The sequence below is a fragment of the Rhinolophus sinicus genome, chromosome 6 (assembly GCF_057876585.1).
Source record: "Rhinolophus sinicus isolate RSI-liver-muscle chromosome 6, RSI-T2T, whole genome shotgun sequence".
Classification (NCBI taxonomy): domain Eukaryota; kingdom Metazoa; phylum Chordata; class Mammalia; order Chiroptera; family Rhinolophidae; genus Rhinolophus; species Rhinolophus sinicus.
The window spans coordinates 60,302,094-60,374,182 of record NC_142506.1 but is presented as its reverse complement, the minus strand read 5'-3'; positions in this window follow the sequence as shown (position 1 = coordinate 60,374,182).

The window sequence follows — 72,089 nt, the reverse complement described above, 5'->3', positions numbered from 1 at the left end:
ACGAGGAAATTATCACAGATTAGAGGAAACAAAGGAGACATGACAAATTAATGCAGTGTGGTGTCCTGAATTAAATACTGGGATAGAAAAAGGACATTAGTGAAAAAACTGGTGACAGCCAAATAGTCTGCAGCTTAGTTAATGGTATTATACCAGTGTTAATTCCTTAGTTTTGACAATACAGCAGTTAACAGTAAAAAACGCTGGGTGGAATGGGAACTGTCTGTTCTATCTTGGCAACTTTTCTGTAAATCTAAAACTTGTTCCAAAGTAAAGAGTTAAAACAAATGAATGCATACACACATATGTGCATAAATAAACAAATAAATTATGTAAGATGTCATTACAAATAATTCATTTTTCAAACACAGCAGAGAAACAGCGTTGTCTTTCCATGGGGGATCAGAGAAGGTAGAAAAAAGAATCAGTATTTTCCTCCCCTAATCTACAAACTCTATGCAAATTCCCTTCACTTAGTCTCCACTTTAGGTTTTATAGAGGAAGGAGAGTAGCACATATAAAGGATCACGAGGAATGGAGGAGAAAGAGAAGAAATGACAAGTGAGAATGTACAAGCCATTGGTAATTCTTCCTAACAGCTTGTGTGTCAATGTGGTTCAGAAAAACAAACATAATGAAGGTCAGCAAAACCATGAGTGGTTCAGAAGCTGTCCGCAAACTCTAGCTCCTGCTGTAGGTATCTTGACCTGCCTCCCAATTTCTGTTTATTACAGAGGCTGCGCTTATCTCACAGAGAAGCAGATAGGCTTGTTTTGTTTTGCTTTGTTACAATTTAATAATAAACAGTAATGTTGAGATCTTTTCAGGGCAGAACAAGTCACTGGAAGAAATAGCAAACAATACTTATTGACCTGAGTCTGTCTGGGGTTAAAGTGTGGCTTTGATGCAGTTGACACAGGTACCAATGACAACATGGCCACCTAGTCCTTTTCAAGGCATAAGAACACTGAAAGGCCTGTTGGGAAACCTGTTCACTGGAGTCCAGCACACTGTTCACTTGAGAGGAAACTCAAATTCTCTTTCAGTCCTAAAGCTGCGAAAAGGTGGCATATTAGCCCTCTGCATTCTTTCAATAATGAGGAAAGTAAATGTAAGTAACACCTCACAATGAGTGGGGGGCAACGTCGTCAAAAATACGCAGGTCGACATTTTTCCCCAGTGCTTTTTCACAGTCATTTTTTTCTCTGTGCAAGTTTATGATGATAATGGTTATTAAAAGGTCTCACGCACTATGTGGAAAGTGTGAAAAATAGCAGCTGAACATTGAATATATGTATATTTTTAACATAAATAAAGGTGTGTTATAGTTTTAAGTTTATCATTAAATCCATTTATTATTACAATAAACACAGGAAGGAACTTTTATACCAGCAGGATGTATCTCTGGCCATTTCCTCCCATTTATCCTTAGAGAGATTTTTCTCCTTCAGGGACTGTATGAGGAAGTTTTGTGACTTTGGGGAAAGAATGTATAGATGGTGTGATGTAGCCTTAAGCGTCGTCCGCTTGCCACTCTGTGTGAATTGATTTGGATTATGTCATTTCCTCTGATGCCTGTAATGCAGCTTTAAGAATGATGACCCTGCAATGTGCCTATGCTGAAAATAGCTTTCTCAGTGCCAGAAAAAGATGATTCATACTTGGCATAGGTGCCTTTTCTGGAAACTGCCAGAACAAAAGGACAGAGGTAATTCACTAAGGGGTTCCGTCATCACCCACCTCGATTTGGAAACGATGGTACATCACGAAATACATTCCATTGATATAGTTACCTGTGTGTGTATGTCATGGGCCTGCTTTGTATGTATTTATACTACAGATGTGTTTATACATACACACGTAGTACATATGTATTAGTTTTAAGGGCAGAGATATACCAAATTGTAGATTAGTTATGCCTCGTTCCTTAACTTTAGTTATGAGGTCTGAGGTAGTTTGAACGACACCAACCTGCAAATAGGAGCTTGGTTGGAATTGTAACTCTGTCACCATATGTACTCTTGTTTCCAGAAATTAGTAAAATCACACTGGAAAGACACACACACACACACACACACACACACACACACACACACGGTCATCTCATCCACTTCTACCTGCCACCAAATCCTGCACCACGAAGCTTCTGGCCACTTGAGTCAGTACTTCCAGGGGCAGGGCTTCCCACCACTTCTGGGCGAGAACTCTCCTCAGAGACCCCAGGGAATGTCTCCACATTCCTGGAGAATGAATACCTTCCCGCTGCGTCTCACGCGCCTCATTTGCCCACCCAGTTATCATATTCCTCCTTGGCTAAGTGTCATGGTGCACATTTATTTATCTTAATCTTTTCTCAAAAATCAATTCTCTGAGTCCCTTAATCATTTTTATTGATCTCTGTTGAATTTTCTCTCATATGATGGCCCCCAGTGTCTGCTGCTGCACTTCTGTACTCGTCCCTACCATTCAGCGTTCAGCTTCAGCTGGGTGCCGCATAGTACACCGTGCAGCCTGTGCCAGCCGACTTTTGTCTCACACAACATCCACTTCCCACCATTGTGTGTGTGAGACGCAAAAACACATGATAATTAAACCTACCAACTTGTTGCTTGCCCAGGAATAGTGTCTCCTGTGATTGCTTCCAAATCAGATTTTGCTATGACCATGGCTCACCATTCTAAGTGTTTAGTACATTTTCCAGGTCATGGCTCTCAGAATGTCTACGCCACATGTCGAACTTTCCATCCATACGTCTACTTCCCATCTCTTTACTAAAATGCACTACATGTCAGCTGAAATTTTAAAAACTGCTTTAGAAGGGATGTAAAATACAGATTTTTTTTTCCAATTAAAAAAAAAAATCTCCTCTTTTGCAAAGATGGTGAGCTAGTGGTATGTGCAAAGACGTTATCTGATAAGTAGCCACGAATACCTGGGAAGTTATACAAGAATCCCACCCGTCATTGTTAGGTCACTGGGTTCCAGGATCTGGGGAATGGGCATCTTTAAAATGTGAGCCCCACCAGGGGGTGTGGGATTGGTGAGAGGCTATACGTGGGGATAACTGCTTCCATTTTGTAGGTGCTTATAACGTGTCAGCCACTATTCTAAGGTTTTTTTCACATCTCATTTACACTTCAAGCACATGCTTGTGAGAGACACAATTAGTACGGCTATTTTTCATAGATGTAGAAACTAAGGCACAGAAACACTAAAAACGTGCTCCAAATCAGTCTAGTTACTTACTAAGTTGTCAGTGAAGGATGCTACAGGACTTGCATATCTACTCATTTTATTTAGTGTTACAAGCACACAGTTGTAAAGTGGAAGTAAGTAGACCCAGGTAGAGGATATCTGAGGTATCTTTCCTAGCCTTGGTTAGCAAAATATATATGTAAAACTTTCTTTGAATCAAGTTGCCAATGGTGTTTTGTCAAGTAAGGATTGTTTAAGAAAGCGGGCAATTCTGGCTGGGGAGAAAAGGGGCTAATTATATGTGATGTTTAAAAAGAAAAAACTTAAAAAAAAGTGGTACTTTATTGAGGCCTTTTTTCAAAACTGTTTGCATGAAGATGGGCAAATTGACTCTTATCCGAAAGACTATTCTTAAAACTATCCTAAATTCTTCCTTGGTAACTTTGCTTCAGATACGTGCCTCAAGTTTCTCGACCACTTGTGTGTGCAAATCAACCCTGGCAGAAGGACAGAAATGTAGCTGGAAGGGCCTCATTCCAGAGGAAAGGCCGTGGATCATTAGGTTCTCAACCCACAGGATTCCTTTGATCTTCACTAGAAAAGCAAGAGCGAGACTCCACCCCTGACTGTGAGGGAAGCACCCGCAGCTACGCTAAAATCAAATTCATATTTATCACATCTCCTTGTTTGGATCACTTATTACGTTAAAATGAAAAGTAGTATTTCACGGAGATTCAATTTATGTTCCAAGGGACATAAGAACCGTTCTTAAAATATGAACTGTTCTTGCAATGAATTATTAGTGGCAACCTCTGGTCGGGTCTCCTGGAACCGTTCCAGGGAACTAAAGATGAATTTCCCATTTCTCATTCCCTGAGTTTAGAGGCCTACAAGAATGAGGTCTTTTTGTTGTTGTTGTTGTTGTTTTTAAATCTCTAACTTACTTCCTGTTACTAAGTGACTCTGGCTGTGTCGATAAATTTGTTCACAGCTCTAATTGTGTTAATGAATGGAACATAATTAAACTTACAACATGCCATGAGTTTCTTCTGGCAGAACTCAGTAGATTTTTCAAAAAAGACCTCGGTGGGAAAGCAAATAAATGTACTGCATGACTTCTGCCGTCACCATATTGTGTCCATGGAGAAATGACCGAACTCAGGGATTCTGAAATTGTCTTTTTGAAGAATGTTCCTCTCTGAATGAAGTTTTATGCAATTTGAAGTGACTGTGATCTATCCTTTGATTAAATTCACTAGGTTGCAAGTTCCTTTAGGGCAAAAGTATATATTATTTTATCTTTATCCCCAATACTTAGTAGAGGGCCTATTAACATAAAATTGTAAGGTGGGGGGGCGTGACCATGTAGACAAAGTCACCCCGAATTGTTCCACCGAGGGGCTCCCTGAGAGAAGATCACCTATCTTTTTTCTTTTTTTTTTTTTGGTTGTCTCCTATGTGTTCGTCACTAGTCTTGGAGTTCTCACCTGCAAAATTGTGTCTAATTCTCACAAAACCTCCTGAAGGAGACACAGCGATCCCCATGTGGTATGTGAGGACGCTAAAGCTCAAAGAGGTTGAGTAACTAATCTGAGCTCACACTTAAGGAAGGAAGAGACCCGTCCTTAGGCATCCAGTGCGGGGTAGGTGTGCTTTCCAGGCGGCCGAATGACAAAAATGCACAATGGAGCGTGATCAAGGATTCTCTAGGCACCAAAAACTTTGCTTAAATAATTTGCCTTTGCCTAAATCATTTTTCAAAAATTCAATTAGTTGACAATTCAGAAGTGTTGTCAACTCTTCTCAAAGTATTTTCTTGACGTGTTGACGTGAGTGAAGGGTCGTGATTTAACATTTCTATCTGCTGCAGTACAAGTCACGGGTCTCACTCACTGTGAGCGTTTTAATAAGTGCTTACTGCTGACACACGTTTCATCTGAATTGTTTTATGAGATGCTGCTGCTAAAAGAGCACTGCTTTTAACTCGCAAGACCTAAGAGCTTGTTTGACAAATAAGGAAAAAGAAGTCAAGACCTAGACCATATTCATTACTTATGGGCACGAGCGGGGGGTGGGGAGGGGGGAGGACAACAACCTCTGGTTTAGTCAGAAGGGTTATATTTACTTCAATTTTGCTATAACCAGTCACCAAACAAAAAAAATGTCCTGGGTTTATTAGCTAGTTTTCTAAGGGTGAAAGCCTCCAAGACAGGGAAAAAAAGAAGCAAAGGGTCCAGATGAGTTTAATAATCTTGTGATTCCACTTACAATTTGTAAGTACCTCTAACATGCTCTATCTTACTCCAGACTGATATAATAAGAGCTGCCCTTGGAGAGGGAGACAGTTCCCAGTCTTCCCATTTCATAGATGCAGAAATAGAACAATTTCCCATTATACTTAAAAAGCCCAACCCAAGACAGGCCGGGTGTACTGACCTAGCTCATCTCCCTCTTGAGATGAGTTCAGCATGGCAGTTGCTACGAAAGTACTGAGTCCCAAGCACTCTAGGATCACACAGCATGAAGGCAGGAGGCACACAGTGGGTCCACACTCCCCAGCAGACCCATCCTGAGAAAGCTAGGGCAGGCTGGAATGAGCTTAGCTACCTCCGTGCATTGGGAGAAACTACAGGATAAGAACATAAAATGCATAATTGAGGGCAGATCAGATGGCAAAACAGCTCAATTTGTCTCAGGAGCTGAGAGAAATGATACAAATTAAACAAGTAATCAATACTCAGCTATCCAAGTGAATATTGCTGAATCCAAATCTCCAGCATTTTTAATTCTATGTCGGAAAAAGTTCCCTTTTGTGTAAACACAAATGATGCCTTTTTTTTAACCAGTGTTTCAAAAAATAGCAAGGTGTTCGTTTGGAGGCCCTGTAATAACATTGCCTCTTAACTGATTTTTCAAGCATACCTTTTTATGTAAATTAGTCAGTTCACATCCGCGGATTCTGTATTTGTGGATGCACCTACTCACTAAAATGTATTTGTAACCAACCCCTCAAAGCAGGTCCCGTGGTGTTTTGTGTTCATTTGAGGGTGTGTGCAAAGTGCTGAGAAATGAGTCACTTGAGGTTGAACAAAGCGACGTTTTACCTGCTTGTTTCAGTTCTCGTGTGCTATAAGTAAGTGTTCTTTTCATGGTCTATTTAGTGCTACCTTTTTCATATTTTTTGTGCTTTTTGTTGGTGGTTTTGCTGTTTGAAATGGATCCCCGGTGTAGTGCTAAAGTGCTAAAGTCTGGTGTTTCCAAGTGCAAGGGGGCCGTGTGTACCTTGTGGAGGAAATGAGTGTGTGAGGTAAGCTTTGTTCAGGCGTGAGTTACAGGGCCGTTGGCTGTGAGTTCAGTGTTAACGAATCAACAATATTAAATAAGGTGTGTTTAAACAGGACACAGCTAAAACGAGCTTGTGTGTTGATCAGTTGATGAAAATGTTGTGACCAGAGGCTCGCAGCAACCTGACCCTGCTTTTGCCCCAAGAAGCAAAGTTTCCGTATCTGCTGATTTGGTGTATCCAGTGACTATAGGACAGAACTGCTGCAAATACCAAGAATCAACCGTTTTAAGGGTTAGTCCAAGGAAGGTGTAGCTGGTGACTGTTGTCTGTGCGACATGTTATGTGCACGGCACATAATATACACTCAGTAAGTGTTTTAGTGAATGAATAAACGAAGTCAGAAGTTTGCACTGTGTGGCATGTTGGGAATACTAGCCGGAGCCTACGCTGTCTGATTACTTATACAAACTACCTGTAGAAAATGGAGAGACTGGGGCAGGATAGCAAGAAATGGTTTGAAGCGGATTCCCAGAGAAAGAGGTTGCAGGAGAAGTACCCATTTGGTACTACTTGAGCAGTGTCAGAGAGATGGAGGGCCAGAGACTGGAGGATTAAACACACACACACACACACACACACACACACACACACTCACACTCACACTCACACACACATGTGACCGGCGACTCCCAGGGTGGGGAACTAGCAAAGCAGCTCTTACTTTGACCTGCCCATGGGAGAGGAGGTGTGAGAAGAGCCATGAATGAGCGAGAAACCAGCAGTGGCTCCTCAAAGCGTAGAAGTGGTCCCAGCCCTGACACCGGGGCAGACAGGCACAGCGGGCTTAAAGGAGGAGAGGGGGGATCTGGTCCCCTAATCACTGTGGCAGGCAGAACAGCTCTATTATACCGCAAAGTACACTGGGAAATAACGATTAATAAAATGTGCATCTTCTACTTGTGTGGAATCCGTGGGTGGCCTTGGACCTATGAGTGAGTGGCAATTTGTGTGCTTAAGTGTGATAGACAGCTCAGATGCTACAGGCCCGTGCTGAGCAGTGGAAGTGAGGATTCAGTTGGCTTGTCTGATGCCCAAACCTCGGCAGTGATGGCAGTTGCCGCGTCCTCGGTGAGATGACTGATGACTAACTTCTTTCCTAACTTCCTTCTCATCACATGTGAAGACAGTGGGCTCCTAGGGTCAGAGGACGTGCCTCTGAGACTTCTCTGCCACCTCCTTCCTCTGCAGTCACATAGGTACTTGATAAATGTTCTCTGATTGTAGTTAGCATAAGGAAGACAAAAAATGGTTTCTACTTGGAAGCCACATCCAGCAAATTGCTGGAGGCCCTTTGGTGAGTTCGGTCTTCAAAACCTCCATCCACCTACACGCGCCCAAACGTCACATTTTTATGTAACACTAGAGTAGATTTTAAGCGTCTTCTATTTTGTAAAGGGGATGGGATTGTGGGGCATCTTTGACAGTTGGTTTTCCAAGCACAGTTGGGGATGCAAAGAAGTTCCCAGCAGAGGCAGAGAAAGGGGAGCGCGGGGACTATTTGGGGACTAACAAATGTCTTCAGTGAGTGACATCTGTCCTATTCAAAAGGAACAGCAGTTTTCAGTGTAACATTTTGTGATGACGTTCGACCCAGTCTCTGTGACTTAAACTCAAGAAGCCCGAGTGAAGCCAGGAAGACAGGAGTTTGAGCTCTGGCTCCACTCTTGACTAATTGTACCTGTACCTGTGGGCGCCGTGAAGATTTGGGGAGAGAACTGTGTGAACGTGTTTGTGAGGTGCGTTGTAGTCGTGCTCGGTGCTTGTGTCTCCCCATCGTATCATTCCTCCTCTGGTGTCTTTGAGAGCCCTGGGGGACAACTGGCATGGCTGTCCTGCCATGGCAAATAGTGCGGGTGTTTTTCCTCCTTGGGGGAGGGAGGGCAGCAGGGAAAAGTCTGCCAAGTGGCCAGTAGCCTGAAAATGTGCGCAATTTGTGGACATTATTTCACTTGTATCTTCTCCTCTACAAACGAGAGCCAGTCTGTCACCTTCGCTCAGGCATCCTGAGTTCCCCATCATGTCCGTCACGCATATGGTGCCTGGCAGGGGGCCCCTCCACTCCACGGCCCTTTCTGGAGAGCATCTGCTAACCCTGCCAGCCTGATGCCTTCCAACCTCAGCATCACCTCGCCCAGGTTTCTTGCTGAATCAACCAATTAGCTCGAATCGTCTCTGACTGCTCTGAACTGTGTCTTGTTAAAACATGGGTGAATGGGGACCTGGTGAAGAAGTCCAAAAGTCACTCCAAGAGAACCGAGCCTCCTGATACAGCCCTGATGCCAACATTTCTCTCCCACTTAATGCAGTTAGAGGTTTTAGTGCTCAAGGTTGTCCCTTTGACTTCTGGAAGCAACTCGGTAGAGATTCTGAGCAATGCCTTCACTGAAGCATTTCTCACGACATTTCCTCCAAGATCTTTCCACAACCAAAAAACTACATGGCACGATTTATTTTTAAAAAGAAAAATTAATAACTGACTCTGAGCTCGGGCGATCAATGCTGCATTACAGCTTATCGTCAACAGCTGCAGCTGAGCTCCCGCTGTTCCTGTGACAGTCCCAGTACCCATGTCCCAGAGTCAAATAGTCACTAAAGTGTCCCTAGTTCTGTGTCTGCCTGTGAAGAGGACTGAACTCTCTCTGAGACAATAGGGTTCCTTGCACTTTCCTAAGGAAGCTGCCATCGGGGTACCCTGCACATGTGAAGCAGGGGCGTCTGGGCAATCTTGGGAAATCTGTCCAGGGACACAGCATGGTGCCTTTTTTTGAATTGTTGTCTTGCCTTGATTCTAAATACTTGTTTTAGTTCCTAAGATTCTATTGAGGAACATACAAAATCTAAATAGGAGGTTAACACTAAGGAAAGCCAATAAAAGCACGCTTTGTAGAATACATAAAAGACTTTCATAAGTTCCAAAATGGCCCTTTGGAGGTTATTGATTCTTTATAATGAAATATTCCCATTAATAGATTACCCTTCTCTCCCACTGATGTTTATTATCCCACTTGAGAGCTATCCTGGTCTGTTACACTTAGAGTGTGTACGTAGGATGTGTACATAGGTTGTTCCCAGCAAATCTTTCAGTCATTTCCTCACACCGACTCTGATTCAGACTTCTACCAGTGAAAACTTCTGCCAACACAACACAAACAAAACCTACCTTTTAAAGATGATCTCTGCCTTAATTATTTACAAATTGCTTTGATATCACTGTTGAGATCGTGAAGGGGATCAAGCAAAAACCCACACAAACTGAGACTTTTCTCTCTATTCAAACTATTTCCTCTGACCAAATGAATTATTTTAGGTTTGCATCATCAGTGTAATTAGTGCATATGGTCCAGCTGTGAAGAAATAGCTGAGGACTCCTAACTTATTATTAATTAGGCTCATTAAAATGCAAGTAAGAGAACGTTGCCTAGGTAAACAATACCTTATGTCAAAAAGTCATTACTTGACAAGAGCTAGTCTTCCTAACCAAAGTCATTACTGATATTTTGTGTTTTGTGGAGGGATTTTTTTTTTTTTTTTTTTTTTTTTTCATGGCGCCATGGGTGCCAGTTAACTACTTTTGACTGACATCAAGGACAGGCGTGCAGAGCTGGAAGGAGCCAGTGGTACAGCACAGCAATTCTTTTCACATCATTTCAAAATACGTCTGGGGGAGGTTAAAGGTTGACAGCCCAATGACAGGCCTTCTTCAACTGCCGTGGTGTCACAGCAGGAGCGTGTCAGGAAAATTTCCTTAGCCCCTCTGAATTTCTTACATGTTCACATTTCTTTTCCTGTCTCACAAGGAGGGAGGGATTGGCAGTTTGGTGACAAACACCTGGGAAAGAGAAATGTGCATTATCCCTGTTAGGAAGGGCGGGGGTGGTGAGGGGAGAAGACTCTTCAGTTCAACTGGGAAGTGTCTCCCGGTGTCTTGCCAATTTGGAGGGGACAGCAGGCTAGAGGGACATTGTCCCCTGGCCCTGTGCTCTCTATTTTGGGGCACTTCTCCCAAGGAGTATATAGAGGAGTTGTGGCCTCTGCCCCCTGGAAATGCGGCTCCACAGCCTGGTGACTCAGGAGTTAGCTCAGCTGACTTGGTGGGGACCTTCCCCGTCCAAAGAGTGCTGAGACCACAGGCTTCATAAGATACGGCGAATGAACGCCGGGCTTCCCTACTCAGGCCCGGGAGAGTGCCCAGCTTCGGGGTCCAACGCATAGTCAGTGTCTTTGAAGGTCTTAGGTATTATTATTCCCTGGGTACCATCTTCTCTCTAGAGTGCTTTGTTTGAAAGCAACAGAAACAGCAGTGCACACACCAGCTGATTTCCAGAGCTCTAGAAATGCTCCCCTGTCTTTAAAAGTCCGTTCACGCGTCAGTATAAATCACTACAGGGATGCAGGCTCTGGTCTAAATGGATCAAAAGAGCCTATTGACAGATGCTGAAATGAGTGTCTACCTTTAACACCGGGTCAATTGATAAGTGTCTGACCTAGACTTTTGACTGACATGAAGAGCTGTCAAGAAGAAATCGTCTTTTCCAGTGATGACAGTGAGGCAGGAGGGGAGGAGAGGGAGGAAAAGGAAACCCAGGGAAGGACCTCACGCCTTGGTGGACACATCTGTGTTCCCCCAGGTGCACCCCCGGCAACTGCATGTTTGCTGACTACATTCCGCACCTGTGCTGGGTAAAAGATAGGGCGAATCTGGTGAAATCTGAGAGCTCCATGAATGAAACAAAAAAGAAATTAAAGTTCATGTCGGTCAAATGAAACCTTATTACCTATGTTATTTTTTAATCCCTGTTTCAAAATGACTAAAAGAAAAAAATGTAGAGTAAAATTTTCCCATGCAATCCCAGAGGAAAATGTGCAGCCTTCAACAAAAACACGCATGGGAATATGAGAGTAGTCCAGAACAGCTAATCTGTGCTATTCCTACTTTAGCATTTGGGCATATGACTTCTGCAAGGGGCAGGGGTGTGATGTGTGTCCTATTTTTATAACACCACTTATTCTCTATTTTAATCCCACTAATATCGGAAAGGTATTTCATTTAGGTGCCTCCATGTGTCCAGAAGCTGTAACTGTAACACAGTTCAGCTTTTCACTTTTGAGTTGTGATTCTACAGCCTGAGAGCAGCAGGAGTCCATTGTTAAATCGTGAGGTTTCCCAAACTCAGAATGCCCTTCACTTGATGGCTGATGCCACTTTTACTCTTAGATGCCTCTTCCCCAACCAGATGCTGTGCTAACCAACTCTCTCATTGATTCTTAAAGTATGTCTAGTGGTCCCCACAACCCGTCATACTTTGTGATGAATCTCTTTGTAAACATCCTTACTTGGGCATGCCATCTATTGGGACCTTGTCTATACAAGGCTCCAATATATACATCTCCTCCCTGTGTTCCCAAGAAATTTATTCTATTTCTACTTGGAAATCAGACAGGTTCACAATACAGAGTGAGTTCTGGAGGGAAAAAATGTCCAGACACTCCCCTCTCATAGTGCAGGAGTCGACAAAAGCCCAGATTCCCCTGTTGTACAAGAGTGCAATCCTATATAATCTTTTAATTAGTGCCCACTGGCATTTTACATATATTATTAAATCTAATATAATTCTTACAACACTCTTCTAAGATAGGTATTATTTTCATCCCGTTTTATGGATGAGGAAACTGAGACTAAGGTTAGTAATTTCCCTGAAGTCACACAGTTAATGGCAGAAGTTGAAAATGGCCAGCGGCAATGGAATTCTTGGGTAAACTTGGCAGTCTGTGAAAATAGCCGAGGCTGAGATGACTTAGAGGACATTCCAAAGACATCTTGTATTTTAGGTTTTTCCAAAACAAAGAGTTTTAAAATGTTCCATTCTACATGAAATAGGTCTCTGATGACATCAAAACTAGCCATTTCAGGAAGACTTGCAAATCCAATTGCTGATTTGACGTCTCCACTTGGATGCCTAAATGTACCTCAAACTTAGCGTGACCCAAATGAAACTCTTTGTCCCACCCCCATTGCAAACCTGCTTCTCCTGCAGTCATTTCCTCTCAGTAAATGGCAACTCCATTTTTCCAGTTGCTTAGGCTAAAAGGATCATCTTTGATCCTTCTCTTTCTGCAATAACTCTTATTTATCTGGTGTGAAAACCCCCTTGGTTGTCTGTGGTGGGTTGAATAGTGTTACCCAAATATCCGTGTCTACCGAGAACCTCAGGATGTGACTTTATTTGGAAATAGGGTCTTTGTAGATGTAATTAGTTAAGGATAGTGATGACATCATACAGCGTTAGGGTGGGCCCTCAATCCAACGACTGCTGACTTTATGAGATGAGGAGAAGATACAGGGACACAGAGAAGATGACAATGTGACAATGGAGGCAGAGATTGGAGTTGTGTTGCCCAAGTCCTTACCATGGCCTCCAGCACCCCACGAAATCTGGCCCCTGTGGCCTCTTTGATTTCATCTCCACTACGTTTTTCCTTTCTCACTGCCTTCTGTCCACAGTGGCCTCCATACTCCTCCTCCAGAATGTCCGGCTTGTTTCCGCTTCCAGCCTCTTGTGTTGGCTGCTTCCTTTGCCCGACATCTCTACCTTCTGACATCCTCGTGGCTCACTCCTTCACTTCCCTCAAACCTTTGTTCAGAGGTCATCTTCTCAATTATTTTAAAACTCCTTTTAAATAACACCCTCCTACACACACAGACTCTTGGAGATTATATATATATATATATATATATATATATATATATATATATATATATATATATATATAATCTCCAAGAGTTTGTATATTTGCCTCAGGGATGAGAACAAATTAATTAATTACAAATATGAAAAAGAGATGACAAATTTAGGAACCATTTACGGAACTGGTAACCAAACCCTCATGACAAATAAGGAGACTCACTTTATTTGTGGTCAGAAGGGTTCAAACAATAATCTAGAGGAAAGAGCCATTCACCTCTGCACATCACCGGTGTGTAGCAGCCCTGTCTGGCTTCCTGGCCTCTGCACCTCAGCAAATACCGTCATGGTAAGACAGTTCTGTTTCTGGCCAAAGAAATGTTCAGTAACTGAGAACTGCTTCAGCCTTGCCTGACATCTTCCTCTGTTTGTTCATGAAATGCTTGTGCCTTTATCCCAGAGGGGGGAAAATTACCTTTTAAAGGCCTCATCTAACTTTCCTCTGAGCTAAAAAGGTCCATTTTCCCCTGAGCTAAAAGGTACGTCTCCAGTAAAATTTGTTATCATTTTCCTTTCTGTTTTAGTGCCGGAAATTTGTTATCAAAATGCTTCCCTGACCTTCTCCTTCCCTCTCCATCACACACTGACACATCCAGCCTAAATTTGCGTCTTGCATCACCTCAGGAAACTCATGGCTAATTTCATTATTTGGGAGAGAAAAATGCAAATGAAGCCAGACAGCTGGTGCTTTCCTCGCGGCTGCGAGTGATGGAGGGGCCGAGGCCGACCTCATCAGAGACCCTCACACCGTCCTGCTCAGACAGGCCCTGGCGGGGGGAGAGCAGAGAGGCTGCGGGAGCAGCAGGAACAGATGGCTAGGAAGGGAAAAAGATGGAGAAGCCCAACTTGCTGGAGAGACTGGGGAAAGGTGCAATGTCAGTTGCCTGGACAGTCAGATGGAGCCCACAGGACAGGGATGGGGCACCCGCGATCCTTAAACACCACCTCTTGCTTCAGGCACAGGGAGCTCTGGACGCAGTGGAGCGATGTTCCTTGTCTGCCAATGGCACCCAGAATTCTTCCGCGCGGGCCGCAGGGCCAGGCCCCCATTGCACTCGTGGTTTCTGTACACTCAATCTCTGCTTTCTGCCAAAAAGGAGATATCGATAGAGACAGAGGTACGAAGAGAGAGGAAAGGGGAGTGAGAGCCCATTTCTTGCCCCTTGAATGAATCTCAGTCTGCAAACCCCCGTGTGCAATATGTCTAACTTTATTTTTCTATAACTGAACTCAGTTCTGTTTTCTGGTCATACCCTGCTGGAGGGACGGAAAGTTGATTTCATTCAGCATCCTCCCTTCCGCTCGAATTCATGGAAATATGGGGAGACTTAGAAAGTTCCAAGGGAGGGGCATTAAGTTTTCGTGTAGTCGGTCCGCATTGTTATTTGCTGAGAAACCCGTCATCCCTTCAGCCCATGGTCAGTGGTCCATGCTGATTGTTTCCCAAGGGCCTTCCTTGGGCGCCCTTGGTCCTCTTTCTTCCAGGTCCTTCTGGCTTGAACAGCTATCAGTCTAGGGTGCCAGGGCTGGGCCAGGCTAGGGAAACGTCAGGCTCCATCTAGCCTTTTGACACTGGTAATCATCGGGATCATTCTGTTCCTGGCTCATTTCCTCAAAGGCACAAGGCAGGGGCAGGTTCTGCCGTTACCCACACACCCTTGACTTCCCTGCTACGCCTCCTCCGAGAAACCTCATCTATTCTGGGTCAGAAAACCAGTTCTTGCTCATTCTCCAGTCTCCCAAGCTTTCAACCAAGGCCTGGGCTCAAGGAAAATACAAGCTACACCCCCACCCCACAATGGTGGTTAGTATTTCCAAGGTATTTACTCATCATACGGAAAAGAAAAAAATATGGGCCTGGAAAATGGGGGCCTCCAACCAAATCTAATTGGAATGGATCTGGGATCCAGGTCTCCTTGAAATAGTCCATTAGCTGATGGGGTGTTTTAGGTTGGATAAGACCACCCTTGTTCACCCCACACTCTCTGGTCCTGTAAACTGTCTCCGAGGCCCCTCAGGCCTCCCAGGGAACTTACTAGACATTGTGGTCTGAGAATGGGACTCCTGTGGTTCAGTTTATACCAGGATGGGCACCAAAAATGCTGGAAATACTGAATGCAGCCTAAACGGCAGGGTCATCATCGTTGGCAACGTAGGGAGACGGGAAGGGAAGAGGAGCTTGACACACAGATTTAATCGTGGCCTTCAAATGACCCCACTGACGGGAAGCCTGGAGAGGGCTTCTGGGAGACCCATCCTCATCTCTTTCCACTGGGCCTTTTACATTTCATAACACATTCACTTGGATTATCTGGCTTTGTATTCACAACACCTCTGTAAGTTAGGGTTGTTTTAAAAGCCAGGAACAAAACAAAAGTGTGATAAGGTATAAAAGGACCAGTACCAGCCCTCAGGGGCTCAGCTGGGTTTCCTAAGTCCCCTCATTCTTGCGCTGGGTTCTCTTCTGGTCTCCTCCCTCCCGCCTCCCACCGCGAGGCCCAGCAAGCTTTCTCCTCTTCCTGCTCTAATTGTCTGCACCTAATCATGTTGGCATGATGTAGCTCACCCTGTAACAAGCCTAGTGAGACAGCCCTTCCTGGTTCCTGGCCCCTGATCAATGGGATGCAGAGAGGACTGTACCCGTCTTAAATGCTCAGTTCTTCCCTCTGCTAAATATGCTTTGAATGACTCTGTACTTTGAGAAACTGACCTGGCTGCTGGATGGCAGCACTATTATGTCTTTTGTAGCAATGATGTAGAAATCATCCCATTTTTTTAAACCATTTTGGGGCACATGCAGAGTAAAGTATAAATGCCTGCTGATGTCTATGTACTCGTATGCATACCGCAGTTTCTCTACAATTATCTCTCATCCAAAAAAAAAAAAAAATCAAAAGCTTTGATCTCTATTAAACCTGATAATATTCAGGGGGAAGGGGAAACTGAGGCACAATAGATGTTTTGGCTCCGTCATGTGTCATGGAAAGAAGCCAGAGCTTTTAAATTCAGTTATCTTGGTTTATATGCCTTTTGACTCTTAACTACTTTTCGTGGGTTTTTTTGCACATTTTGGCCCTATGGGCTGTGATGCATGCTGACCCGTGTTGTTGTGTTATCATTTATCCTCTTTTCCCGGGTGAGGACCGTGAAGCAGGGGCTTCTCACTGTCCCTCCTGCCTCTGCCACCTACACGTGCAGGGGCCCCACTTCCGAGCTCTGATCAATGGCTTCGGGCCTCCCTTTCAGGGAGAGGCAGCTGCGGCGAAGTTGTGTAAATGCTGTAATAGAATTTGTTAACCACTTCCACATGATTCTTAAAGTAAATGTCACAGCGCATTGTAACCGTGAGCTAACAACACGTTAGCGGGTTCTCATTCTCATTTAATTCACTTTTCCAATACTGAGGTTCCTGCGATGCCTGCAAGGACGGGCGCGTTCAGTGAATTACTCAGCGGCTGAGCCATTTATTTCTTCACTTCTCCCCCGCTGCCTCCCTCGGTGGTTTTTGAAGTTTAGTTATTGCTACGCTCTCTCTCATGCTGCATCCCAGGGAGAATGTAGCAGTTGGTTTAAAAAGCAGTCAAATCCGCACGTTCGGGCCACAGTGGTAAAAACTGACCCCACTCAAGAGTCCACTGCCCACTTTATCTGCAGCTGCGCCCACGTGCAGAGATGGAGGCACAGGCTGAGGTGCTGGCTCGGCACTTGCCTCGCCTGATAGTGCTGTGGGTTCAACTGTGCCCCCCGCCCCTCTCCCCCAATTCATATGTGGGAGTCCTAACCCCTAGGGCCTCAGAATGTGGTCTTCAGTGTCATTACAGATGTAATTAGTTACGATGAGCTCATACTGGAGTAGCGGGGACCCTTAACCGAATAAGACTCTTGTCATTAGACAAAGGGAAAATGTGGGCACAGAAGCAACCACACGGGGAGACTGCCATGTAAAGACTGAAATTATGGTACCACCAGCTAAGTAGCTGGGAGAGATGCCTGCAACAGACCCTTCCCTCGAGCCTTCAGAGGGCGAGTGGCCTCGCTGGCACCTTCATCTCACACTTCTGGCATCCAGGCCTGTGAGACAATCCGTTTCTGTTGTGTAAGCAAGTCACTTTGTTATGGCAGCCCTAGGAAACTAGAGATACTATGTGTGATCTCATCCACACTTTTCCCATTCTTCCCACCCAAAAAGCCTCTGGAAAAGCCCCAAGCATCCTGGGAAGCCCCACAGCTCTGGGACCCGGTGATGGCTTCAAAGGATGGGCTTTCTGTCCTCTCAGACCCAGTGCCCAGAGCTGGGAACTCTTGACAGAGGGAAAATCCCAGGGTTCCCTTGTGGCGCTCTAGGGAGAAGGGTCTAGAGGAGCACAGTTTTAGCCAAATTCTGTCTACCCTGGCCTACACTGACCTGTACACAGTGCCATGACCTCCCCTCCGACATCCTGGAGCCCCGTGCACACTTGGACAGTACAGCTCTGCTCTGTCTCCAGCCCAAAGTGGCACAGACTTCCGGTTAGGAGTGTGCAGTAGTGATATGATCAGTATTATGTTACTCGTCCCCTCATCCGTGTATCGTCACTGCAGTTACCTGTTCATTTGTATACTCTGCCCACGTACCTGGTGTGCATGTATATGTCCATGAGATCACGTCGTGCCCAGCAGGTGATACGTGTTAGTACATAATCTGGCTCCAAAGCTTAACTGAGCCTACCCCCCCCCCAACCCTGGTCGTGTGCGTGGTTTCCCACCCCCCGCTATGCCAACGTGTCGTCTTTACTTAGAAGCCCATTCTCCTCCACTCCACAGGTCCACACCCCTCCATCTTTTTCAGATTGTCTCTCCTTGAATCATTTCTGAATGTGCCTGGGCTAACTCGAGCACTTTATCTGAGCTTCTGTGTCCCGTTAGCGTTCCACAAAGGCCTTTCCGGATGTGCCCCTGCCTCCATCCTCCCACGCTTTCAGGACCCACCTCTGTGTTCACTTCCTGCTCTTTCCTCGTAGCTGACATCACAGCCACACACAACTCTGTCCCGTCCTCTGAACGCACTTGGCTGGTCAACACTCACGTCCTTCTGACTAGGCCCCTCCTGACTCCGAGAATGTTCTCCCCTCTCCTTCACCTGATTAAGACATAGTTTCCTTCAGAGCCAACTCAAGCATCAGCCTCCCAGGAGGACATTCCCAGCCCCCATTTTGCAATTTCCCTTCCCTGTACCCCAACAACACCCTGTTCTTACTGTCTTTATGGTTCTGTGATTTTCCAAATCTTCTCTGTCTCACGTTAGACTTTGCGTCCAGTGAGGACCATGGGAAGAAGGGAAGGAGAGAGACAGAGTCAGAGAGAGAGAGATGGGGAGAGAGACAGGTAGATAAATGTACACATACATACAGCTTCCATAAAAATAAAATGCTTGCTTTGTCATGTGAGATTTAGGCTTGGGTTGTTTTTTTTTTCCCCTTCTTTCAATTAACGGAAGGCAGTCAAGGACAATAATTAAAAAGCTTTAGAATTTTTTACAAAAATATGGTGAGGAGGCAGCTTTCTGTTTTAAACGTTCCCTTCCCACATTTCCCAAGGAATCAGCCCAGTGGTTTTAAAACTAGGGGGCGGCCTGCTGACGCTTGGAGCCAGGCTCACAGAAGGGCCCCATTTCTCGCTCGGCTTCCCGCGCAGGCGCGCCGGGGCAGGCTGAGTCGGCCGTGGGTCCGTGGCGCTCGCGTGCCTCCGTGTGCCCGTGGCCACGGCCGACCTGGAGGCCCTGGGCGTGCACTGCCCGGCCGCACACACGGCGCTGTGCCAATCTCCGGCCTCCCCGCCGTGAGAGCCAGCGAGAGGACCAATTAGTGCAAGCTGTGCTGTGGAGAGGGGTCCTCCGAGGACCCACCCCCCTCCCTGTTCTCTTGGCAGAGGCCACGGGAAGGGCCGTCAGATGTCAGCAGCTTTCCATCACTCCCCCCCGGCACAGAGGGACTTCCCCGGCACCTGGCCCAGACGCAGCCTGGCTGCAGTAATTGCTCGCCGCCTTCGTGCAACACAGACCTTCAGCTCCCTTCTTGGATGTAGAACCAGTTGGATATGGGTACATTTGGCTCTTTTAATCCAAGGCAGGACTCCAAAAATGAAGAGAAGCACTTTAAGAAAATAAACCCATGGCTCTCTGGCCATTTTGCAGAACAGGAAGATGCGCGGAAAGTAGCGAGCAGCATCTCGTTTTGAGAGCCTCTGAATGAAAGAATGCACGTGTTCTACGCTTGCCCATGCACCACTTCATTGCATACCTGAAAAAAAAAATTGCTTTATAGCTCTCCCAATATGGATAGATGATGGTAAGGTCCTGCAGAATTGTTTTGTGAATTACAGGGTACAATAGTAAATGGCAAATGTTTCACATACATAAAATTGTTTTCAGGAGAACGTGCTTTGTACCAAAAATTCTCTCTACAGTATTTGCTGACAGGTAGAGAACCAGATAACTAATGCTTCTCCTTCCCCCCCCCTTTAATCAATTCTTAATTTTGTTTATTTCGTTTGAACTGAGAAATGGACATATAACCCAGCAAAGCTAATAATTTAAAATCCTTCTCTCAAGGTCATGAACATATGACATGATTTTGACAACAAACTCCTTTCCCGGTTTTGATTTGATTCAACCAACAACAAACTCAGGAATACATGTTGGCTGTATTGGGAGGTGAGGCAGCTTAGAAACTCAAAGAAGTAAAATCAGGATGGTGGTAGAGCGGGAACCTTTTAAATGTACTATAAAAGGAGAGAAATAGATACTTCGAAGTCATGTATTATCCAAATGCAGTGTTGCATGTTGCACCTTGGAATGCAATATTTACGCTTTTTTTCCTCCCTGGCAAAATAGATAGATGATAGATAGATAGATAGATAGATAGATAGATAGATAGATAGATAGATAGATAGATAATAGATTGATGATAGATAGATGATAGATGATAGATAGATGATAGATAGATAGATAGATAGATAGATAATATATAGGTGATTGATAGATTTTATAGATGTAGATACAGATAGATATATCGTCTTATATTACCCTCTGGAGTACAAGAGGTACAGTTCCTCACCCCGACGAAAAGAACTCTCTCCAACTCCCTAACTCATGTCTAAGGGCACTAACTGTACAAGAAATGGCAAGTTTTAAAAGTATATGTGAGTATAACTGTTGCCCTAGAAGTTAAGCAGTAAATCACATAAGCTCAAAATCCAGAGGGTTGCCAGCTTTCTGAGAACTGAAACTTCTCAGCCTCCTCAATTCCATGACCTTTACCTCCCCTCCCTTTCAGGAACCCTCTTCATCCTGAAATACTCAGAACTTTTCTATCTCAGAAGTTTTAACTAAAATCCATCACCCCCTGAACACAACTTTCAGTTGCTCCAGTTCCCTTCCTCTCATCTGCTACGTGATCCTCACTATTTAAGGAGAACTTCATTATCTCAGTAACTCTCGGTAACCCTTCTCTCTCCAACCAAGTTCTAACTTTCCTTTGTTCGACCATTATCTCACCTAGGACCTTGGCCCCTCCCACCCCATCTAATACATGCACAGACACATCAAAACTTCAATCCATATATGAAATATTGAAGTGATGTGCTGGTCTGTGACCTTCCCCAATTGAAGCAGTTAGGCCGGTGGTCAGCCACTGCATTAGAAAGCTGTCCTGGATGAAGACAGCCCATTCTTATTTCTCCTGTTCAAAAGCCTCAGTCTAGGTCACAGTTAAGAAAGAGCAGGAGATATACGCAATTACTTAGAATTTATTTTTCCTTGCTCACCTCCAAGGGGGATGAAAAGGAGAAAGAAGCAGGATGGGGAAGGAGACACATGAGATATGAGTGTGTGTCGGGGGAGATAGGGTAATGATCCTCTTACTTCAGGTATTTGGGCATCTGAAGTCACACAGTAGATGCCCAATTTCCATCTAGAGCCTTAGGAGGGAATGAGGTTTGCATAGGTGACCCGCAACCAGAATGGTCAAGGGACAATAGAACGGTGATGCCGAAGGGTTACTAGGCAGTAATGAGAGGGTGGAGTTTCCTGCAGCCCCCAATTAGCAAAAAGAGCATTTTAAATCCCCAATGCTCCCACTAGCCCCAGGGGGAGTTGGGAAAGTTAGCTGAGCTAGCTGGGAGATGTGCAGGCAGGTTTGCAACCAATGTGAGGAGAAGCTGAAAAGGAAGAAACAGTTTGGGCCACGCAGTGGAAATCAGTCTTTATCTCTCAGTAGAAGCCACTTGGAGATGACACACCTGAAAAACAGATGGGTGGGGGCAGATGAATAGGTGGAACAAAGAAGATTTCTAAGGCAGTGAAAATACTCTTTATATCAATATATTTAGTTATGCTATATATATAGTTATGCTATAATGCTATATATTTAGTTATGCTATATATATAGTTATGCTATATATATAGTTATACTATAATGATGGGTAAATGTCATTATATATTGGTCCAAATCCATAGACTGTACACCAAGAGTGAGCAATGGGCTTTGGGCGAGTGTGACGTGTCAACGCAGGTTTATCAGTTGTGACAAACGTACCACCACCCTGGTGGGGCATATTGATAATGGGGGAGTCTGTGTGTGAGTGGGGCACAGGGGCTATGGGAACTCTCTGTACCTTCCCCTTAATATTGCTGTAACTCAAAACTGCCCTAAAAAGTAAGTTTAAAAAAGGAAAAGTTGGGAAGAGTTACAACGCAGCGTAGTACAACATTGGACTGGAGACCTCCACTGTTGGCCAGACCCCCCTCCTCCCTAGAGGGCTGCCATGACACTGTGAAAACCCCAGGAGAAGGAGGAAGGAGGACAAAGAAAAAGAAAAAAAAATCCTTTCCTTGCCTGAATTTAGAGCTGAGATGACTGTTAAATGAGCAAATCTGACTGAGTTAACCTAGAATTATCAGATAAGTTTCCTGCCAAAAAAAAAAAAAAGGCATAGGAGGCTCAAGATACCAATTGAATTTAGTTATAGGGGAAAAAATACATAGCTTGTCACAGAGCAGCTTTGGGGACTCAAATTTGTACTTAGCACATTCCATTGTCTTTCTGATGTGCTGACCCTTCAAAACCTCAATCTTCTAAATTCTCTCTTTATTCCCAGGCTGCTGAGCCCTGCTGAAGAACAGCGCACTGAGTGAAGGAGGTTGGCGCCCTGGGAGGTAAGAAAAGTGGGCTTTATGTTCCGCTTTCATTTGATGGACAGGCTTAGACAAGTGAAGGAAGGAGGGGCAACTAAATAAGAACTACTAGGTGTATAGCAAGTTGCAGTTTACAAAAAAAGGCATTTCATATGCATCATCGAGTGTTTGATGCTCTTACAATCATCTCGGGGCCAGAGAGACATCCTTTTTGCTATTGACCAAAGACATGCAGCCCAGCAGCTAGTCTAGACTTGACATTGCTTTTCTAACTTCAGTCTCACTAGCCCGTACTCAGGATCCTTGTTCGCTCGCTGTCCAGAAGTCTGCCTTTGGTTGATGCAAGTTTCCTTTAGCTCATTTGGTGTAAGAATCGCTTTCCCCTTCAGAATCCCATTGGATCTTATTACTGTTACTCCCCTTTTACAAATGAGCAAACTGAGGCTTTACTCACATGTTCAAGGTCACGGGTCTGTTAAGACATTGAGCCTGGACTTAACAGACCCGTGGACAGGTTTTCTCCTTCGTGATTCAATAGCCTATCCATTATATCCTACTAATATTAAGCTGTAATAGTACGTTATTAATGTTACCTTTTTATAGAAGCAAAATATTACCTTATTCGTGGAGAAAAGTGGGTGACTGGTTGAACCTTTTTCCTCAGATTCTTATGAATGTCACATACACACCACAACATGAAGCAGCGTTATATTTGATTAGATTTCCATTTTCTTTCAATGAGCTTCACTAAAATTACGTATTTTAATCTGAAAAATTGAGAAATACAAATGTAATTTCTGTGAAAACGCCTAGAGTAAGTGAAGCCTTATTCTCCAAGTAGGAAATGTTTCACATCAAATGCTTATAATTTTTTACCAAAACCAATTTCTCAATATTAACTTTGAAATCAGCGGCTTATTTGTCAGTTTGTTTCTTTAAATCGTTCCGCACCGGTTTTCTTTTCCCCTGTTGATAATTTTGCTGCACTTGCAATTTGATATCTCATTCATGGCTCACCCGTCTGCAAACTCTGTTTAGTGCAAAGCTTTGCAGGAATAAAAAAAAAAAGATTCTCTTATTTGACCATGAACTTTCGATGATCTAGTTAGCGTTACTGTCAAGCATCCCGCGGTCTTTTTGAAAAGCAGGGCTTGTCCGTGCTGCCCTCTGGCCAACTTCAGTGGGACTAAAACGCTAGCAAGAGCCGTCAAACTGCCTGACGGCTTGTCACCAGCGAGGCTCTATTAATTTACACACATTTTCCACTGTTTGGCATCTACCATGATAACTCTTTTCTCTTCCAAGCGGCTCCTGTTTGCACTTAACACTTGGGTTAATTTTCATCAGAGTTTAAATTTAGCCATCAGTTATTTCAGGGGAGCTGTCAGCCAACATATGGAGAGAGGAAGAAAAAAAAATCCTTCTGAATTTATAATACAGTGGGATCTGTTGAATGTGAAACAAAAACCAACTGCAATCTAGTGAGGCCCCGGTGGGGAGAGCAGGGTCAGCATTGAATTGCAGACTGGATTAGCTGCTCTATTCACCAGAGCCGCATCTGGGCACCTCCGAGCTTCTTGATATATCAAAAAATGATGGAAAGACACAGTTCAATTTGTCCCCCTTTTATAAAGGATAATTAACCTGTCAGTCTTGCTACTTTAACAACTTCATTAAATTGGAGGCGAAATGGGTGCTGAGAAGTCTTGTCTTTATCCAAAAGGAACACAGGGCACTTGTATAGATGGTGGAAGAGAAAGGAAAACACATACGCGCACCCCGGTAATACTGTCTGCTTCCCGAAAAATGGAACATGCTTCTTCCAATTATGTAATAATCCTGTCTTTACTATGACCTGCTAAAAGTAATTTTCTTAACTCGGAAGGCAGACGAAATAATGTCACAGCCCAACTAGGCCATTTAAAAATTGAGGTTATAGGGTTTCAAATGCTGTTGGGCCAAACTATTTAAGACCTGGAGTGATGGCTACTAAAGGTGGACAGCATTTCACAAATAATAAAAAGAAATGAAAACAGAGCTCCCTCAGCTCTCCACACCTCCCCCTGCTCCCCATGTGCCCACCACCACACGCTGGCTTCCAGCATTTGTATCTCGGCGATAAACATTTTTTTCACTACTGCAAAGATTCTAAACTTTAAAACACATTCATTCAAGAGAAAAAGAACACAAGGCATTCTAGTGTTGGAAATCTTAAATAATCTTAGATTTTTCTTTCTTACAGCTAATACCCTGAATAGTTTAAGTAACTGAAATAGTAGTTTAATTAAGATTATAGTCATCTTCTCTTTAGAAATTCTACTCTGTGGAAATAAGTACAAAGGCACAGTAAACGATTAATTATAAAATATTTTTCAAATTTTATTAAAATCAAAATTATGTTATGTCCAGTGGAAAAGAGAATGGTTTTGTGAGGTTGGTAGGTCAGTCCTATAATAGCACCTTTAATTATTACTAATAATTTATGACAAAACGATAACAAATTTAACTAATTATAGTAAACATAAAAGTTAATATGCTTCTCTTGTCAATAGTGTCAGGAATTCTGCACGTGAACACATAATTTTCCAAGAAAGAATTTTCTTTTTTAATTTAGAAAACATTTTGAATGATTAAAAACATTAACAAATTTGTATCTTCCCAATTTAATTTTTCTTAATAATTTTTCCCATGAAGTTATTAAAAAGCATTTTGTAAAGCTAACATTAGTCCTTTAAGGTTTATTCTGAATTCATGATCCGTATGAACTATGACACTTTCATTTAAAATTTATTTAAAATATTTCATTTCTGATCATTTGTACATGTACTAGGAAAGCAAACATAGAGAAGCTCATACTATTTTTAGTCCAATAGATGCCATTTGCAGAGATGAAAATCTTTCAATTTTATTATAAGTGATTTTCAGAAAAGAGAATGATGGTATTATTCACTAAAATGTTTATATGCTGTATTTTATGAAGACATCAGAATTCATCTATGTTTTTTTTTTTTAATTTGAAACACGATATGGTACAGCTCCTAGAATAATTAAGCTACTACGATAGCTATTCAATTAATATTTAAGAACATAACTATTCTTTTCCATACTTTTTATAATAAAAAATTGCTGAATGTCATAGAGAAAATCATAAAAAAAAGAGAGGTGACACTTCTGAAGATCATGAGCATTCAGAGATTTTCAGAGCATGTTTGGTTGTATCGTGTCAATTACAGGATTTCTATTTACCTCACCTAAGGACTGTATTTATCATAAAGAAGGCCATTCGTGGTTGGTACAGTTTTTGGAAAGAGAGCTGGTCTCCAAAGTGACTTTTTCCTGTTCTTAAACTCATCTGTCTGTCCAGTTAGACAATAATTAAGTGATGCATTTTGTATCGTTCCAACTTAGACCTCCGTCTGCATGCATTTGCAGAGAAGAATCAAAAGCTTGATTAGCCCTTCCCCACCAGGACTGTAAAAAGGGAACCATGATTCAGAGTGGCAACTGTTCTTGCCACGGGTGCTTCTCCAAATTGTACGTGATCTCAAAAATCACAGCGGTGGACACATAACACCATGAGTGCTTTCCCACAGCAATGACATTCCACCTTTTCACATATAGCACTTGGCATGTTTGCTTGCTGTGTCTTTTAGAGGAAAGACCCAAGGGCTATTGAGATTAGCTTGCTCCTCAGCTGTGTCACCCTCTCCAACTGGTCTGGCACCAGGGGCACAGCAGACTGAAAAGTAAATGACTCTGATTCCATCTGAACTAGTGTTGGGAGACTGGGAATGTTAAGAAGGAAAGCGGCATCAGTCAGAGCTTGTTGGACATTCACTGTATATAAATGAAGTGGAACAGGGACGAGAGAGAAGGTTTCGCGAGATTAAACTCTGCTTTAGAGTCCAGGGGTAGGTTCATTTTATTGTGCTTCTGAAAAAAGTTGTGGAGTGACCCAGACCTTAATTGTGGAAACCAAGTGACTCCATGGGCCCAAAGAAAATATTCAAATGGAAACACGAGGGCCTTATGTTAATGTGGGTTTGACAGAAATCTTCTTTCGCAGTTTAGAAAGTACACCTCTCACTAAATCAAACTTTGTTCTGAATGAAGAAAGTGGTGTTTTGATTCAGCTATACATATCCTTCTTCTTTCTTATTGTAAGACAACAAAACACTGTTAATTTTAGAAAGACTGAGCCAAAAGCTAAAATGAGCAGCTAGTAGCAATAAGTAAACACGGTAGGAAATGCAATTTCCTATTGTAAAAAAAAATATATGTAAATTGCCTCAGATGTAATCACCATCATTTAGTAATTTTTCAAGTATGGGTCAGCCATTTGTTGGCAGTGATTTTTTTTAATTTAAAGAGCACATTCTTTCACAAATAACCTTCAAATTTGGAGTCAGTTTATTCCAAAGAAATACAAAATTATCAATTTTATGTGGTAAAAATTTATTGTTATCTACAATTACTATTTTTATCAATAGTAGAGCCGTAATACGTATGACACGTTTCATAGCTTTGGCAGTACAAATATGTGTTGTTATTTGAAACATCAGCTTGAGGAAACCTTACATTTAACAAAGCTGAAGCTAGATTGTTTTGAAATTGTGACCAATTCACACACGCGCATAGTTTGTGTTGGCTAAAAGGTAGATTTTTCAGGGCACTAAGTTCAACCAGGGGTTTCTCTTTGCTTCATTTTGTGACAAATCACTAAAATTCTATGTGGCAATATGCAGCCTGCCTTTAGGGTAAGAATTTTAAATCCTCACACTCTGGGACTCATTTCTATAAATTTCTCATTTCTATAAATGTTTTGTAACCCACCGTTAGCCAACCTAGTAAGTGCCATGAGGCATCGCTCTTAATTGAATGGTTTAGGTACATAAGCACTGCTGAGCCCATGTTCTCTCTTACTAGCTACCTACCCAGCCAGCTCCCCTGCAAGGCCACCACTTACCAGTGAAGCCCTGGTGACCTCCCCGCCCCTCCGGTTCCATAGCAAGTAAAGTTCACTTACTATATATTCACATACACACTTTCTCCTGCTGCTCCTTATCTCCCAACATGGACTTGTCTCATCTCCCCAGTCACACGTTCTAAAACACTTTCCAGTCCCCGCAATCTAGTAGGCTCTGGGGTCGGCCCTGAGGTAGGCTGTCCTATGCGATCGGATAATCGTATGAGGAGAGTCAGACCGCCCCCATTTTACACGGGAAGGACGATGAACTGAGTCTCAGAGACATTAAATAACGTGTTCATAGTGACCTAATTAGTCAATGGTGGAATCAGGATTTGAAGTCAGGGCTTTTGAATTTCATACCCCACTCGTGTGTCTTGAATCCATCACATTTCATCACCTCAGAGTGCCTAGTATGGCTCCATGCTCATAGCAAGTACTCAGTAAATACCCTGGGATTCCATAATTTCTTGGCATTCCTCAGATAGATTGCCAGTCTATGCAAAACTCAACCACTTCACCTTAGTCATCTGTTTACCTGTCTGTCTCTTGTACGAGGCTTCCTTTTATCTCACTTATCATTTCGCCCCCAGTGTCTGACACATACATGGCCATCTCTCAATAATCAAGGGATCTAAGAACTGGGAAGGCACCCAGAGAAGAGTTCAAATATTGCCAACAGGAGAGGGGCTCGAGCCCCTCCACGGTATCTGGAAAAAAATGAACTTCAACAATAGAAAGCCTCTAACATTAATGAATTAACTTTTCTATTTAAGAGATAGACACTTTAAAAAATAACAATAACCCTTGTGCTAGACCATAGTTGTAGATGTAAATGGCCCATGAGATTAGGTAGAATCTATGCAGATACCCAAAAAGTCCCTGAGAGTACTTTTGTTTGTTTTTACTGAATCACTGATATTAGCTTGCTTTCTGGTCAATTATAACTCTCATTAAAGATTTTTTTAGAGGCCACTTCTCAGTTTAGCAACATAGGTACATCTCTGTGTGTTGTTGAGTCGGGAACTGGAGGTCACGCTGGCAGTGACTCTATGTACCTGACTTTGACTTTGCACATGATGCCTGTGTGGAATGGCAGCAAAATAGGACTTGCTCTTATGGGTTGACTGGTGTCCCCCTAAAAGGATGTCGCAGCCCTAACACTCAGTGTCTGTGAATGCAACCTTATTTGGAAATAGGGTCATTGCAGATATAGTCAAGTTCAGATGAGGTCAGTAGGTTGGGCTATAATCCAGTATTACTGGCATCCTTATAAAAAGGGGAAATTTGAACACAGAAACACACATACACAGAGGGAGAATGCCGTGTGATGGTGAAAGCAGAGACCAGGGTGATGCTTCTATAAGCCGAAGAATGCCAAAGGTTGCCAGCAAACCACTGGAAGCTAGGAGAGACAAGGAACAGATTCTCCTTCCCAACCCTCAGAAGGAGCCAACACTGATGACACCTTGATCTCAAATTTCCAGCCTCTGGAACTAGAAGACAGTACATTTCTGTGGTGTAAGCCACCTAGGTTGTGGGCACTTGGTTATAGCAGCCTTAAGAAACAAATACATTTGCCTTACACTAAGATTTATAAACAGTGGCCTATAATTGAATGGCTTCTGTATCTCCTTAAAATTAAATGAAAAATTATGGTTGTTTTTTTTCTTTACTTCAAAGATGCAAAATCTGAGTCATTGTATACAAATTCTGTAAAGAAAATTTAACTTTAGAGGACTTAAGATAAAGTCATTTTTGACACAGCTTTTTTGAGTACTATGCAAATAGACTATATTCTAGTGGTACTATATGAAAAGCTATTTTAGTAGAGATGCTGCAAGATATTATCATTTATGGCACAGGTGAATAAAGAAAAATGCAGGTACAGTTACATAGAAAGATGGAAGTAGGTCAGTACACAAGTAAAACTAACTACCCCATGCTGTTGTGGATATCACAGGCATTGATGATAAGTGAGGAATTCAGGCCAGTCAGGTGTGACACCAGGCAGAAAGCTTGCTGGCGTGTCTGGGAAGATGTGGGGGTCAGGGATTTAAGGGGAGGCCCTGGGGTCTAACGTCTCCTACATTAGCAAAAACGATTCCTGTTTTACCAGGTTCATATGTTAGGGTCCTACATAAGGTTTCAGTTAAAAACAGGGCTGGGCTGCTTGAAAAAAACAACAACAAAAAAAAAACATTGAAACCATTGCTTTGGCATCGTTTCCTGCTGTGACCTTGCAAAGCTGCCACCCTACAGAGTTATGGGCAATAGGTAGGTAAGTAGACAGACAGAGCCATCCAAAGTTAATTAACATACAGTTTTCTGAGATCACACGCTTTCACAGTCTCCCTTAAAAATCACCAGAAGCATGCCTGAGCGTGTCAAAGTCCACACTTAAGAATCAGTGATTCTTCTAATCATAACTTGTTCTACTGAATGCATACCTTTGGAAAGAATTAAACGCGTGTGGTAGTATATTTATTTTCTGATCTGTAAAGTGCAAGGACCTCCCTGGCTCTGAGAACCCTCGCTCATTCTGATGATGCTATTCTTGGCAATGATTTCTAGTAAGTGATTTTCCTCCTGACAAGTTTGAAGTAATTAATATTTGTATCTCCTAAAACCAAGCCAGGTCCTTGCTGGTCGGCGCTCTTCACTGAAGCTGTTCGTCATAAACGCTCGTTAGAACCAGGCTCTCTGGTGCTCTGGTTCTACCTGGGCAGGTCTGGGTCTCAGCCAGTCTCTGTTGTAACAAAGAGTTGTGCTCTGTTGAGTTGTGTATGATACACGTCAATAGAGTTCAGCTTCTGTATGTGTGCCTCCCTGCTTAAGGCCAGCCGCTTCCAGGGTCCAATTTGTCTGGCTACCTCCTTTCTCACGACTTCAAACCACAGCCCTTCAGCCTCAGCGACGTCCCTCACCGCCAACAACTATTCCTTGATTCTACTCCATCTGTTACTGTCTGTTTATTCACTCAGGCTCTGCCTTTGTCCAAACACACAGACCTAAAATGACTTCCACGTTTAAAAAAAATTAACCTAAAATTCCTTACAGTGGACCCAAGCCCTCTTCTTCTCTACAGACATCAAATGAGTGACGGAGTCCATGATGGTCCAAGAAGATGGATGCCTTTCTGATTTGCCCCACTCCACGTTCCTCCTCTCCCTGGTCAGAAGGCTCTCAGTCCGTAACGATGCGCTTCTGGACTGTTCTGTATTTGTTCCTTACAATTTCAGTTAAGCCCAGCTTCTTTCGCCAATAGGTTACTACTTGAGGACACGGAACAAGTCCTTTCCTTTCATTGACACACCTACTAGTGCTGAGCACACTTGAATAGTCAATTAATACCTGAAAGAGAAAATTGGATGAAATTAAAGTCTAAAGCTTTCACAAACACAGAAATATGTGGTAAACACGCAATACAATATAGAGATGATGTATTATAGAGTTGAACACTTGAAATCTATATAATTTTACTAACCAATGTCACCCTAATAAATTTAATAGAAATTTTTCAAAAAATAAAGAAAGAAAAAGAAAATGTAATAGGCCTATTGCCTGAGGGAAATGGTATGATTTTAGTAGCTGGAAAAAAAGAGAGAGAGAGAGAGAAAGAGAGAGTTGGGTTTTATTGCTTCCATCTTCCAGACAAAATAAAAAATATTTTAAAGCTAGAAAAAAATCAAAATTCCCCTTGGAAACGTCTCCAGCGCCTCCAAGATAAAACTCTTACCATCATCCGTGGCCCCTGTGACAAACTTTACAGTCTGAAAATCCATAGTGTAGTATTATAAATTCAGAACTTTAAGACAAGCTCCTTTCACATACAGAATTTCATCTCCTCCATCCAATCCATTTCATTCACACAAGAGTGTGTGTTGGCTGGAGACATATAGATGGCCGCCTCCAAATGGAGAGGAAACTCCTTGGTTATTCAGTTTTGTTCAAGTTCAGCACATGCTGGTGCTTCATTTGTGTACGTAAATGAACAAACCTAAGGTTGAATCAGAAGCCCTCAATATGTGGAGAAATAAGAACTATGCACTCACTTCAACAGAGTTCAAGACGCCAGGACTTCTGGGAATTCAACCTTTAGATGCTGGAAGAATTTGCCCATTGATTGCAGAGTCAGTGTTAGTCATCACTTGAGAAATAATGCATTACTGAGAAATAAGCGATAGGGTTGACCAGGTTTCTGGAAAACTGTAAACTGATAACATCCTGAACTTTCAACATTATATATTCTAATAACTAAAAAACAAAGCATGTCTATAGTATGTGTGCTTTCACCACAAAAGTAGGAGTGATGATAACGTCAATTTCAGTGGCTATTCTTCACAGGGTGATTAGGATGACATTGATGGCATGATCAGGAGTGGGGTCCCTCCTGTCCCCCTCCTCAGGCCACTCCTTTGGACTCGCTACTAGTAATAAATCATTCATCTCTGACACAAACCATTGAGCAAAGGAGTTTCAGCTTATACACTGGGAGGATCCTGAAAGTTTGAAAGACAGTCTCTAGTGTAAACCTTGTGCAAGTCTGGGTACCTGGTAGGTACGTAAGAAATGCCTATTAAAAATGAATGCACTAAAAATGCTAGAGCCACCACCAGTGACAGCTGCATAGACTAAGTACCATTCATTTCAGTAAACCAAAGATTTCTCATTTTCTTCTAATACTTTTTGCTTCTTAAAAGAAGGAGGTCATAGGTAACTTGCCTTCAATCAGCTCTCTGAAATGACTCTGAAAGCTTCAGTAATTCTAATGTCCTCATCTGAATCCATGTGTTCCTTCTCTGAAGACAAATTCACATACAGCCCCTTAGACACAAAACAGACTGCTCTCCGCTCTAGATGCCCCTGAGTGGCCACAGAGAGCAGCAGTAGTCAGTATTTGCACCGTTCTCTGAAACAGCAGGCTCTTCACTGTCCCCCTTGCTAACCAATTGGTGATAAAGTGGCATCTCTGTTCAATACCTGAAAGATATTTACATATATAGTTCATGGTGTAGAATCCATGTTTGATGTATTGGATCAAGGGTGTCCATTGACTCTGAGTTTCTTGTGGTCTTTTAAAAGTTCTCTACTTACTGTTGTATACTTCCTAACCACCACCTTTGTCTTACTATGTTCCAATTGGGAAAAAAAATATTCTATGCATTTAGAGAGCAGCTGCTGCATATGTCTTACTCATTGCCTGCCACCATCCCGTTTCTCCAGCCATCTGACTGCAAATTTCAGTGATCCCTTAGATAATGGGGCCATTCATTGGATTTCTGGAATCAAACCAGCCGTGGTCCCATAACACTCACCCCTGGATCTCCTCCGCATACAGGTCTTATATTCAGTTTGCTCTTATCCATATGGTTTTAGTTGGAGCTCTTTTGTGTATTTCATGTTCATCGTGACCTACCTGAGGGATACCTGCATGGCTGCAAAGGCAGAGAGAAGGCATTCTTTCCCCCAAAAGCCCCGAAAGAAGCTGACACTGCTCCTGCACATATGAGGGACGGGCGTAATGGAACAAAGTCCACTGCCTATTATTTCATTTTTAACAGTCAGCTCAGGAACGCAGCCACTTCACACACGCACACACATACACACACACACACCATACACACACGCACACACACACACGCATGCACGCACGATAACTTAGGTGAGTTTACAAATCCTTTAAATCAAGGTACTCTTTCACTTGTCTCCCTGGCACTCACAGGAAGACTTCTGAAACTACACGGTCCAACATCTCCTTTCAGAAAAAAAAAAAAAAAAATACAGTGGCCCCTTCTTAATACAGGGGAGCCAAGGAAATGCACCTGTAGTGGAGAATGAATATTCTAATGTTTCCGAACCTTTTGGTGAAGGTGAAGGGGGCTTGTTGAAAACATTGCTGTGAGCAGATGGACCCCTGAAACCATCTGCTATGAAGCAACTAAATGTTCAATGATGCATTACGGAATTATTTAGCTCTCAAAGAGCCTGAAAGTAGTCAGTAATGATGGCATCTGTACCGAGAGCAAACAACCTATTTATATATGATCTATTACTTCATAAACTGTTTGGAGACCCACATTTCTTAAAGAAGCAGCAGCCTTCTTGATGGCAGTTATAAAATCATCACTGGAAAAATTGTAAATTGTCATCTGAAAGTTAGTATCTATTTTCCTCCTCTGAGTTAAGTAAACATTTTGCTGAACCCAATTTTTCCTCATTCCTCAATAAAAGTGTAGCTAAGATTACTAGATATCACTTAAATCAAAAGGAAATCAAGTATATTCTCATGTTTTCCAAATTATGTTTCCTGGATATTTTAATATCCATATAATTTTATCATCTTTTTTCAACATAAAGTTTTTCTATTGTAAAAATGATGTGTGCCCTTTATAAAAACAAATAAAAAATAGAAAAAAAGAAAAGAGGTTACTTACAAAGACAGCCACTATTAATGTTTTTGGTGTATTTTCTTCAGGTCTTTTCCCAAACTCAGTTCAGAAACAAACAACTAAACGTAGTTCTATAATTTCTACAAAGTATTTGTATTCTCCTGGAAACTTGGTTTTGTGATATGCAGCTTGATGGCATATTCCCTGCATTCACGGTCTCTGGGAAATACATAAAATTCAAACTGGTGTGTACTTATAATGGGATCCTACTCAGTAAGAAAACAGTATGAACTATTAATATACACAAGGACATGGGTGAAGCTCAAAGGCATTATGGTAAAAGAAAGAAGCCAGACCTAAAAGAGCTACGTGCAATATGGTTGAATTTATATGACATTCTGGAAAAGGCAAAACTGTACAATGGAGAACAAATCAGTGGCTGCCAGGGGTTTAAAGATGATGGGAGAAGGGTTTAACTAGAAAGAGACAGCATGAGGTATTTTTTTTTGGAGGGGGGAGGTGATGGAATTGTTATGTATCTTGGTTGAGGTGGGGGTTACATGACTGTATGCGTTTGTCAAATGCACAGAACTACACACCAAAAAGGCTCAATTTCACTCAATGTTCACACAAAAGAAATTTTACAACATATATGCAAAGGAGTATAGACATTATCAGGTTTCAGCTCTACCTTTGCTTAAGAAATGTGTTTATTCATTCAGCAATTATTTACTGAGTGCTGTTATATCACAGGCCCTGGTAATTCCTGGGGATGGAACAGTGAATAGACAGAACACCCGTGTCCAGGGAGCTTTCATTCTAGTGGGGAAGACAGTCAGCAACATAACTAAGTAGTATTCGGTCAGGGTGAGTGCTGCAGAGCACAGGGAAGCAGAGACGAGAAATAGAGAGCAGGGCTTCTCCAAGAGGGTGACATTTGAGCAAAGTCTTGAAGAAGATAAGAAGATGGGCCCTGTGGCTATCTCGGGGAAGACCACGGAAAGGCACTGAGGTCCAGAGGGAGAAATGTGTCTGGTGCAACCCAAGAAGAAGAAGAGATATGGCTGGTCTGGGAGCTGGGAAGGAGAGCAGAGAGAAAGGAGCTCAGAGGGGTCAGGGAGGTGGGTCTTGTGACCCTTGTAGTCACCCTTGGCTTTACTCTGGGTAAGAAGGAGTGCGGTTGGAGGGTCTCAAGTACCAGAGCAAGGAGATCGCATTTGCTCTTAAAAGGAATCAGAATGGCTGCTGTGTGAAAATAGAGTCTGTGGTTTGGGTGGGAGGGAATACGAGAGAGAACCCAGCCAGGGGATGAGTGCAGACCAGGGAGAGTGGTGGCTTAGACTAAGACGGTGGTGGTAGAGTCGGTGAAGAGCCATTGGGTCCTAGATATGCCTGGAAGGAAAGATAACAGGATTTCATCACCGACTAGACATAGCGGGTAAGAAAAAGAAAGAGTGAAGTCAAGTATGTTTTGGGGTTGATCTGCTGGAAGGATGGCCTTGCTGTTAACTGGAACGGGTAAGGCTGTTGGAAGACCAGGTTTGGAAGGGAAAATGACCAGTTCACAATGCAAGTTCATGTTCTCATGTGTTACATTTGAAATGTGGATTTCCAAGTGGAGATGTCTGGTGGACAATTTGATATATGAGTTTGGAGTTCAGGGGAGAAATCCAAGGAGGAGATGTAAATTTGGGTGTCATCAGTATCTAGATGGTATTTAGACTCGTGGAACCCATTCAAGTAATTTTCTCAACCAAAGGGTCCCATAGGTATATCCAGATGCTTCCACTTTTGCAAAACAGAAAGTAGCTCTCAGCTTCTATACACTGCACCTCTCCCCACTCCCCAGAAATCTCAACAAGAAGCGTGAAGTGAGCTTTTCCAAACATTTAACCTGAAAGTGAGGAATTGGCCTTGAAACGATAGCAATAAAAGCTTCTCCTTCTGCTTTCATATCTGCTTCTTGAGAATTTCCCTGTGTATCAAAGGTGTGCACAGAGCAGTGGCTTTTAAAGTGAGGTCACCTAGGAATTTGCTATAAATATACCGAGGGTGCCAAAAAAAAAAGTACACACATTTCAAGAAAGGAAAACTGTATTAAAATTGTAATGCTCAATATATACCGATAGCAAAGGATGAATACAAGTCACGTTTGATTTCTGCAATGAAAGAGGTGCTCAGAGTGGTTGCTGTCAGCTTCCAGACACTTCTGATGATGGCGAACTACTGCTTGAGCAACACTGACCAAAGTGTCCACTTGTATACATTTTTTTGGCACCCCCGGTATATATAATGTTTGATTTCAGACAGTTTTTAATTAAAATCATTTTCATTTGGTTATAGAGAGAAATATTTATTAATAGAAGTAAAACTAGAGAGGGAGCTTGGAATGTGCATATAAACAAAATTTATACTGTGTAACTGTGTATAAAGGGTACATTTACACAAATAATCTGCAAAAGAGAAAATTTTGCTTTTGCTTCAGAATCAGTAGTTAGCAAGAACTCTTCATATTTAACTAATTTTTATAAATTAGATATATTTATAAAAGCTGGATTTTAAAACTCATTAGTTTTATGTATGCCTATATCATCTCAAAATAATATTCTGAAGAGAGCATTAATTTCTACCATCAAAAGTGTGGAAAATTCTCTTTGTTGAATTAATTAATGATTTTTACTTCTGCCTCTCCTGGGCTTACCAAATTAAAAATCACACTTTATTTTAATACAATTAGAAAGCTATTATTGAGAAAGCTATATCTCTGTTATTGAGATATAGCTGAGAAAGTTTTCTCTGCTAAGAGGTCATCTGAATTTAAGCACTAAAGATTTTTCAAGTTGGGGCCAGTAGTTCTCAATCAATTAATCAATCAAATATTATCAAGCAACATCTGGTAATTTTGACACCCAGTTGCCTTGCGTTTTGCTTCTTGCTTTTAGGAATTTTTGTGACTATGATTTTTCTCCTCCTGCATTATTAAACACAAAAAATTTATCAGATATTGCAGAGTTGATCCTTAATTTTGATTGTATTAATTTGATTAACACATTTGATTAGTGTTTTAATATAACAAAACATTCTTCAATATATTAATAAAAGGATCTCAGAAATCTTAAGCATTCACCCTTTTCACTGTATTAAAAATAAAGAACTTAAAAATAAAAAACTCAATTCTTTAATTGCAATTACAAATTTGCTTCATAGCTATAAGAAATTGTAAAGCAACAGAAGAGGTAAAAATGCTATACAAGTAACCTTCTCTCACTGCCCTCAGAATTAAACCTAGGAAATATTTCTTAGAATAAGTGTTCTCTTCTGCCTCCCCCACCCATTTGTGAGAAGGGTTGGTTGTGCTTTACATGATGTTTTGTTTTGTATTGCATTGCTTCAAAAATAAGGTTCCTGAAATATAGGTGATAACTCTAAAGGGAAATCCACACATGATGCCTCAAATAGGTTCTCCAAAACTACAGAGGTGAGACACAAACTCTCCCCATCTCCCTGACGCAGGTTCCGTTGGGCTCCCCTTCACCTGTCAATCCATCACCTGTCAATCAAGGCAAGAAGCACATTCAGGAGTTTAATGACAGCCAGATGGAGTGTGCTTCTAAGTCCAAGTCTACCTGGGACGAGGCTCAGTGTCCTCTCCCGGGTAGTAATGAGATGTGTTTGTATTCAGTGTAAGCTGTAATGGCTCACACTTTTGACAGGACCCCCAGCCCACCTCCTCCGTGAAGAGAGTAAGGATCTCCGGCATACATCGATTTGACATAAACAAACAAAGTGGTCTCTGATCATTAAAACAAGCAACTGCGCTTCCTTCTTTCCAGTCTAATTTCAGAATGATAACGTGCTAATTGGCCCTGTGAAAAGGGAGGCAGAGTGGAGGGGCAAGTACCGTCGCCAGCCTGCATCTCCAGCCGCTGAGAAGCAGTGCTGACATTTCAGTACAGACTGATGTGCCCTTCCTCACCGGGGTTTACCAGAGCTTTCAACCTTGACCTGAAGGGAACACCTTTCCTGGAAGTGACAGGTAATTTAGCCTCTTGCTAAGTTCTGGGGCTCTCTGGTGGTGAATTATGTATGGTGCTTCTGTGATACAAACACCTGTCCACTGAGAGCCAAACCAAAGCTGATAGATTCCTCTTAAAGACCTTAGATTAGATATAAACTGCCTGTTTCCCACTAGAAAAGTTGCCATGATGCCAACCACTTCTTTCCTTTCCTCCCATGATTTCAGGGATCCGAGAGAAACCTAAAACGAACGGAGCAATGTTTGCTTTTATAAACAATTCTTTGGGTAGCACTCCCGTTTCCGTCTTTTTCTGCATTTTTCTGAAACAGTCAAAAACCCTTTTATGTCAGAGCAGTAAACTTGTGAATTGTGAATTACCGAGGTTTGCCCCCTCCCCAACTGGGTCTTAAAATAATTCACTAAACTGGATAAGTAAGTGCATTATATTAATTAAGTCAGTTTCCACCAAGGTGATCAACCAATTCTTAGACTGAAAAAAAGGCAAAATTACATCACACTCGACTCCTGGTGTATGTTGTTATTGGAGATAGGTAAATCAAATGTTTTGGGTCTGGAAAATTAGAAAGGGGTAATGTCAGCTGCATGGCAGAAATCTTGGTGAATATAATAAGATGCTAGATAAATAGACATTTATGAAATGGTTTAAATCTCTCATTTGGTGGGGATGGTGGAGGAAATGAATAAGCATTGTATTGTAAGGAACAGCATTCTCCAAATTAAATTTCCTGTTTATGTCTTTTTTAAATGGTCCCTGGCCAGCCAGGCTTTTCCAGGATATAATCTAGAATCCTTGGAACCACCTCAGTGCAACTGAAATGGTTCAGGGAACTCGGTGCCCTGGGGGAAGGTCTTTGGAAATGTTATTTGTGTTGCCCACTATTTATAGTGCTGGTGGCAAAATAGAAAAGGGCTCTTCTGCACAGAAGGAAATCTCTTTCTGAAATGTGATGTGAGGCTGGAAATTTGCTTGGCGCTCTTTCTATGAACTGCTCAGCCCAACACTAATCTTTAGTCCTGTTTTTTTGTTGTTGTTTTTCCCCCCCTGGAATTGAAAAGAAACCCACACTTCCTTGTAGCAGTGGCTGCTTTGCCACTTCTTGCCCGGGATAGTCCAGGAAGGGAAATATGGTCACCTTATGCCTCAAGGGCAGGCGGGTCCATATCCATTAAAGATGGGATGTAAATGGGAGGAAATCTCCTGAGGTGAACCCCCCCCCCCCCACACACACACACACAGCTCCCACGGTTCTCTGGGTCCCTTGCCGGAGTGCCGACAGAGAATCTCATTAGGAATCTAATACAATAAAGGCATGCAGATCTTAAGGGAGCAGGTGGAGTGCAAATCAAATTAGCTGCATTACTTTATTCTGCACCTCACAGCGCTTCTGCCAGTGGACAATTGCATTAGATCAGTGAGGAGATCAAAAGGCAAAAGACTCCCTGGAAATTCATTGTCTGAAGCAAGACTAGGGGGGTGAAGGAGACCTGGGCGGGGGCTCAGCAGGAGTAAACTGCGTTGACCCAGGATGTAGAGTTAGTGCATCTACGCACACTTACGTGTGTGCCGGGGCCTTTTCCTTTCCTTTTGCACTCCCAGGTCAATGTCTTGTTTCATGTTGGCCATGGGAGATGGAAGAGCAAGGCCTAAAGTAAGGAAACAAATCAAAGCTCCTGTCTCCAACTTGGCTATGGAATCATTCGAGCTCTGAGAGTTTTGCTTTAGCGCTCTTTAAATTATAGCAGGCCCTTAGAATTATTTAAGTAAATACACAAGAATGTTGCTGAAATGTCTCTAGACTTCTTGCCAATAACTGAAATATAGAGGGAGAAACGTTCAGGAAGGGAAATGTAAATATATTTGGTCAGCATAGGTGGCATGTGTATCTCTACAAGAGTGAAACTACAACCAGAGGCATTATTGCAAACTTAACTGTGGCTAAATATGTTAACAAAATAGGCTGCCCCATAGTGCAACACACACCACGTTTATTTAGCACATACTTAACTGAGATACTAGGATTGGGAGGTAGACAAAAATGAATGACATGTGCCACAAGGTATGATAATTGTCAAAGCCATAACAATATAATAATGAGGCATAACAAAAGGTGACAGAAACCAACTAAAACAGCTCCCAAAGCTGAGATAATTGGGGCAACAAAATAATGTGCTCTAGGATTAAGACCCAAAGTATAAAATGAATATCTAAATATTCACGAGTGCATCCTGATATTAATTAATGGGGAGAAGAGACAAATGTTCTGTGTAGCAGAATTCCAACTAATTTATGCAGATACCTGCTCCTCAAGGATCTAGAGCATAAACTCCCCACTCCTGTAAGTGTGCTCTGTGCGTGGTGACTTCCTTCCAATGAGGATGGGAAGGGAAGGGGGGAAAACACCAGTTTCACAGTGAGGAAACCCGACAAACCCTACCTCAACCAGTTAATTTAAGTCACCGTTAATAGTAATGCCATGTTGACAGGACGAACCCTTGATATGATGTGGTAGAAATGACACATGACCTCTGTGATCATTCTCCTAAAAACCCATAGCCCCAGACTAATCACGAGAGGAAAAGATAAATTCCAGCAGATGTGCATCCTTCAAAATACCAGACCCAAACTTCTCAAAACTGTCAAGGTCAACAAAAAGCAATGACAGTCTGAGAAAATGTCACAGCTGAGAGGAACCTTAGGAGACATGATGCCTTCATGAAAAATGCGGTGTCCTAGGCAGGGTCCTGGAAGAGAAAAAGGGCATGAGGTAAAATTAAGGAAATCTGAATAAAGTATGGACTTTAATGAATAATAACATATGAATATTGGTCCAGTATTTGTAACAAATGAACCATCCTGATGTACGATACTAGTAATCAGGGAAACTGGGTGCTTGGCTGTGTGGGAACTCTGGTTACCATCTCAGTTTTCCTATAAATCTGAAACTGTTCTAAAAAAAGTAAGACTTTCAAAAAGTGAATAACATATCTCTGCTCTCAAAGAACTTTCAGTCAAATGGGGAAAAAATTCAGAGACTTCTAGAATAAATTCCTTTTTCTGTACAGTTGGTCCTCATCAGATAATCAAAACACTAGAGTATTGCCAAATTAGATTTACAGACTTAATTTTAAGATTAAAAAGATCAGGGACTAGTTACTATTGACATCATTTGGAACTACTTTATTGTTTATTCTATAATTGCAAAAAAAGGTTGTAAGAAATCCAGTAAGGAGGGCTTTTGTTTCTTTGTTTTTTTGTTTTTTTAACTTAGTGTAGGTCTTATTTCACTGTGTAATTATTAGTAAAACACTCCTTATAATAAGTAGCGTATAATATTATCCAGTGGTCACACGCATTTGTCTCGCTGCCCCCTCCCATTCTCACACACTTGTAACACTCTATACCCAACCCCGTCACCCAACTCTGTGAATTGTAGTTGACTGAATCACCTCTTGGGTCAAAGGTCCGTCTGGAATTCCATACAATTCCCTTTATACAGTAGATACATACATGGTGACAATCAACTTTGTGCAATTGCTAAGAGCAATACAAAAACAGAGTAGAACATAAGAAAAAGTTAAAGAAAAATGTAAGACAAAGCTGGAATCGAACGTTTATGTGGTTAATCTCCAAATAACTGGTATAAGCGGTAAATATAACCATTTCTAATGACTGTTCAGGGTTACGGGTTACTGCAATTTCTTACTCCACAGTTTTTCATGGGGATAAAATGAATTGAGCCAGGCCTTGTAACAGTGTCGGACTGGAATTGGTAGGAAGTAGGGAACTTAGGAAAAGTGTGGCATAGAGGAATGGGACAGGGATGGCAGGAAGAAGCAATGGGTATTATGACGTGAAGAGAATAGAGGTTCTATGTGAAAGGGTGGGCAGTTGGAGCTGAGGTGGAGGGAAGACTACGGAGGCCACCAAAAGTTATGATGATTTTATAGGCAACGGGGAATTATAATTTGTGAATCAATCAAATGTCAGCACAATATTATTAAGAATTCTTTGGTTGAGCCTTACTTAAACCAGATTTGAGCAAACTTGTTTCTCATAGGACAAATTATCTCATGAATATGTGTGTGTGTGTGTATACATTCATGAATGTGTGTGTGTATGTTTCTGACCTTATGTAAGTTATATAATTTGAGTGATCAAGCTTCAGAAATTCTGTTTTTTTTTGTAGATGTATGTATATATATACATATGCATACATATACGTACATACCTATGTCTGTGTGTGACTCTCCCCCACTTTCATTCACAACCTTAGGTAATCCCCTTCTCAGTGTGTGCTGGCCTGATGACCTGCTTCCAACAAATAGAATACAGGCATAGTTCATTTTATTGCATTTCGCTTTATTACACTTTGCAGATACTATTGCATTGACATCAACAATGAGGTAAGACTTTCTCACCAACAAGAATATTACAACTCTCTGAAGGCTCACGTGATGGTTAGCATGTTTTAGCAGTGAAGTATTTCTAGTTAAGGTGTGTACACTGTTTTTTTAGACACACAATTATAGATTGCACAGTTATAGACTGCAGTCGAATATAAACATCACTTTGATATGTACCGGGAAACCAAAAAATCCCTGGCACTCCCTCTATTGCTGTGGTCTGGAACCAAACCCACAGATGTGCCTGTATAGAAAAAGTGACGGAATGTCACTCCTGTCATTGCATTATAAAAGCCCGTGGTGAGTTCTGGCCTGCTAGACTCTTACTCGGAAGATCCAAAGTTGTAAAACATAATATGAAAGGAATCATTTGAAAAATGCCATGTGCTAGCTTCTAACCCATAAAAAAAATATGACTGACAAGAATATGTGTCTGACTGTCCTTTAATTCTCTTTTAGTCGGCAAGTGAAAGCATCATCTCTGTAGCATGAGCCGGTATCTACCTTTGATCATACCTTAGATGGTCCCTTAGGGGCTGGCTGAATGAAAAGCATGCATTTCTCAGTGTCTCCCTCTGTCTTCTCCATCCATTTGCCTCCCCTCCCCAACACACACACACACACACACACACACACACACACACACACACACACACAGCATTTGTGTTGCTCTGTTCCTGCATTTGGCTGTATCTTAACTTCTGAACTGAACTTCTGAGTTGAAAGGGGCGATGGACTGACAAGAAGATGTGCTTGTCTCAAAGCTCAGCTGTGCCTGCCTTTAATTAAAAATAGTATTGATTTTTTCTCTGCTCTAATGATAGGCACTAGTCTGCCCTCCAATGTTAGTCGCTGACAGTTTAAGTATGAAACAAAGGGCATTTATTCAGCACTTAATGTGAAATTATGACTGATTAAAAAGTGATTTATCATAAGAACTACATCTGTATCGGCTTTGGGTCTTGTGGGTTTTTTTCTTTTTTTTTTTTTCTTTTTTTTTTAATGTGCACTTCAACCAGCATTTGGAAGGTATAGCTGGATAATTGGAACAATTCTCTCCTTTTTCATTCCATTCTGCTTCCTTAGTTTCAGCACAAACAAAAACAAAAACACAGAGTGTCCACTGAATTCAAGGCCAAAAAAGCATGGGAGGGAAAAAAATTCTGGAAGTCAGTCCCGTAGCTCATCCCAGATGTCCTCTCGTATGTGGCCACGTGGCCTTCAGGGAGCAAAACACAGTCAGAACTTTTCCAGGATGATATGCTTCTGACATCTTCGCCCTCTACCTATTTCACATAGTGTTTGGCATTGTAGAAATGGACCCAACATCCTCGATGAAAACGCCGTGCTAGAAGGAAGTTTGGAAGGAAGGCATGAGAGGAAGGAAGGAAGTTAAGGCCACATAATGCAGTCAACTTCCTAACCTCCATTAACCTCTGTGAGTTCAGCTCCTCTCCAGCCATGAGCAGGCCGCCTGCCCTCCCGCCTGGGAGCAGTGAGTGGACAGCATGTCCTTTGTGGTTAAGAACACAAGCTCTGGCGCCAGACTCTGAAGGTTCAAATCTCATTTGTGCCACATATTAGATGTGTGGCCTTGAGGATTGTATTTAGTCTTCCTGTGCCTCAGCTTCTCCGCCTGCAAAATGGGGTGAATAGTATCACCTCCATGTAGTGTTAATGGGAATTTTGAACAATGGCAATGAGAATAATGCCTGACGGATAATAAACACCGCAAAATATTACTAGATTTCATCACACATGAGATGCTATTATAAGATACAGCTTCATTTCACAGATGTTAACATATTAAAATATCTCTTAAAATTAATGAAATACTATAGGTAATTATTGGTGATAATGTCTGCTTTTTTACAACTATGAACTCTGGACAGAAAGTGAAACGATAACCAATGCTGTGGATTTTCATAAATACTCGTATTAAAATCGTAAGAGTTGGGACAGTTTACTCTCCTGTCTGCTACCTGGCTTGCAGATGACTGCCTTCTCGCTGTGTCCTCACTGGTGGAGAAAGTGATCTCTCTCTCGCTCCTCCATATAAACCCACTGATCCCATCATGAAGGCCCCGCTCCCATGACATCATCTATCTCTAATCATCCCCCAAAGGTCCTTCTGCATATACCACCACATTGGGGTTAGGGCATCAACATATGAATTTGCGGAGGGGGGCATAGTTCATTCCAGAGCAAGCTCCAACATTATGAGGTTGGGAAAAAGAGGAGAAACCACCAAAGAAAAATATGTAGAATCAACTAATAATATATTAATACATGGAAAACTGAAGTGGGGGAGGCGTCCCAGAAGCTAAAGAAGAAAGAATATCAAGGAAAAGAAAGTGGTAAAAATAGAGTCAAATGCTGCTAGGAACGTCAAGGAATAAGAAAATTGACCATTACAGTTAGAAAGATGGAGATTATTAGCGAGATTTATAAGAGAACTTTGGTACAATCTGGGGTTGAAAGCCTGATTACAGTGGGTTTAAAAGAGAATGGCAAGGTGGTAGCAGGTTTACTTTCTATGTCCTTTTTTTCTCTTCACAAAATACATGGATCAACTCGGATAGTAAAATGAAAAATCCACAGAGAACATCTACAGAAACACTCGATGGCAAGGTATCCCTAGAAACGTCAAAACACCAAAACGTTTAGAGACAATTAAATGCTACGAGATCCACGTGGTATCATGACATCATGCAGGAAGAGGCAGAGAGAAAGCAATGGGCTTTTGGTGGCCCTGAAAATAGAGGCCCCCCCCTCAATGCCAACAGGTTCTCACTAGGAAGCACACTGGGAATCTGGGGACAGTTCCTGAAAGTGAAAGGGTGTTGTAGCACCTGTGTGAGCATCCTCCCGCTGATGGGAGAAGGAGGTAGACCCCAGGAAGGAGTGAGTGCATGTGGGAGCCTGGCTACCGTGTTGGTCAAGTGGACTGTCCTTTAGTTCCCCAGGGTTTCTACAGAGCCATCTTCTGGTCAAGTTCAGTATCCAAGTAGCCAAGACAATAGCCCAAGCTTTTGCATCCCGTGAAACCTAAAAGGACTGGCTGGTGAAGAACTGAATCCTCCTTTAGTGACCTGTGATTATGTGTATTTTGTATGTGGTGAAGAAACCCGCCCAGTAAATGACAGCTAATGATGTACAGGCCGCCCGCGTAACATCGTCTGGCTGTGATAGGTACGTTGCCTTGAAGATTGTGTGTGCTGGCTCTCTCCTGGCGACTTCCTTTCTCTCACTTACTAGAAATCAGTGATGCCGCTTCCTGAGCATTGCTGGAGTGAAAACTTCTGCCGGAAGTAAGGGAGCCCTGTTGGTAAACACACCAGGTTCTTCCTTCCAGAAGGATGAGGCCGACGGCATTCCATCGTAGGCTAGAGTGCTCACCCGGCACGCTAGGACGATGAAGGAGACATGTGTTCAGAGGTTGTGCTAAACACTAAGAATATTAGCGACATGGTCTCTGCCCTGCTGGGCAGCTTAAGATTGACTTGGGTGGAGTAAGCATTGGGTGGAATAATCGATAGTTGGACTCAACATGGTCTGATGAATGAAAAAGGCCTTTCCTGGGGAGATGATATTTACGTTGAAATTGCAAAATGAGGTACGAGTTCGTCAGCTCAAAAAAGGGGAGAGGAAACTTTGTAAATGCTACCCGTTGGCTGACCCAACTACAATCTCCAGCCCCTTTTTCTTGCCTGCCTGTATCACGCAAACGTATGCTAAAAACGGGATCTCCCAGACTCCCTTCCAGCTGCGGTTGTCACGCATACTGTTCTGGCCATGAGCTAGAGCTGCAAATCTCTGACTAGAGCACTGCCTCCCTGATAAAAAGACAAAGCTTTGCAATGACAAAGCTTTTCTTGTCCTTTCACCTTTGCCCTTTGCTTTTTTTTTTTAATGACCTTCTCCCTTCTTCCGGTATATTGACTTGATGCCCAAAAGTGCAATTGCCGTTTTGCCACACTGACATTGCAAGCGTGAGACAAAAAACTTCCAAAGGAGGAAGTATGGCCTGGGTCCCTGAAGCACTGTTGTGTAGTGTCCCCAAACCTGGACGTCTTTAAGACCCGGGGCAGACTTCTTGCTTGTGAGAAAAAGAAACCCTATCTTTAGGCTAAGGTTATTTGGATTTGCTATTGTTTGCAGCTAAGGGCTGTGGTTTGCAGCTAAGTGATACAGGAAAGGAGATATGAACTGAAGACATAGACCAGGGCTTAATAGTGCCGGACCTCACAGGCCATTTTAAGGATTGTATCAGTCAGGGTTTAATCAACGAAGCAGAACTGTGTGTGTATGTGTGTGAGTGGATGCAGTCAGAATGCAAGCATGCTTGCGTGCATGTATGAATATATGTGTGTATGTATGTGTGTGTGTATACATATATACATAGATATACACACACATACATATATATACACACATTGATTGCTTACACAATTGTGAGGAATAGCTAAGTAAGTCTAAAGTCTGAAACGCAAGCAGTCAGGAAGAGAACACCCTGCTGGAGTCCCTAAACCCAGGAAAGGCCTAAAAACCCTCTTGTAAAGGTCTTGCCTGAGTAAGACAGGCCCACCCAGGATAATCTGCTTTTGGATCAACTTAAGTTCAATTTATTAGGGACTTTAATTACATCTAAAAATTCTTTCACAGTAGCACCTACATTAGTGTTTAATCGGACAACAGGGGACAGAGTTTAGCCGACCCGCTTTGAAATATCAAACGTCATCACACAGACTTGATGGCAAGGTCAATGGGAAGCCTTTGAGTTTGAAGCAGAGAAGTGGCATGATTGCAATCGCTGTGGCTAACGTGTGCAAGGGGAACTGGAACTGGAATGAGTTTGGAGAGTAGAAAAATCAGGTAGGAAGCTATTCAGTGACCAAAGAGAGAGATTGTTAGGACTCGAGCGCATGTGGCAGGAGTGAAGCCAGAACTAAGAGGAGAGCTTCGAGAGCCAGTGAAGCCTGGACTTGGGGAGTGCGTGACTGTGAGGGAGACGGGAGAATCGAAACGGACGCCGGGTTTCTGATGTGCCATAGGGATTGTTTACCACTTGTTGGAACCTACAAGGCTAGACAGGAAATTATGCCATCTACTCAGGTACTGGTAAGGAGGAGTGAATTTAGAAGCAAAAATTATAAGTTCTGTGTTGGGCAAGGTGTCTGTGAGGAGCACGTGAGTTGTACTCCGTGGATTTATGGTGGGGCAGTGAAACAGTGAGGTGTGTATCGGTCCAGATCTCAGAAGGCAGGTGTAGACTGGAGGGGCATATGCAGGAGTTCTTGGCCACAGGCGCTTAGCGTCATGAAAATAGATCAGTGGGTCTGGAGAGAAGACTAGAGTGAGAAGAGAAGAGGTTCAAGGACAGAGAACCAGGTATATCCAGTATTTCACGCACAGGTGAAAGCTGATCTGACAGGAGACAGTGAGAAGAACAATATGCACACAGATGTGACAGCCCAGATGTGTTGTTTTAAACGCGACGATGGCCCTAATAACATGGAAAAGTGTGCCAGAATCCCAGGCTAATGAAAGCCTTCTTGGGAGGGAAAACCATATCTGTGTCCATGGGTCTGGAGGAGGAAAAGAGAGGTTAAAGGCTTATCACAAGACTCAGCTTTAGAGTCCAATAGGCTTAGAACACTTCCTCCTCCCAACTCCCGCTCTGCAACCTCAACTAAATTACTTCATAGCTCTGAGCCTCAGTTTCCTCATCCATTAAATGGGGCTACCTCACACAACTTGAGGTAAAGGTTAAATAATGTATTTCCCATGGAATGTAAACAACTCTCATAAAATACTTTTTAAGGAGTCCGATTCTATAGTATACCCAAATATACAAAATAACTAAAATATTTTTTGTGTATTTACTATGCCCCTGGTAAATTCTGAGTGCCTTACATGTATTATCTCATTTAATACCCACAGCAACCTTTAAAGTCATCACTGCTGTTCCATGTCTCACAGTAACTGAAGCACGGGGGGTAAGTCCAACTCCATTCATTCATTTATTCAACAAATGTTTATTACTGTGTGTGTACTATGTGCTCTTTGAAATGCTAGAGATATATCAGTAACAAGACAGACAAAATTTCTTCTCCAAAGAAATGTATATTCTTGTGGGGGAGACAATGTCCGAAGGTTAGAAGTGATATGGAAAGAAAATCAGAGCAGGATAAGGGAACCGTTCACGCCAGGCTTGGGGGTGAGGATTGTGTGGTATGATAGTAACCAGGGTGGTCAGAGTAAACTTAGTAAGAAGGATGTATTTGGACAAAAACATGGTAGATGGAGCCAAAAGGACAGGAAGGAGGTCCCTGCAGCCGGAGTGAAGTGAGCCAGTGAGAGACGTGTCAGAGACAAGCTTCGGGAGTTAATGGCAGGCCAGCTGGGGCCAAGCCTTGGACGCCGTGGAAGGATTTTGGTTTTCTGTGGAGTGAAATGGGGGCCGCTGCAGGGCTTTCACAGAGGACACCTTTTGATTCATATGATAAAAGGATAACTCTGTCTGATGGTTGATAAAAGATTGTAAGGGGGCAAGCTGGCAGCTGGGGGATCTAGCAAGAGATCGCTCGGAACCTAGACTAAGGAAGGGGCAGTGGAGGTGGTGGTCAGAGTGGGTACATTTTCAAAATTGAGCTGGTTGGGGTTCCTGATTGGATGGAGAATATGAGAAAAACAGAGGACTGAATGATGAACAATCAGAAGAAAAGAATCGCTATTAATTCGGATGAGCAAGACGGCTACCAGAGAAGGTAAGAACATTTGTTTTGGACGTGCCGAGTTTACTATACTATACAGTCTGTCATATTTTTTTTCCTGCTGGATTTTTTTTGAAGCGGTATCGCTGCAATATTTACTTATTTAAAGAGAATATCTGACAACTACTTACCTTCTTTGACAGCTTAGAGACCATTTGTACAAGGTAACCCATAATCCTATGTTTTGGTTAATTTAGGGGGGGAAACGTGTGCTTTAATAAAAAAAAAAAACTGTGTTCTTTTAGTCTAAAGCATTTGTTTCATAGAGGTTTCTGGAGTGCTTTGATGGAAGGTGGTTATGGCAGCCGTCAGTCTGAACAAAGCTGAGGCTGGGAATCTCTGTTGAGCTTAGCTCGGCTCTGGTAATCAGGACCTTGAACGTGGAGGGTTCCCGGTAACTGTTTCCAAACGTCTCTCCCTGATGCCTCCATCTTCCCCTGTTGCGTTTCTCACACTTGGGCGTCGCTGAATGCCATCAGTACTAGATCAGGCGTCCCTTGTCCTACAAAGGGGAGCTCCTCCAGCTTTGCTAGATAGTGACGTATACTTGGTCCTGGCAGGGTGTGGATCGGAAGAGGATGGCTGCCTGTCCTAGAGTGAGTGGGCAGCGGGTGCTTCCGCCCTTTTCAATCTCCCCACCAGTGACTTGTTCTCCCACGGAATAAGCAGAAGCTGGACATCAGTTGTCTTTATCTTTTATTAAAGAGACAATATTCTTCCTATTAGGAAGCCTTTGTCGTCGCCTGCTTTACACGATGCTTCCGGGTGACTGTCTCACTCCAGAGCTCTGCTTGCATGACACAAAGTCACCACATTTGCTGAGCATGGCTTCCTCTCAGTTAGTCCTGTGGCGTTTGTGTCTTTGTTTAGTTCAGGCTTAATCCTGAGAGAAGGAGAGGATTTTCCAGCTAATCCTGCTCCTCATAATTATAAGATAAAATGGACTGAATGATTACAAAAGACTAACACAATTCCCATACATCCATCAAGACATTTGAATACTAATTATAAACACCAGCATAAAACAGGCATCAAAGAAAGGCTGGATTATAAAAAGTAAGGATCCCTTCAGTCTTATAGTCTAGATATATTTTGAGGAGAGTCACAATGCTAACCTCAGCGAATAAATCAACAGGCATCTTTTGTCTAAGTATCCTAAAATTTGGGTCATGAAAACCAAAATTCTTGTTTGAAGCAGGGTTTACCGTAGCACACCTAAAAATGGCCCTGCCTTTTCTTGCATTATCTCCCTTCAGTTATGCCTTTTCTTACTTCCTTGTTCAATCTTTCTGTTCTACTGGAACCTTCCTCTCCATGCACAACTGTGCTCAGGAAGAAAGCCCTCTCCCTGAATCCCGTGATGTCCCCAAGCCATCACCTTTCATCCTGCTGCTGTGGCCAAAATTGTCTACTGGTATTGTCTTCAGTGTCTCAACATCCACTAACTTCTTAAAATTTAAAACTTCCACTCTGTTGAAATGATTGTCATAGAAGAATAATTTATCACCTGATTTAAAATATCAGACAGAATCCTCTCGACGTACTCTTGGAAGTGGTTTCCACACTTTCATTCTTGAAATTCCTCCTTATCTGGCTTCCACAATACATCCATTCTCGTCTGGTCTTTTACAACTTTCTTAGTCTCTTTTCCTGTTGTTTCTAACCTGAAATGCTGCTGAGTTATCATGTCACTCTCCCACACAAAATCTTTTAAGAGCTTTTCATAGTTTATTAAGTTTCAGTTCCTCACGCCGTCATTCAAAGCTATCTGTAGATGGACCCTGGAGTTTGGAATCCAAGTAGACGATTGAGCCTGGGTGGCAGAGGGCATGGTGAACTCAAGCTGTGGCCATTGTGTGTTGCCCTATAAGAAAGGACAGGCTAAGGAGAAGTCCCCATATGTAAGGAAGAGCACAGAGCCCTAGCTGTGCTGCTCTAAGACTTGCTTCGGAGCTCAGGGCCAAAGAGCTCTGAGCCTGCTGTCCCCCTCTTTCCACAAGCATGGATGACCCCAACATTCTCCAATCAAGAATGCCAGAAAAGAGTCACAACTATTGACAGATACACCCATGCAGCCATTAGCAAATGGCAATTTCAGCAGCAATGACTGAGCAGCTTGTAAGGATACACACCGAGATTGAGTGGCAGTTGTACCCTGAATAGGAAATACCAGCCGCCTCACGGGGGACCACCTGGAGCAGATATGTAAGGACAGACAGTATGTGAGAGTAAAACAAGATCATGCAGGAAAGAAAGCGCTGTGTTAGGATGCTGAGGGAGCATATAACTTGTGCCAGTTTTATAACCCATAGTCAGTGGTCAACAGGGCCCGTTCTATCACCATTTTACTTTAAAAGTTCCTCTGTATTGGCGACTTTTCATCTCTGCTTTTCCAGGCTACTTGGTGGCTCCTACAGCTGCCAGGAGGAGAGCTGACCTTGGACTAGAACCTCAGAGCGAGGGGCAAATGCTCTTCCTTTTCCCCAAGCCTCCCTCCCCTCCCCTTTCTTTTCATTGCCCAAATGCCAACCAGCGAGCATTTCATTGTGTCTGCCAAAGCCCCTTCCCAGACTTTCTCTGCCATCTTTAGTTTCTGTCAAAGACAAGGTCTCTTGGCAATGAAACCCTAGAAATCTGAGGCCAGTTTCTCACCAATTATACTAGGAAGTCAGAAGTCAGAAACGTCCAGATTTCCGTTGGATCCCATTCAGCTTGAACGTGGAACCAGACAGCCGGGAAGGCAGTGGAAAGGCTTCGTCCTGCATCTCACCCACCGGCTTCTTTTCCCCCACAACCAGGTAGCTGCTTTCCTCTTGTTTCCAACCCGGTAGGAGGGGAGAGCAGGAGGTGGCCAGAGATGCCCTCCAGTGACAGAGGGAGAAGTGGCAGAGGGCATCTCACTGCGAGGAACTTACATGGAGAACCTCCCGGCGAAAGAGAAAGTTGCCGGGGCTGAGGGCAGGAGGAAAGAGGTTCCTTTCAGAGCACTGCTAATGACTTGTGGGGAAGCCGCACAGCAGTCATTTCGCAGATCCGATGGCAGGTCACGGCGACAGATGTTCCCAACATATGTGGAGAATTAATTACCCACTAGTAAACAAAATCCGTGATGCGGAGAGTCATTTTGTCCAAATTTCTTACAATTTTGCTGTTATTAGGAACTTAATTTTTCTTGATCATCTAGATAACTTGGATGAAAGCAGTCCTTAATGGGATCTGAGTAACATTCCAAAGAGAAAGAAGGGCCTAATCGCCGCTGAGGGAAAGAGGAGGAAGAGGAGGAGGAAGGAGGGGACGCAGGGCGCAGGGAGGACTGAGTTAACCGAGGCACTGATTGAAAAGCTACGCCATACCGAGTGATTAGCAAATTATTTGATTAAAACATGGGATGCTAGTCATATATATTTTTTAATATTCGAATGGTTACCTCCTATTTAAGAGCGCTTCGACTTAATTTAACTGCATGCCGTGGAACAGCTGGAGTTTCTAAAGGAAATTACAGCATTCCGGCAGAAATCATCTTCCAGGAAGGTTTTCTTTTGAGTTGCTTTTAAGATTCTGAACATGTTTCTGTCTCGGGTCAGGGAGGCAAATTCTAATATTCATCATTTAAGAAAATAGATTTTCTTAAAAGGGGGATTCAAGAGTCTTTTGATTTTTGTAAGGCCATTATTTCCTTGGCCATTTTCATCAATCACAAAAACTGTCAAAAGTGCAATGATTCTCTCAGTAAATAAATCTGAAAGGCTATTATAAAAACGGTTCCTTATCCATTCAAAAGTTTGTGACTGCTCTAAATCTTAAATTCATTAATTGTCCCTTACATCTTTTATTTAACAGAGTAAATTTTTAAAAATCCATTGGTTCCATGAAACACCATTTTTAATTAAGCACACACACACACACACACACACACACACACACACACACAAACTTCTTGGCTTTTTTCATTCATTCACTTCTCCTGCATTCAACAAACATTTATTGAGCTAGGAGGTGGAGTAACTAACATGAATAATCTAAGGTCCATAACTTCAAGAATGTATGCAGAAAACAGACACGTGAATAGTTACTTTACCACAGCTAGCCTAAATGCCAAAGTCACCTCCCATCATTGTGACATCCAAAATGCACCCCAGGGGGCAGGATTGTCCCCCTCCCTAGGTCAGAACCACCAGAGTGCAGAGAGAAAGTGTACCAGAGATCCTTCTAGAATGTGGTAAGCGACTTCAGGCTGAGACATTGTGGGAAAGATGCTCAATGAGAAGAAAGAAACAAGGTCTATTGATACACAGAAAAGACGGAAGGAAACAACATTCTTAAGAAAAAGCCCATTTTCATTGCATTTCTTACTCTAGGCATTGATTTCCTGTCCTTTCTTTCTACAGATTTGACCCATCACAGGAAATATTGTTTTGTTTTGCTTTGTAAAAAGGTCCATGTTATATAACATCGTTTGGTATTCATTTTTCCTGCCAGTCACCAGGGTCTGGCAGCCAAATTTATTTGAGTGAAACTTCCCTTCAAAAATTAAAAAATCACTTATTCTATATTTTCTTAGGAATTCCGAATTTCTTCCTGAATGCCCAGAAATCTGAGAGGCATGTCAGAAACTGGGGTGGGTTTTGCACGGCAGCTTCATGAGTTAGAACAAATGAAACCTGCTTTATGAATATTTTATGAGGTGGCATTTCAGTTTTGCTGTTTAATTTGCTTGATGCTGTATAATACGCCTTTCCCCTTTTTGAAAGTAGTTGGTATTAGGCTACAATAAACACCGAATAACTTATCGTGTTAGATAGAATATGGTAGGAACCGGAGAATGGCCTCTGTCTTGCACAGTAGATAATTTTGAGTAAACAACTCAGACTCTAAGAAGTCATCAGCCAACAGTTTGTGAACTTGCGATAACTCATTTTTGAGCTTGATAAGATCTCTTAGTTTCATCCTCTAACCCCAGTGGTGCCCACACATGAACCACTCATCTGGTATTTTTGCCATGATTTTGCATTTTCTTCTCTCGTTAGGTAAGACAGTAACAGCCTGATATAATTCATATGTTTTCCTGCTTCTAATCTGCATACCATTGTTTTGTTTTGTTTTTAATTCCAGAGTCTGTACATCATTCACTCCTATTTGAACATGATCACTGGGTACCGTACATCAAGTAGTTAGCAGTAGGCCAACACAGACCTCGTTCGGAAGACAGACATAGAATGTTCAGCCACCATGATTCATTATTCCTTGCAACAAATGATTAAACCAATTCTCTGATTAATCAAAACTGTATTTTGAAACTAGCCACGTGAGACCAGAATTGTAAATCATGTTACACAGACAGTAGCAATATAAAGAACAAGATTGAAAAATTACTTCTATAAGAAATATTTAGCAAAGAAGCGCTAATCTTCCCTCAGACTTCTTGAACGATCAAAGCCACACGCCAGCAAACTTCAAAATATACGTGCGGAGGCCCTGCCGAGCACCAAGGAAAATGTCACGTCTTTTAATGGGTGCGCAGTATTCCTGGGAATAATTTCCCCTTGAAAGACGTCCGCACTGTTTGTGGCTTTGCCTCATGACACACTTTCCTACTACCTTTCCTTGTTACCGCCCTTGCCTCCGCCTCAGCACTAAAGAGAAGGGCCTGAATTCTTCTCATTTCCTGCTGCGACTCCACAAATACAGTCCAATAACACTCCCTCGTTTGAAGAATTAATGTCATTTCATTAGACCACCTTTTTCTCATCCTTAGGTCACCCACCCAACTCCATCTTTATTTCTCCACTTTCTCCAAAGGGACTTCACAGTTTTCTGTTCTTTCCTTGCTCTTCTTGTTAGTTCATTCATTCATTTACCCCTTTATTCATCAAACATTTATCAAATATTCCCTAAGTGTCAGAGATTCTGCTAAGTGTCAGGAATGTAGAAATAAGTAAGACAGAGAGTCTGCCCTCAAGGAGCTTAACACAGTGGAATAATCCCGGTGACATTACTTGGATGGGGTGTAGTTAGTGGGTCAGTGTCCTGGCACTTCTCCCTCAGTGTGACATAACCCTCAACATCCCGACATATTGTCCTGGTGTATACAAACAAAAGAAATTAGCTGTATAAAACATGGAACATGATAGAATGTGGTTCAATAGCATAGATTGTTAATCTAAGTCTAGTTCTATGTAGTCCATGGAACTATGCATTCATGGCAAGATATAAACGAAAACGAAAATAATGACTGCCTAAAATGGCTAACACCATCTCATCCACCAGCAACCCCTCACCTCCAGGCATTTATTCCAATAGAAAAGGGGCACAAATAGTAACATCTTCACCCCAGCAATTATACCAACCATATGGGAGTTGCCCACCTCCAAGAATATCAATTCTGAAATTCACCTCTTTTACCAAAAACACATTGTTTTTACTAAGTACCTTGCCATCTATTTCCACAGAACAAACTCTTTATTCTCAAGTCATTTAACTTTCTCTGTTCATAGATTCTACAAGTCTTTCCCACCTTTATCTTCTTCCCCAGTTTGGCTGTTAGACACTTTTCCAACTCTTCCATCATCAGCACTTTAGATTACTACACATTATGGTGCTAGGGCATACGTCCCTAAACTTGGATTCATCCAACTCAAAATATTTTTATCTTGTTGTTCTGATCCATTCCAGATTCCGGGTAAATTATGCAACTTGCACTGGCTGGGTTCGCCATGCATTAAATCATGTAAACCTCCGCTGAATCCACAAAGCAGCTCGTCAGGTCTTCATCTCATTTCCAAACACCTGGTCCCCTCTCCCACCCCCAACCAGTGCTTCATAGAGGCTACTGTGAACCTGATTAACTCTACTGACACTTCCAAGGGAAGAAAACAAAGTCATGGGAGCGTTTTCCTGCTTTCTCTCCCTTCCATAACAAATATCTCCATATCCACTCCCATTCTTTTGTCTGTATCAGAGGATAAAATGCCCTTATTTGTCGTTTGAGATCATCTATTTGTCTGTGTTCTCAATACAATTAAGATTTCTTTCCTCTCCTATGAATTCCATCAATTTTCCATCTCCTTCCCATATTTCCCATCTCTCAGTATTCCTTTCTTCCTTTCCTGACCCTGGCCATGCACTTTTGAGATGCCAAAAAGGGACCATGAGAAAGTTGCTTTCCAATTTTATAATAGCTCATTAAGTAAATAGTCGTGGCCACTAATGCTGATTGATGGATCATTTCCTTATTTTTCTCTTATATATAACGTTATTATAGTGCAACTTAAATATTTATCTTTCTTTATTGATAGATACATTGAGCCTCAGTAATTCATTTTCTCTAGGTAGGTAGGTAATGTCCCAGTTACTTCAAATAGTAACTTTTGTGACCACAGTGCTTTTTCATTTTTTTCTTGGCCGTAAGTTTAAATGCTCCTTGGATTGTTTTATGCTCCAAAGCACACAAAGCTTTGAATAACTAAATAAACATGTTATAGACCTATAATTAGAGCTAATTGTAAAGTGGGCAAGAGGAGACTTCTAGTGTGATTGGCAATTAAGAATCTTGGGCATTGAAATTAATTCAGTTTAATTCCCTAATCTAAATATGCTGGCTTCATAACAAAATTAACATTTACAACATTAAAAGACATTTATAAAAATTATGACCAAAACTTGAGGGAAATTAACTTATCTCTAATTGTGTTAACAATAATCATTTGATATCCTAAGCACAACTAAATTCATGTCCTCTTATGAAATGCTGGCTCTTTTTTTTCCTCTTTCCTACTCCAAAGATGAGATCTACGCATTTCGAGTGACCTATGTGCTATAAAGTATTATTGCTATTTTCTAACAAATACCAAAAGGGGCCAGTCCCAACAGAAGAACATAATTCAAGGATGGGAGTTTCCCAATTTCAGTAGCTTGTTCTGCCGTTCCAATCTCACTCCCTTCCCAAAGTCCTTTGTGCATTTTTTGATTTTTGTAACATGGATTTGTTGAGTGTACGCCAGGCACTATTCTGTGTGCTGAGTGTTCAGAAGTGAGCAAGACAGACCAGGTCCTCACTCTTTGTCTGTTAACGACAGTATTTATGTGCCATATTCCCCTAGACCAGGGATGTCCAAACTTTTTTCAACGTTTTTTACCAAGGGCCATATGGGGTAAAATACACAAACAGCTGGGCCAGTCACTCGAGGTGAAGTACGTATTGCCTCACCTGGTTTATTTAAGTAAACTACATGTATTTTTGGAATTTGCTGCAGGCCAATTAACAATGGATTGTGGGCCGCAGTTGGCCCGCGGGCCACAGTTTGGACACCCCTGCCTAGACTAAAGCATATCAGCATGAGATAAACTCCTGATAGCCAGTCCACAAGGCCTGTTTTGGTGCACGTGTAATACTGAATGTTGCCCCATTGTAAAGAGAATTCAATAAGCTAAAGACCACACACAGCAACGGGGTATCCAGCACAGTCCATATGAACACAGCAGAGGAGAAGGCTAAGGAACAGCGGTACCTTCTCACTACTTAGCGCCTTTCCACCTTCAGTCAACTGTGACATTCTGCTCTCCATCTCCGCATGGCACAGATCATCTCATTTACTCCCCTCATCACCCTTATAAAGAAAGTTCTGTCATCTCTAGTTTAGAAACGAGAAAACATAACCTAGAGACGGTAAGGAGAATGCCCAAGTTCACGCACCTACTAAGGAGCGGAGTCGCCAGTAAACCTTGGTCTGGCTGTAATGCGGCCTCCCCCTGAAACAACAGTCCCTGTACTACGGTAACGCTGGGTAAACGGGAAGTGGTCAACAAGCACATGGAATAGATACACAGATGCAAATAAGCCCCTCCCCCTGATAAACAACCTGGTTGCGCCTCTCCTCCGTCCTCCTGTAGTTTCTTTAGAAAAGGTCTCCCTTGGTGGGCAAGAGCAGGGGACCTGTTTTTCCTTCCCACACTGTACGTCCTGTGAGCTTGAACTTGTGATGTTGTAAAGTTGTGATGTTTTGAAGAAAGCTCACTCTGTGCCTCAAAGCCTACTCCATCTTTTATAAGTTGTTAAAATTGTCCAAATGTTTGTTAAAATAAAACCCAAAGGAAATTAAAGAACATTTGTTCTTTACGCTCTAACAAGAAGGTAGCAAATGTGATCTTCATATTTAAAAAAAAAAGTGATAAACGGGGAAATGGTGGTATTTCCCCACATTGACTCTTAACTCTTTTGTCTAGAAACCTATTGACTTAATTTGCAATGATTTTTGTGGAGTAAGTGGATTACTATCCATGTGAACAGTTTGTATCTGCAACTTCTGTTCCTACCGCAAAAAATATTGGCTAAGATGCCAGCACCATTAGCTGCCTGCATTTACAATCACCCAGGGAACCCCCATTGAATTGCCACCAAACAAGGACAGCTTAATGTCAATCGAATAGTACCCCTAATATCACATTGCCATTTAGCACTCAGCTTATAAGTAAATGTCAGAGTGGCATGAGCCAAGTTCTACTTGGGGACCCGAATAGTAATTCATGAACCCCTATTCACATTACCAACCATTACAACAAAAGCATATAGCTGAGGTTCAAGAAACCCCCCTGCTAATATTGCCTTTTTTCTTTCTTTTTTCCTTTTTTTGCTTAAACCTCACCTAATATACCCTGCCATCCCATGCATCCCAAAAGAATATTTACATGAGGACAATTACAGTAAGGTCCCTTCAGCTAGACCTTTTAGAGGGGGTACCTTAGGTGTGATTTCTAGGCCAGGGCAAGAAGGGGAATATACACAATATTACACCATTAAGCAAAGGAAGCTTGGGTCAGAAATATGAAGGTCAAATATGAGGGGAAGGGGAAGGATGCAAATGAAAATTGAAATCAAGTACATGATCGTCTCTCAATATGGAAAAATATTGAACCATTATGTTGTATACCTGAAATTAATATAATGCTACATGTCAATTATACCTCAATTTTTAAAAAAAAGAATATATTCAAAGTCAGAATGCAATGTTATCATCAAAGACAGAAAAATCAGCATTTGGACGGGGCAGAGAAAGTACCAGGAGACCAACCCTAAAATGTGCGTGGCCTGATACAGTGACACAGATGGAGGCCCACATCCGATATGTCTTAGGTTTTAGTTATAACTCAAGCTTTGCCCAAGACCCGCTCACCTTCCCTCCCTGGGTGCTCCCTCCTTGGGGGCCATAGCTCACTCCAAGGGCATGCTGGCCTGACTGGGAACACAGATGGGCTGGGGCAAGGCCTAGACCACAGCCCCTGGACGGGGACCAGCCCAAACGCAGAATGGAATTGACCAAGTCAAGCTCCTCAGGGAGCCTGGCAGGACAGGTTCCCTTCGCCAATCTTTGACCACTCAAGCTTCTCAGGCAGTCCCAGATGCCTCCCAAAATGAAAGCCTTGAACATGAAGGAGGGAGGGAGTGCCGTATTGGGGGAATCTGGTCTGTCTAGACACAGACCTTGGAGACTGGAGCAGCCAAGTTTCCGCAAAGTCAGCTCTCTGTCTCTCTGTCTCAAAGTCAGCCCCACGACAGGGGCTAGAGCCTCTCCACCCTCATACACACAGTGCCCACTCTGCTCTCTGGGCCCCTCACATCAGTTCCTCTGGAAGGTACTTCACCTGTAAGGCCTATTTGCTCACTCATTACTTTCTTAGGAAAACAAATCTGGTCTCATGTTTCAGCATTTGTGATACGCAGTATCCCCTCACGTGCAGCACTTGGATCCTCTTGCCTGGCTCTAAGGACAGAACCCAAAGCATCCCATCATTTTCAGGTCTGTCAAAGCCAAGTGCAAACCAAGAGGAATGCAATTAATTGCCTATAGTAGTTGGCATTCTCTGATGGTGGCCCCGGCCCTACCTGCCCCAAGTGTGCCCAACCAACCTCAAGAATCCTGACAGAGCACATTCCCCTCTGTAGAGGAAGAATACAATAATCACATTTAGAAAGCACTAGTGCACAGCTTCAAATAATGGGTCAGAGTCGTGTACTGAGGAAAGTCAAACTATGGACAGATGAGTCCAACACATAGCTTTTAGGAGTAGAATAATTACAATGGAGAACAGCTTTGGAGTAAATCCTCAGTCTATGAGCAGCTTTCTAGACAGTAATGGGGAGTGAAAATTATAATTCTGGTCTAGGAGAGATTAGGGGTAATCTACAATTTTTATTAATCATACCCATATGTAAAAATAGAAAAAACTCACAAAAATACCACCTTCAATTCATAGTTCATGAACGCCCACAATTTGCGCTTTAATTCACAAGAAGGCGTAGATGCTGGGACAAAGGGATTTAGCTAAAGTACCACCAAAAGCATAGACAGGTGGACAGCCAGCTGCTAACATTGGGATTTAGTCCAATACCCACTACAGAGGTCTACACACAACTGAGCCTCAGTAAATGAAAATGACCAAAACCACAAAAAAAATGAAACTTTCTTAGACCTCAAACTACCACGCAGAACACTTTTCCGAATGTAAATATCATTTTGACCTGTAAATAGGTAGAACTCTCAGTATTGAGCTCGCCATTGTCCACTTTCCGCCTGACCAGGGGCTCTCAGTTCCGTCAGTGGTTCTGCTATACAGCCTTGGGGTGTGGTGATTTTGATTCTATAGAGAGTGTCTTTGGAAAGGGGGTAAATGCAGAAAGTATGTACTTTAAAAAGCTGCCGTGTAAAATTGCTTAGAATATTTTGAAAGACTAGAAAGGCAGTCTCCTTATTTTTCTTTGCACTAAGCAACTGTTTTTAATAATGAATCCTCAATAGCAAATAAAAACTTGAGGGCCTCAGAAATCCTTGCTACTGTACATGAAAGGGCGGCTGCCGTTAAGGGCGATACCCAATTAGTCCCCAAACACACTCAATGGGGAGTGGTCTTTATTGAACAGGGAACTGGTAGTCCTGGGCGGTAGGGTTGACAAATCCTTTGCAGGAAGAATGATAGAAATTGATAGACACACACATAAAACATGGAGGAGAATTTTAGAGCCTTGGTAAAACTACTTTAATTTAGAATAACAATGAGCTAAAGAGAAATGAGTTCTAATTTTATTTGAAAAGTTGGCAACCCATCCATCAAAAATATGCCTGACGTTTGGAGGATCACGCAAATGTTATCTCTGTACCTTAGATAGTGAATCTTCCTCTTGACCATCAGAACATGACCCACATATAATGAAATGTTTTTAGTCTCCTAAAAAGTCTTTCTGGGTTCTGTGGAACCAGATCCGGCCAGGACAGATGAAACTTACAGACTCTGCCACTGCCTGCTGCCGGGGGGAAGGAGACACCGGTGGCTGTCAATCTCCAGAAACACTCCATCCTCACATTCTCTATTCAAGCTCACACGAGGATGATGCGTTGAACACCTTCCCAGTACATAAGGAGAATAAATAAATAACAAGGCAACACAGTGCTTCCCCCTCCCTTTTTCCCTTTTTCTTGCCTTTCCCTTTTCTCGCTTCAGGCAGCAAAATGCTTAAGCACTGAAATGAGCAAAAAGCAGTTTTAAGAATAGAGGTCAGGGCGTTCCTATCAATTTGATCACCTCCTTTTGATTCTCTAACACTCCCCACCGTAAATCAGCCGGCTTTCCTCCACCCCCTCCTCTCACACACTTCACCCTCCCATCCTGATTTCGGATCACCGCATGTCAATCTGTGACAAGGGTATCTATATATAATATTAACGGTGCCGAGGCGGGCTGCTGTGAAGTGTGAGCTCTTGCCGAGGAAGGAGCAATGGAGCCCAGCCATTCATCCTCAGCAGCGTGCTGTGCGTCGTCTGCAGGACAAATGTAGCATCCCTGTTGCGGGGAGAACAAGAAGGAGAGAGGTGGAGGTGGGAAGTAACCATTCCACAAGGAAAGGGCTAAGTTGGAGGTTCCAATCAATCTAACTAGGCCCGGTTCCCTGAGATATTGTCAGCAGCCACAGACAAAACAGATTGCAGGGGATCACGGAGAGTCAACCAAACGAACAGAAAAACACGAACATACAACAACGTTGTGATCAGAGATAGACTCCAGTACTGGTTGGCATTGGACAGCCATTTGCCAGTGTGGACCTGCTTTACATGCCTGGGAAAGGAAAGAAGTTTGATTTATCCTTTTATAAAGGAACCCAAGCAATCAGCACTCTGCGGGTACTTGACTAAAGTCAATAAGCATTTGTTGTAGATATAAAAACAAATGATTGCAGATGTCTTGTGAGTCGAGGTTTAAAAAAAACACACAAATGAGAAAAGAGTCAAGTTTCAATCTTTGCTTAAGGCCAGAGTTGAGGCTTCTGGGTTGGGGTGTGTGCCTGAGTCTGGAAGGTGGAAGGGGGTTCCAGTTCCTTTGGCTCTTCCATCGTTTTATGAAGAAAGATTGCGTCCAACTAGGGATCTTCAGGCATTGAAATTACACACCATTTGGTGGCCATGTTTGTGCCTGTGAAATAAGGATCTTCTGGGCCATAGTATCAAACCACTAACCCACTGACAACCAAAGGTAACTAATGCCAAAACAAAACCATGCATGGGGAGAATGAAACTAACCAATCTCCTTAGTTATTTGGGCAGGTTAAATAAAATCCAAGTTCCCTTACCCCTCTGATTCTACTTGGTCACCTGTCGCTTGATTCAGAGCTTGACACGTTATTCTGATTTGCCGTCTAAACTGCTGCCAAATCTATACTATTGCTGCTTCATTGCAAGTTGGTGGATTTTTCTCTTACAAATAGGATTACCATTCACTTTGGATGATTCTCAAGTCTTTTTACTCACGGTCAGAAGTAATCTAAACCCAGTTTAGAGTTTTCAGGTCTTAATAAATCTTCCAAAGTCAACAACTTCAGTCACTTTGTTAATCAGTTTTATTTCACATTTTAATGAACAAATACCCAGGATAACTCAGAAATTAATTGCTGAGTATTTTGAAAACCCATCCTCCTTTCTGTCTCCAGTATCTTTTTAAATTTGTTCACTAATAGTTTAAAGTAAAAGAAGTCAGTTGCTCACCTTTTACAAGAATAGCCTTGTTTCCAAGTTATGATAAGCAAAGTATTGCTCCCACCAGCCACTGAAATGAGGGCCCTGTTGAATGGAAATGATGACATGTAGGTAGTTTCAGATGAAAGCCAGTGCAAAGAAATAGTACTTAATACACCCAGACTAAGGAATTGCAAGGTCCTATTTAATTGCATCAAACATTGTTCTTTAAGCTCTAACAGGATTTTATCATGGGTAACTCATGGGACGTTGAATCTGCCTAGTAATGATTCTTTTTTTTTTCTATGAATGACCACAGTTTGCACTTAATTTAAACTGAGCTGTATTAAATTATGTTGGTGGTTAGAAGGGAAAATAAGGAGAATTTTTATTTTATTAACAATAATTTACTGAGAGTATACTGTATAGTCAACTATACAAACAAACATAGTGAGTCTTTTAGTAGGTAATGCAAAAACAAGAAACTATTTAAACATAAATTTGATTTTGACACACATGGCCCAATATCTAATTCTGACTCCCCTAATTACACATATCACTGCACTAAAAATTCATCAGTCCATTCTGGAAAAAAATAAACAACTGGTAGAACTAACCCGTTAAGGGGTCGTGGGCAAATGCTTTCCCATTTCCCATTATGTTCTCTCCTGTAAATTAAAGAGTAGATGGACTGAAACATGAGTATCAAGGCATGAATTAGAATTTTTTTCTTATTATTCTTAAAACAAAAAAGCAATGGGTAAAATGTTTTTTACATTAATTTAAAATGAAGACATGATCCATTTGCTTATTCTGGTTCATTCTGTACTGCTTTGCTTATGTAATAACAGAGAAATTTGCAAAATTAAAATAATATTGCAAAAATAATTTGATTCAGATGATCTTGGTTGCCCATTTTCATGGTTTGTCTCCTTTAAATTTTAAATTAGTAGGAAATTAATTTGCTGACATTTAAAAATTCTCTAACGGTGTCTCTCCAAATAGAATGAATCTTCTCTTGCATGATGGAAGCTTTAGGAAATAGTACAGCATGATTTTTGTTTTCAGAAAATAAAGCTGTGACTTATTAATTAAATATGGGTGATTATCGTCACCAAATTATTAGCTTCTTGCCAGCGGGAGCTGTTTCTCATTCATTGTTTTATCCAGAGCACTGACACCAGATTAGTTAGGCCTTTCTGTGGAACTGAACTCTGAGACTTTGTACAAGTCACTACCTGTCTATAGGTGTATTACCTCTTTTATAAACTGGAGGATTCGATAGGATGACCAGTACAATTTCTTCTCACAAAGAGAGCTATGATTTGATGACCAATAAACTGAGGACACAGTACCTGGTATACTGGGTCATAGGAGTTGTAGATTTTTGTAAGACAAAATCTTGTAAACAAATAGCACTTAGATAAGACACGGCAAAACAAGTCCTAACAAATTGGTTGAAAAAGCTGGTCTTCTTAATCTAGGCATGAAGAAAGAGTTAAGAGGAAGAAACCTTTGAGCTGGGTCTTGCTTGAATGCCAAGTAGCATTTCTGGTAAGAGAAGAGGAGAGAAAGCATTTCAGTCTCTGAGAACACCCTGAGCAAAAGATAAAGTGTGTTTGGAGAATGGTTGATTAGCCCAAGGTACTGGGGCACATCATAGGTGAGCAAATGCAGTGGGAGATGAAAATAATACTGGTCCTAAGAATGGGGATTTAAGAAAAAGAGAAGATCAGCTCACGTTGTAAAAGAAGGCTTTAACAGAGGAGTGGGATTTGAGCTGAATCTTGGAAAATGAGTGGGATTTGAAGAGGAAAGGAGAGGATAAGAGTGACTTAATACAGAGAAGAGTATATTTGATAGATATATTTAGGTCAGGAAAACCGTTCGATTGGGATGAAGCCTTCATGTGAAAATCAAGACTATAAAGTGAGATCAGAAAGATAATGGAAAGAACAGAGTATTTCAGGCTAAAGAATTTGCCTATTTCTCATATATTGAGTAATGTTGGCTACGTCAGGTGCAGAGAAATCAAATAACGGTAGCTTTGGAAAGCCTTGGCCGCAGAGGACGATAGGGTGGCCTAGAGAACCTAAAGGCTGGAATGGGGGGAACCAGGTCCAAGCATGAGCCAATTAATAATGCAAAAGAAGAAAACACCTCAGGACTTCGTTGACACAATGGACGTGACATGTGAGGTAGAGAAAACATTCAAAGAAGTTGTGAGAATGTGGAATATTTAGCACCCATATATAGGATATATGGAAATATCTCACGCACTTTTCAGAGGTTGTATTCTTTACATAGAGGGTCATTGCAAAAATGCAGCAGACAAACCTAGGTCCAATAGAATACAGGGGACTCACTGGGAAGTTATTATAAAAATTGGTAATAAATATATGCATCTATTGAAAAAGTGTTTAGCAGCAAGTAACATAAATCCCAACCCTGTGTTAAAAAAATAGACATCTAATTGTCACACATACCAAGAAGTCTGCTCAGGTTCGGACAGTTGTCACACTCATCTTTCTGCTCTGACATTCTTAAGCTATAGGTGTCTCACATTCTGTCCTCTTTTCCTTGGGTTCTTCTGCGGCCTTTGTTTCAGCCAAACCTCTGAATGTTGGAGCATCCAAGGGTTTTGACCCTATTCTTTTTTATTTTTTTTAAATTAAATTTATTGGGGGTAATAATAGTTAGTAAAATGACATAGGCTTCAAGTGTGCATTTGTATCATACATCATCTACATATCACATGTGTGCTCACCCCCCAGAGCTAGTTCTCTTTCCATCACCATATATTTGACGCCCCCCCCCCTTATCCTCTCCTATCATATCTCCTCTCCCCCCTTACCCTCTGGTAACCACTAAACTGTTGTCTGTTGATCCTGTTCTTTAACCATACTCTCCGCCAGGCGATCCCATCTCATCCTACCTGAGGCTTTCAGCACCAACTAGATGTCATGCATTCACCAATCAGTGTCTCCTCTCCTCACTGCTCCTCTAGCACGTGGGGTCCACATTTTCCACTTACCTCTAGCAGGTATCTCCAATGAACCTGTCTAAAATACATTGACTTGTACGACTGCTCCTCACTTATGGGGCCTCCATTCCTTCATTCAACTGAGTAAGTTTTAAAGATCGTATTGGCTTTATTCAGCGATTCATAAATCAGAGAACATCCAATCTAGCAGATAGTAAGGAGCTCCAAAAAGATACACAACGCAAGAGATTTTATAGGCAGAGGGACCTGGAACAAAGAAGTTATATTAGGAAAAAAACTAGATTGATTATTGCAAGGTGACTTCCCTTGTAGGGGACGGCAGAGGCCTACCAGGCAGAATGACCTGACTAGTGTTGATCAGGAGATTTCTGATTGACTGGCTTAAGGTTCCATGTCTGAAAGAGCCAAAACTGTAATTAAATTGTCTCGGTTTGGTGATGTGGGACTCGGCATAAGTAACTCCATTTTGGTTCTGTTCACTTGTCTTTAGAACCTCCTTCCCCCACCGCACACTTTTAGGAATCTGTCCTCTGCAAATATAGCCAACAAGAACTCAAGTGTGAGAAGAGTGTCTGCGTGGCATTGTTTGTAATAATTGGAAAACACAAACAAACTAAATATCCATCGTAAGAGATTAAGTACCTCATGATGCAATTATTGAATGGGAGACCACAAAGCATTGGCAAACCACAAAATAGATTTACGGCTCAGTGAAAAAAGCAAGTTGCAAAGCAGGATAATCTCAGACTTAGAGAATCAAACTGCCGAATGGAAAGTTTTCTTTGGAGAGTTGCATTCCGTAGTAGGTGCGTAGAACATTTTTGTTTTGTTCAAGTTTTTAATGAGAAACATTATCATTGTTATGATATAAAACCAAAACTTTTAAAAAATAAGATTGGCGAAATGGAGGTAAGTGAAGATTAATGTACAGGATTACAAACAAGTTTTTTTTTTTTTTTTCCATGTTAAGTTTTCATAGGAAATCCACAAACAGAGCTGATAGAAGAACTATTATTGGATATTTAGAAGCACTTAGCCACGGACTGTTAAAACATAGCAGTATCAGGGAAGTTGGTGTAAGACTGTCTTGGCCCTACAGCTCTTTCTCAGTAAAAGTTTTGGAGCCACATTTAACAAAAGGACCAAATGGAACAAGATTATAGGTACTAATGTGGTGGCTCCAGCTGTTTAAATATTTATGTTTTAAGAGCTAGTTACTAGAGTACTCATGAAAACCGTACCTTGAGGTTCTTGACAAGAGGGTGGATCCCACGGTCTAGTGAGAAGAGCATGGGGCCAGGAGCTAGAAGAAGTCATTTGTTTTGGAGATGTGCCCCCTCCTGGGTGACCTTGAACCTGACGTTTCATCTCCAAGCCTCAGTTTTCTCATTTGTAACATGAAGTTATTTTATCTGCCCTTCTATCCCTATGGACTTATTGCCGGAATCAGATCAACTAATGAATGTAGGACCACACAATACTTAGTAGAATCTTGAACAAATTTCTTTGGACAGCAATTATAATTACTTCCTCCCATACCATCATTGCCTCTGTTATAAGCCTTTTTGCCGTATAGTACAGATAATTTCCGAAAAGTTATATTTGCAATTTGTTTTAAAATGCTTCAAAATCGAAGACGGATTGATAGGTGAATAGAAGAAAGGCTAGATATGCCCCCAAAGTAAGTATAGTAAATATAAAGGATAATATCGAGGTGATGGGTATACAGGTATTCATTGTCAAATTTGTTCATTTGGGAAATCTTCACAGGACAATGTTGGGGGGAGACCTCATTCAAAAGAAGCATCTTTAGCCATATAAAAGCTGAGGGGTTAGACTCATTTGCTCCGAGAGCACCCCATACTGATAGAAGATGTTATATTATGCTAATTTAAATGCCAGCAGTTTTATGTCAATTAAGTATGTCATAAATGCCAGTTAGCAGTCACAGCCAAGCCGAAGCACGCTCTACCCCAACCCCCCAACACCAGGGACTGTTCCAGAACAGTTTAACAGAAAGCCAGGACAGCACTGCTTACGTAGCAGTCTCAGCTTTGCCTCTGTATGGCTGTGTGACCTTGAGAAAAGTTATTGTCCCCTCTGAAAATGGTGACTACTATGAATGATCGCAGGACCACGAAGGAAGTTACAAAATGATTTTTAAAGTACTCAGAAAATCCTTAGACAAATTAAATGATTCTTTCCCTCTTTCCTATTGATTTCACTTTTAAGTATTTTCTGAGGTTTTAAGATAAGGTTTGAAATGCTCTCCCTGTCCCATCCTCCAGGGTCTAGCATAGTGCCTTATACATAGTAATCACTCAATACATATTTATCGATTTGATCTGATAACTTAACAGTGTTAGAATGCATTTATTCAGAAAACATATTACTCACTTGATCATTACAACTGCCTCATCCTAAAGTATGAAAAAAAAAAAAATCACAAACCTTGAGACCTGTCTGATGCTGCAGAAACTAAGCTCAGATACTGACCCCCGGAGACCTTGAAGTGAAGGCAACGTTACGTCTGGGGGTTGTCTGTTTGTTTTGTTTTGTTTTTCTCACAGTGACACCACGGAGTCAAGAGAAGAGATAATAAATCTAATTGATCGCCTTGTACATTATCTTAACACAGAGTCAGGCACAAACTATCCTGCAATATTTAAATGAAAGCCACAGAGAGTCAACCCGACGCCAGGGAAAAGAATAGACTGATATTCTTAATTCTGAAAAACTGTATTGGTAATCAATTGGAATGTGAGAGCAATTGAAAAGCTGTCCAATTTTCAATTGCAGTAGAAGTTGGGAAACAATTTGAAAATAATAGCTCATACAAAGAGTTTTTGAAGCAGTCAATATGGACTTCATTTGAAGGACAAATAAGAATTTGGCAACATAAGCCACGTTCAGAAACTACGCATCAGACGGTGTCTGTAGCACCCACCTCAGTACCCCAGCCTCCAGATCAGTTTGCAAAATCTTTCAGAGCGTGCCTCTTTTGAGACTCGATTAAATGGGATATTCGCTGAGAAAGCATTTCCAAAGAATGCACATTAACAGGACTATAAACATTCCTATTAGCGTACAATCATTGCAAATGTATTTACACGTGTGGCCAACTGAACTGATTCATATTAGAAATGTTTGTCTTGTATCTTTTATGGTATCCTGACGTTATGAAACTGCTCTTGAGATGAGGAGACGGCTCCCCCCACCACCCTCAGACTCTTGTTACCTTGCGAGGATTTTTGATTCTTATGCAAAAAGCTGTGTGGGTTGAGAACACAAAACAACACAAAGATCTGCACATTGTGATTTATTTACTTATAGGAAGAAAACAAAGTTGTCTGGCTAAATCTCACTTTATCACAAACTATGGACACAGAAAAAGTTTACAGAACTCAATTATACATTTAACTCCTAGGGGACTGTACTATTTTGTTTTGGGTTTTTTGTTTTTCAAAGCTGGTATACTCTAGTGGATCTAATAAATGATCTAGGGGACCCCTATCACCTACAACCCCTCACCCAGCCCCGCGTACTCTTCCAAACATCGGGACCCTATTAGGTATTATACTCTGCATGGTATATATCTGTTGCAAATACTTATTACCATTGAAAGCAAAGACAGTAGCTAATCGATTTACATATTTCATTCTGCAGCAAATGGGTTTTGATTCCAGTTTTTAAAATAATGAGTGTTCCAGAGTGAAATAATGGTGCTATACCTCCTATCAGACTGAACATAAAAAAGAATTTTAAATGCACACCATATGTACTTTTCTCTCCTACGTGTACGTTGGTCTTTTCTAACTCTCTTCAGAGGTCTGTCCTTGTCTAATCATCTTAACAGGCAAACTAACGCCTCCCTGGGATGGCTTGAATGTACTGTACCTGCAGATGTCCTGGATGGTTTCTGAAACCCCCATCCAGAACCTCGTTTGCTGTGCCGGTAGAAATACACTTTCTGAGGGTCTCATTTATATACCCACACAGACCCAGAGCAGACAGCTCTTTACCCACTCTGACTGCACTTGGACCCAGGCAGACATGCAAATTAGGCGATGCATACTTAGTACAGTTGCGTGTTTATTAAATTTACCCACTTCCTAATAGGCCTGCCTGACAGGGACTGAAGAAAGACCTCTCAAATGTTGATGTAGAAAAAAATAAGGTGCTGGTTTTTAAAAAGACACCTTAAAAAAACATAAATTAGGTAATTCCAGAGGCTGATTTCTTTAACTTTAGTGGCTGAACAAATAAATTTTCCCTAAAGAGTTAAAACGGGTTGAGGTTAAACTGTGAAATCTGTCACGGTAAATAGCGTATTATTTTCTCTATGCTCTAAGTCGTCTCCCATCACCGTTGTTCTTTATTTCAAATATGAGCTCGTCCTAAAAACAGATGTATTCCTCTATTAATGATAATGTTACATTATAGGAGGAAAGATGCCAAAAAGGACAACTGTCACATCCTTTCAAACAGAGATTCCCTAACCCAAGGACAATGAGTCCTTGAGGGTCCCTAAGGAGTTTCTACCAGTCACTCTATGAGCACCATGCAGACATACACACGGGATTAGCATGTGTTTGTGATTAATAAAACTTTTGAAAATTCATTGCAAAGTGCATGTACTGTATGCGTGCAATCATATTATTCTCCCCTTCTCACTTAAAGAGGCACTAACATAGAATTGTTATCACGTGCAGGTTCTATATATACCTTTGCTGATTTTTTATTTAAGGATTTCCAGCTTCAAAGTGGATGCAATTATGAACTATTATTTAAGTTAATCTTTGCGTCTCTCCATTCTATCATCAGAAGAGAACAAATGCAAGAAAAGTCTATCATGCCTGAAAAGTCCCCAAACTAATGCTAAAATAGGAATAATTGTGCCACGTTAATGTCTTAGAAGTTCTAAATTTCCTTCCAAATATCAGGTCTTAAGGGTCCCATGAAGATAGAGACCTACCTGAGGCTCCCCAATCACAGATTTGAAAAGCACAGGAAGGTCTGTAGATAACGCTTGTGTCTTTGTTGACTTTTAATTTTTAAGAGGACAGAAGAAGACCTTTGAGGAAAATGTATTATTGAATGTGCAACTTATAAACAGAAAAGTTACACTAAACCCATTATTCTAGCACCAAAAACAACCTAACTGTCCTTTCCCAGTTGACATATTTTCACTGGAAGAATGCAGGCTGACTCAATAAGGGTCTTGTTCTCCAAGCCATTTTTAGTCTTTACGGACATTTTTGGTCACTCCATCGTTTCCCTCTAGAAAGGATGGCATTAAAATCATTCTGGACCAAAATGCATCATTTCTCTTCGATTTCCCAAGATCTCCAGGGGAAAATGGTTTCAGACTTTTTCTATTCACAAATTTCAGTACAAAGAAAATCCTTCCTTGTTTCAGGATTTCTAACCTTAATCCCCTTCATTCATTTAAACTGACCCCCTCTTTTCTCCATGTTGGTGGAAATTGCAACTATCTGAACACATTCTCTTTAATTTCTTCTTACTTCTTAGGCACTAGGATATTCATCTCAAATCATTTCTTGGTTTTTCACTTCACCAAAGCTGGAAAACTCAGATTTCTACGGGTTTTGCCATATGCCTAATTTGAACATCCATTTATGTTTCCATGACTTTCTTAAGAATTCGAGTTTACCCCATTTAGTTAAAGACCTTGAAACTAAGTTCTGATCATTGTCAATATAATGAGAGGGTTAGTGAATTATTTCTTTGGTTTCTTCTATTTGTACTTTCAAGATCATAATTTTATAAAGATGCTGCAGGGCTGAATTAGATTCAGCTTGTGAAATACTGTGAATTGCGTCCTTCTCTGCCATATTCCTGTGTATCTACTCATTTCTCTAGCTCAGATTTTATTTTCTGAGAATTGTCTGTTATAAAACATAAAACCCTTTGGATGAAGGTGTTTGTTGTGGTTGCACTAGATGAAAACACAGCATGTGTTGCGGAAAATGCAAAGTGTGAGTGCCAAGCACATTTCTCTCTCTGTCTCTGTTTTTAATGAAGATCTCATTAA